General features: G+C 39.4%; 4 protein-coding genes across 5 annotated transcripts; 2 read left to right on the top strand and 2 right to left on the bottom strand.

Annotated features, from left to right (window-relative positions):
* The first annotated feature begins 39,859 nt into the window (after positions 1-39,859).
* On the top strand, positions 39,860-43,695 carry LOC104453421 (endo-1,4-beta-xylanase 5-like). Its single transcript, XM_010067967.3, is given in 9 exon segments — positions 39,860-40,133; positions 40,234-40,268; positions 40,383-40,428; positions 40,431-40,514; positions 41,159-41,337; positions 41,443-41,544; positions 41,839-41,985; positions 42,119-42,757; positions 43,090-43,695. Coding segments are annotated over 9 exon segments (1,647 nt in total). The 5' UTR covers positions 39,860-40,054; the 3' UTR covers positions 43,426-43,695.
* Positions 43,696-44,720: 1,025 nt separating this feature from the next.
* LOC104453420 (thaumatin-like protein 1) lies at positions 44,721-47,493 on the bottom strand. The gene is made up of 4 exons (XM_010067966.3): positions 46,964-47,493; positions 46,520-46,859; positions 46,071-46,400; positions 44,721-45,514 (listed from the first exon to the last, which is right to left on the bottom strand). Exons 1-4 carry the CDS (start codon positions 47,049-47,051, stop codon positions 45,214-45,216), a joined length of 1,059 nt encoding a protein of 352 aa, XP_010066268.2. The 5' UTR covers positions 47,052-47,493; the 3' UTR covers positions 44,721-45,213.
* Positions 47,494-59,057: 11,564 nt separating this feature from the next.
* LOC120296115 lies at positions 59,058-59,635 on the top strand. Its single transcript, XM_039317772.1, has 2 exons — positions 59,058-59,351; positions 59,447-59,635. The coding sequence occupies exons 1-2, from the start codon at positions 59,058-59,060 to the stop codon at positions 59,633-59,635; spliced, it is 483 nt and encodes a 160-aa protein (XP_039173706.1).
* Positions 59,636-62,467: 2,832 nt separating this feature from the next.
* LOC104447103 (probable disease resistance protein At4g27220) lies at positions 62,468-67,645 on the bottom strand. Of its 2 annotated transcripts, none has more exons than XM_039316554.1 (5): positions 67,457-67,645; positions 67,001-67,356; positions 66,228-66,770; positions 65,786-65,914; positions 62,468-65,692 (listed from the first exon to the last, which is right to left on the bottom strand). In XM_039316554.1, the coding sequence occupies exons 2-5, from the start codon at positions 67,338-67,340 to the stop codon at positions 62,493-62,495; spliced, it is 4,212 nt and encodes a 1,403-aa protein (XP_039172488.1). In that variant the 5' UTR covers positions 67,341-67,356; positions 67,457-67,645; the 3' UTR covers positions 62,468-62,492. The 2 variants fall into 2 exon arrangements, with proteins under 2 accessions (XP_039172488.1, XP_039172489.1); XM_039316555.1 differs by having other exon boundaries at positions 65,786-65,851.
* Positions 67,646-72,089: the final 4,444 nt, after the last annotated feature.

Genomic DNA, 72,089 nt, shown 5'->3' with positions numbered 1-72,089 from the left:
GCAAGAAGAAGGTTCCATGGATGTGCTGAGTTTAATAGTCCAAGTTGCTGCGATTTCCTCATGTGGGTTGATCCAAAGATACCAGATCATGTGAGGGACATGATAGTTGACCTACTTGAAATAAATCAAGCATTGTGTGAATCAAGCCAATCGAGGCGTGACGAAGTCGATGTGAGCTCATTGCTAGCTTAAATGAATATATAGACGTTTAAAAGAGGAGCTCGCACGAGTAAAGAAAGGAAAGATGCTATATCAATCGGCATTCATTCTATGCATGTGTTATATTGATGTATTGGTTATATGTAATGTGAAAGTTGGTGGGAGCTTTCTAAGTCTTCCATAGTACCTTATTTCTAAGTTTGTAAGTTTGTAGTTTGTAAGACCGATTGCTTGCCATGCAAGAAATTACTTTCGCATTGAAAAATGTTGCTTGATTTGGGTGCTTGTCAATAGCACTATATGAGTTATTGCCACAAGAATAAATTTGGAACCTATTAACAATCCTATTAATAGTGTATGGGAAAGAAAATGACAAAAGCATTGGAAGAATGAAAATTCTTCATGGCCAATTTCAGTAATCACCTATTAACAATCCTGAAGAGCAACCACTTTCGTGCATTATCCAAACCAAAACTAAGCATCCCACATAACTCGTCGAAACACAATTCATTGACAAAGCAACATGCTTATATTTTCAATACACAAAAAGTTTTGTTCAACAAAATGCTTACATTTTCAGTGCACAAAAGGTTCTATGTACAAATGCTACATGTCTCATACAGAAAACCAGCTAATAATTGACATAAATTCACCTAACAACACCAGTTTCAGCAAACATATCAATCCAATATGATGGTCTCTGATGGTCCAGTAGGTTGAGCCTTCACTTGATTCATAATTCTGGCGATTTTCCTTATATATTGTCTCACAGCGATAGGCTTTGGAGGAGTTGTTATAGCCTGAGATGACTGAGCCTGTGAACTAGCCTTAGATCGCAATAATGGCTTCGACTTCACCGCAATGTGTTTTCAAGGAGCTGCCTGAGGTTGTGATGATGCCTTTCACTTTAAACCAAGATGCTTCTGAGCTATTATAGCCTAAGATGATTGAGCTTAGGAATTGGCCTCAGGTTGCAATAGTGCCTTTGGCTTCATTGCAACATGCTTTGAGGAGCTAATGTTGCACGAGATGATTGAGGTTGGGAACTTGCTTGGGGTTGTGATGGTGCCTTTCGCTTTAAGCCAAGATGCTTCTGAGCTCTTTAGCTTGAGATGACTAAGCCTGGGAACTAGCCTCAGGTTGCGATAGTGCCTTTGGCTTCATTGCAACGTGCTTTGGAGGAGCTACTGTTTAATGAGATGACTGAGGTTGGGAACTAGCCTTGGGTTGTAATGGTGGCTTCAGCGTCACCGCAATTTGTTTTCGAGAAGCTACTGATGCATGATATGACCAAGGTTGTGCACTGACTTGGGAATGCACCTTTGCTGTTGACATAGCTCTTGAAACTACTCATTTGTCCGGTAGGTTAAAGATTCTTTTATCAGTTGTATTAGGCTACATAAGAATGAGCGTGTTTTTAGCTTAAGAAGATAAGCAATTACTATTAGAAAATTTTAACAATATTACTCACCTTGAGAATATGACGGTTTGTCATAGGATTTGCGTCAACACCCAACCTTACCATTTTCATCCTCTTGGCCTATGATTCTCTTTGTATCGTGTGATTTTCAATGGTGGGTCTTTTAAACTAAAATAATAAAAAATTCATTTAACATGAAAAATTAGTTACAATACATGTATGCTTAAGGATTGAGGTATTACTCATCGAAATTTTTTCAGGTCTATGCTTAGCCATTATATTGGGGGTGCACAATAAATGCATTCCCCTTGATCAGAAAGAACTTCACCAAAAGCATTTGCCTCACCACTACATCCTCTAACATCAGCACTAACCTAAGCAAAAGTAGTGGCACTACATTCTCTTACATTTGCACGAGCACTATACCCTCTTACATCTGCACTAGCTTGAGCAGAAGCATTAACATGCCCACTATTGTCTCCTATAGAATTGGCATTTGCAGAAGCATTGGCATGGCTTTCGGATCCTCCTCCAGTTACGCTTGTCGTTGCTTTAGCTTTAGCCTGAATATATATTCATAATTACTAAATTGGAACCTTGACATATAAAACTTACAATAATGGTTAGATGACAACTTACTTGTCTTTTTCCAAACTTTGGTCCGGTGGAATTAGCCTGAGATTAAGCATAAGCTTCAGCTATACTTGCATTGGCACGAGCATTAGATGTACATACATTGGCCCGAGCATTGGCCTAAGAAGCACATATTAAGCATTGATTAACAACATGTTAAAGTGACATGCCCAGCATTAAGATGATCAGTTAGTTGAGGAAATACCCTTTTTAAAGGACATCCCTTACAGTTATGTCCAACCACATTGCAAGCAGAACAAGTCATTTGCTTACCCTCTTTAGTCATTCTATCACCTCTTACAAGCTCAATCGGTTGCTTTCTTCTACACATTTTTGGCCTACCAGGCATGTTCTTCATTGGTGGGGGTTGAGGAGCTTCTTTATTGGCTTTATTCCAAAAAATTTCTCCTCTCATTGTAGGCATCATGAATTGATAAGCACTTAAATACTTTGCCTTGTTGAAGCACTCAATTAGATAGTCAATCGGGTCATTTCTCTTATGGTTTATTGCACAAATGCATGGCAACATGGAATTCCACTCAGTTCCCAAGCTCTACAAGAACAAGTTTTTAAATTCAAATCAACAACATATTTGTCACCACCTTTCATAATCTCATATCATTCGTCTCCATTCCATATCAATTGGCAATACCTACTAGCAGTTGTATTATTATGTAACTTATGCATAATCCTTGGACCATAATTTCTAGTCCACCTAGTAGATCCATCCCTCTGAGTATGCATTCTATTCATAACCATGATTCTAATATCCTCCAGCATACTCACAATGGCCTTGCACCTAGCTTCCACACACCTGCCATTAAAAACTTCACTAAGATTATTATCAACGACATCACATTTAATGTTGGTGTCAAAGAAGGCTTTGCACCAATGTTTTGGCTCAATACGGAATAAATCATCATGACCTTCCTAAGTCATTTCCTTCAACTTCTGTCTATGCACCTCGAAATCTGACATATTATTACTCTTAACACATCTCCAAAATTGTCTCATCAACTGTTTTCCTTTGTATTTTTTACCCCAGTTGGAATATATGTGCCTTGCACACATCCTATGCTCTGCATTTGGCAAAAGTTCAGCTACAGATTGGACGAGACCCTGACAATTACCCAAAAAAAGAAAATATATATGAAAACATAAATAAAAGCATACATTTTGTTGGTCACTTATCAAAGCCCATCCGTCACCATTACACATATCGAGGTCTGACTTCAACAATTCGATAAACCAAGTCCATGTGTCCTTATTCTCGATTATTACCACTGCCCATGCCACTGGATACATTTGATTGTTGACATCCTTTCCTACAGCACATAACAACTCGCCCTTGATCAAACCCTTCAAAAAACATCCATCTAATCCAATGATTTTCCTACATCTAGCCAAAAAATCTTTCTTGCAAGCATCAAAGTAAATGTAATAATGGTAGAGAATTTGGCAATGGCCTTTCAACTTTCAATTTAAAATTGCTTGAAGGGCTTGCAGTGTAAAGCTCTCCAAAGTAGTCATATATCTGTGCATTTACTCCCAATTGTAGTTCCTTCAATACTTTTGGCTTTGTTCTCCTACACTAACTAAGAGTGACATTTACTCCCAGTTGTTCTCTGACTAATTTCTTTAACTCAAGTGCTTTGATTTTAGGCATTGCAAAAATGAGAATCGTGAAGTGCTTAGCTAAATAAATACTAGACACTCTCTTGTTCTCGAAAGTGATACTGCATATATGCTGATTTATATACATTCTCAAATGAAATGACCCAGTTTTGCTATCAAGAGCACCATAAATCATCCAATTACAATTTTTCTGGGCACACCTAGCTCTTACAAATCTTTTTGTGTTCTTAGTGTATTTGATTGCTCTTTGCTCAGCCACAGAATACTTCAAAATTGCATTTTTGAACTTAATTGCATCCTCAAATGTCATGCCAACAATAAATACTAGATTTGTACAACTTTGATCATATGATGGGAACCTACTTCTCCTCCTTGAAATAGCATCAACCTCTTCGTCACCCTCATCATTTAAAATTAATTAAAGACTGTCTTCTTCATATGAATCAGCATACTCTGTTTCGTACCCAGAATCATCTAATGATTGAGCCTCATCCACAATTGGTGGTTGGGAAGTACTAGTTGCCTCACTATAATCGCCATTTTTGAGCCTATGTCTTGCTAAAAATTCCTTTAATTTTTTCCTTGCATCAACCAGTTCAAAATCATCATTGGCATCGCCATCATCCACCAAATTATGTGCATCATCATCCTCTTCCTCATCTAGATCCCTATTGGCATCGCCATCATCAATATTCCCAATCGCATTAGACATACCTCCAGTTTCCATCTCAACACCCCCCATCTCAGTTCTTGTCTTTTCATCATCAACATGCTCAACATATAGCTTAATATTTTCAGAGCACGGATGATGATAAAATAGATCCATCACATCAGAATTATCCCATAAATACCTAAGAGTTATTCCGTCTACAAGAGTCATACTTCTAGGAACTCTGTAAAAGAGTTTCTCTATTTTACACATACCCAAAGCCTCAATAGCTTCAATTATACTAGACAGTAAACTCTTACTTAAACTTATTTCAGCAACATCAGTCCTTCCACCTATGCATTCCAATGGTGGGCCAACTTTAATTTACCTCCATAGCAAACAATGACATAAACTTTGTTCTCGGCCATTGGACCTACAATGAAAGAGCAAAGCACTTTCAATTATCAAATTATTGAAGCAATGTTCAAGTTCTAAATTGAAGATACTTTTATAAAAGACTAATAATCAATACAGAAACAATAAATTAGCATAATGTGCTTTACAACCACAATGCAACTACATGATCAATAGTGAGAGCGAGGGACCTATTGTCGCCTTTCGGTAGACGATGTTCTAATTTGCAACAATGTTCTAATTTATCGCAACAATTGGAAAATGCAAAACAACCATAATGCAGAGAGTAAAACGCCGCTATAATGTAGAGAGTAAAATGCCTTTGCAAAACAAAAACAAAAATCGTAATATTACCATGACATACCCAAATGCTGTAACGTAGAGAGCAATACCTGCGTGAGGAGTCACCATCGCCATCCTTGATGCCGCTCACTCCGACGATGAGACGCCGAGCTGCCCACAAGACACGTCTTTGCACGAACTCGCAATCGTCAAAGAAGATAACATAAAGTTGATGTATATCAAACTCGAGCTTTCTGAACTCCAAATAATGAAAAAATGAGAACGCCAACTGACGTCGTTTTGCATAATGTAGAGATTAAAGCACCTTTGCAAAACAAAAGAAATCGTAGCATTACCATGAGATACTCAAAATGTTATAATGCAGAGAGCGATACCTGCATGAGGAGGAGTCGCCATCGCCATCGCCAACCCTATCGTTGTCCCCGACGCCAATCGCTTCGCTGCTGAGATGTTGAGACTCCCGCAAGGGAGGTCTTCACACGAACTCACAATCATCAAAGGAAAGAACACGAACTCACGACCAGCGTCGAACTTGAGGTCGATGAGGACCCAAATCGCAAGAGAACTGCAGTTCGGATGAATTCGATTTAGGGCTTAGGTTCAAACGAATTCGATTTGGAGCTTAGGGTTCACTCGGAATAGCGAAAGCAGACGTAGATACGGAGGGGGGAGGGGGAACACGACGGTGAAGAAGACGTACAGACGGAGGGGGAGGTAACACGATGGTGAAGAAGAGACACGACTTCATTTTGAATGCGTGGCATTTTTTTTTTAAAACTATTCGCAACGGGGGAGAGAGAAACAATTAAAAAAAGCCACGTGGGGGCCACATCAGCTTTTTCCGTCAAGAAATTAGACGACGTCGATTTTAAGACTCGTTTGAAACATTTTGACAAGTTTTAGGATTTAAATGCACTTTTTGCAAGTTTTAGGACTAAAATGCACTTTCGTGCCAAGTTGTAGGACTTCTAGAGCACTTATTCCTAAAATATAAACTTGGCCATGTAGCAGATGCTTCATCGATAATATATTTCATGCTTGTCATTCTAGATTCCAGGATCCTTGGCTTCCAATCGATGAAAAACTTTATTTTAAAGATTTAGATATCTCTTCAATCATTGATAACTGTAAGTGAGGAGTTCAAGGTACTTACTCTTTGCAAGATGGGTTCCTTTTTAAAGGAAATCAATTATGTGTGTCAAACAGTTCTTTTCGAGAGTTATTGATTCGAGAGGTACATGGTGGTGTATTGGCTGGTCATTTTGGTGTTCACAAAACTCTTGAGGTTCTTCAAGAACACTATGAGCCAAAGATGAATGGAGATATGCATGCTATCATATCGAGGTGGGCAACTAATTAACAAGCAAAAGCCATTTCCATCAAAGATTACTTCCAGTTCAATTGCAGCCTTCGGAAGATGTGAGTATGGATTTTATATTGGCTCTTCTGAGAACTCTAAGGGGAAAATATGCCATCATGGTGGTCGTCGATCGATTCTCTAAAATGGCTCATTTTGTGCCATGTCATGAAATGGATGGATGATGCATCTCATGTTCTTGGTTTTTTTTTTTTAATAAAGAGATTATTCGCCTTCATGGAATAACTAAGACCATCGTGTCAGATCGAGATTCTAAGTTCTTGAGCTACTTCTAAAGAAATTATAGAGAATGCTTAGTACGCGACTCTTGTTCAAAACCAATTGTCATCCCCAAACCGATAGCCAAACAGAGGTAACAAATCAAACCCTTACCACTCTTCTTGAAGTATGATGAGTAAATCTTTAAAAAATTGGAATTTGAAGCTTGCGCATGCTAAATTTGCTTACAATTGATCACCCCATTACACCACTAGTCAATCACTTTTGGAAATTGTGTATAGAATTAGCCCTCTCACAACAATCAATTTGATTCCAATTCCATCCAACTCACAAGTAAGCTTTGATTGGGAAAAAAAAAAAGGCTGAATCGATGAAGAAGCTCCATGAGTAGATTTGATCGAAGATTAAAAATGCCAACAAGTCCTACAAGAAGAAAGCAAATCAACATCAAAAGAAGGCTCAATTTCAAGCAGGTGATCTTGTATGGGTACACTTGAGGAATGAGAGATTTCCATCTCGTCAAAAGAATAAGCTCATGCCTAGAGCCAATGGCCCATTTAAAATTATCGAGCGAATCGGTGACAATGCATATAAAATTGATCATCCTAGAGAGTTTGCAGTTTCAACTACTTTTAACGTTGGAAACATTTCTCCTTACTTGGAGGATGAAGATTTCTCAGATTTGAGGACAAATCTCAAACAACCCAAGAAGGATGATGCGAGAGCAATCGACTTAGCTCCATCAGCCCACTCAGCAGCATCATTGCTCATTGAAGCCAAGATAGAAATTGGGCATAACATGCTTCAATGGGTCGAGACTGAAATTTTCAACTAAAGCGATACTGAACCATTCTTACCGAAATAATCAATACCAATGATTAATGAGTTACCAAACTTATTGATATCAACGATTAATGAGTTACCAAATTCTCAATATGCTATATTAGTCATTGATTTCTCCGTGTGCTTTGTTTGTTGCTGATCTCAAAGTTTATCAACAACATATCAATAGGAGGCCATTCTTAACAACTTCCTTAGTTATCTAATGAAGTCTTAGGGTATTTATCTTTTGGTCAAGGTGGGAGCACGAAATTTACAAGGCTGAAGAATCAAGAATGCAAGTTCCCAAGTCATTAAATGCATCTCTATTTTCCTAGGAGTCTTTATTGTTACCTAAGTTTCAAGAGTCAAAGTTCCAAATTTCTAGGTCTTCAATTATAGTTTATTTCCCATATCTATTTATTTGTCGCGACCTAAATTTTTTCGGGTGTGAACCACCTAAGGTTTGGCTAATGGATTGTTAAGCCTAGACTTAACTCGAGCTCTCCCAAGCCCATACCAATTCGCGACTTAGGTTCAAGTTCTTAACATGCAATTAATTTTTAATTAGGAGTCGCTACTAATCTATTTTTGGTAGGTCGATTAGAAACCCAAGTAAAGTAACGGGAGATTTACTTTACTCCTACGAACCAGAGATTTGGGTACGGGGACTTAGTTACACTAGACTTCTCTAACGCATTTTCGGTACCATTTCTTTTATTTTGAAAAAATGCTTTGGCAGGCAGCTTAAATTGATTTTAAATCTATTTCCCTAACATCTGAGGTGACCATGTGGGTGCGCAAACCACCAATTTAACACCCAAGTAAAGCAATAAATAAATTGCAGGACTTACCTCATAGCAACGAAAGCATCTGCATTGTTAGATCAGAATTCACATCAACAGTCTTAGATATGATTTCTAATTAACACGCAATTTCTTTTTCTTTTTTTTCACTTATTTAAGGAGAGTCATGCAATGCAATGCAATTTAACCTAATGACATGCAATTTCTAGCTAAATGGACCTAACCACAATCACTAAGTAACATGCATTTCATGAACCTAATTTTATATGACATGCACATGACATTTTCTAATTTCTTAAATAAATAAATAAATAAAAACATGCAACCTATCCTAGAGATTGAAACTAATTTATCCTAAGATATTTTTTGTATTTTTCATGAAATTCGAAATTAGAAAAGTGTGAAAATTACCTAGCTAGATTGAGATCATCTATCCAACTTATATTAATGATTAGGTCAAGCTAAACCCTAATTAAACTAGGATATTATCTTAACCTAGCAATCTCTAACCTAAGATGCAATCTATCTAAATCATTCTAAATTTAAAATGAAACATGCAATTTATCCTAATATGTAATGACGTGCAAATAATGCCCTAATTCCACATGACATATGCATGATGATTTTTTGTTTTTTATTTTATTTTTTTTAATAAAAAATTGAAATTAAAATTGACACATAATTAAACGTGCAATTTAAATTAATGAAAAGAAAATCTAACATCCTAAATTTATGTTTTTGGTGTTTTTATTTAAGATATTCGAAATAAATAAATTTCCTATTCTAGACACGTAAAATAGCCCTAAAACAAGTAATATCCTAACATGCATATAATCTAACTCAAATATTTTTTTTCTTTTAGGGGAACAAACAAATAAAGGCATCAAGACAACACGGCAACAAATCAAGAAAGATATCATCCATGTTCATTTAATTTTGGAAAATAAATTGACGAATCGTATCTTGCACATGAGATCGGATTGGCCAATTTTTAAATAAAATCACGAATCGTATCTCGAGCGTGAGATCGGATTAGTGATTTTTCCGTACAATTGCGGGTCATATTTCGAGCATGAAATTGGACCGTCAATCATATGTACATTGCAAAATTAGGAAGATTTCCCAATTTAATAGGTTAATCGATATTTTGTGGATATGATGGTATCATTCAAATATTCATACGAGATAATCCCATAAATTAGGCAATAAGGATATATGAAAATCGAATTAAAAGAGATTCTTACCTAATATTTGGTGTCACGTGGACCATGTTGTGAAGTTCGATCGAACGACGGATGGTGGGTCAAGGTGACGTGCTGCTCAATTCACTGATTTGCCTAACAAGGTCACAAAGTTGACCAACATGGCAAGGGGACGTCCACCAGAAGACTTGAACAGCAAAAGGAGCATTGTTGGCGTGAAGATTTGAACGTCCAGGGCCGGTCACTAATGTAACTCAGGTGTACGCAAGTGACACTGGGACTCGCAAGAACCTAAAAATAAAAGCACAAAAGACCGCCAACTCAGTGGGGTAGCGTTCAACGGTGGAGGATCGACGGTGGTCAAGAAGTAATGGCGCCAACGCACAACAATAACGAAACCAAAGCAGTAACGCGATTGGGTGCAACAGCTCGGACTCGGTTGACTTCTCAAGTGGCACGTGTGCAGGGAGTGGCTTGGCCGTCGTCGACACCTCAGTAGGGCAGCAACACGATGTAGCGGTGATGGCGATAGAGGCACGGCCACAGGTCCAGCCGTGGAGTGGGCGCCTGCTTGGAGGGTTGCCTCGGCCAAGAGCTGGACTGGATTTCCTTCTCTCTCACGTGTGTCTCTCTGAAATTCGGAATCCCCTTCTGCAGAAGCAAAAGAATAGCTTGTGCTGTTGACTTTTTTTCTTCAAGAGTTCTTTTCCTTTTTTGATGAAGAGAAACCCCCAAAACTTCGTGGTTGTTGATCACGGCTTGACAGGAAGTGAACGCTGTTGCTCTATCGTCGGGGAGGATCACTGGAAAGCTGGTCGTTGTCAATGCAACGGACGATCGGCAGCAAGGTCGGTGTCAAGGTGCGGCCACGAACTCAGCAAAGTCACGGCCGTGAAGAGCTTTTGGCGGAGCTCCCTCTCCTCTCTTGATTCTCACGTGTTTTCTCTAGTGTGTTCTCAATTGTATGGCCTCCTTTCTATAGTGATGTGCAATGGTCTTATTTATACTGCTGACCTCCGGGATAAGTACACTAATGGTGCCATAAGTTGTGTACGGCGCTCACTTTGGTGCCAAAAGTTTCCGTCGGATCACTTAAGTGCCAAATCGGAAGAAAAACGCTCACTTTGGTGCCAACGGCAAAAGATTCCGGCCACCGGCAAAAGATTCCGGCCAAAATAATTACGTGGCTTTTCTTTTTTTCTTTTTTAAATCGACAAGGCCTTAAACGACGTCGTTTTTCCGTCCTGCATGGATGGCCTCGCAAAAACGACGCCGTTTAACTCATTGAGGATTGAAATTAGGGTTTCGACTTGGCCGCCGAGTGGCCGTCGTCGGGATTGGGGTCGGGGTTGGGGTCGAAGCTGCGGCCGCCGAGTGGGCATCATCGAGGTCGGGGTTGGGGTCGAAGCTGCGGCCGTCGAGTGGCCATCGTCGGGGTCGGGGTCGGGGTTTGAGGTCGAGTGGGATCGTCGCGGTCGGGATCGGAGTCGGGGTCGGAGTTGCGGCCGCCGAGTGTCCATCGTCGGGGTTGGGGTCGGGGTCGAGGTCGAAGCCGCTGCCGTTGAGTGGCCATTGTCGGGGTTGGGGTCAAGGTCGGGGTCAAAGCCGTGGCCACCGAGCGCAAGGACCGTCAAGGACGGTGACGGCCGGAGATTAGGGTTTTGAATTGGGGGAGACACAAAACGGCGTTGTTTTTGGCGTTAAGATGCTGACTGTGTTCTCCGGTGAGCCACATCAGCTTAAAAAAGTGCCACGTCGGATTTCCGGCCAATCGGATCGGAGTTGGCATCAAAGTGAGCGTTTTTCAAATTTTTTGGCATTTAAGTGATCCGACGGAAACTTTTGGCACCAAAGTGAGTGCCCTACACAACTTATGGCACCATTAGTGTACTTATCCCGCTGACCTCCTTATATATTCTTGTCCTCAATCTTTCCCCGGTTGGCTGATTCCATGTGAATATTTTATTCTATTGTGTGCGTTGATATCAGCAAAAGAACTCTTTCCCAAGCGGTGGATGAATTGTTCGAGGAAAGAAATCTCATATGTGAAAAACGTCAAAATCTTCTTTCCTCCCTTTCCACTTGCTTTGTCCGCACGATTGTATTTTTCTTGTTTTATTTGCCCATACTTGCACATATAATGCCATGGTTACATATGAAGAGCATATATGCTCAATTTTTCAAGATTTTAATTCTTCTCTTCCATCAGCAAAGATATTGGTCCAAAGCTTGGAGTTTTGCATAAACCCATCATATATTCAGCTTATATTTGCTGCATCCTTCCTCTTAAGGCCTAGAATTATAAAGAATATGCTCTCTTGATTTCATAATTCTTTCCAATTTAGATCATTGATTTTCAGCTATGCAGACTTGATGGGCTTGATTGAATTTTGTGCTTGTGCTTTTGTGGGCTCCATTAAGTTCGAGACCATTCACTTGAGTCTATCCATCATCAGTCCAATTCAATGATGATAAATGCTTCTAAAACTATATGCTATGCAACTAAGTTCTAATATTTTTGGTTTAGGGGTTAAAAATTAATCCCTAATTTTTTAATGCGATAAATGAATAAACAGGTCGTTAAAATTTATGTGTCAACATTATTACTTTTATATTTCCTAAGTTGTATTCCTCCTATAAATAGAGGAAGCCTCTCAATTGTTTCCAGACTCGATTTGATGAATAAAAATATTTGAGATTTTCTCTGTGTGAGTGAATCTCTTCGAAGAGTGGATAACTCCTATTTCGGTCTCTTTATCCTTGGAGAGTGGATTAATCCTTGGTGGTGAGCCAAGAAGCACTTTATTCTCGATCGGTGGTTTTCCTTTGGGCCCTAGTTGTGAGCTTCTTCTATCTCGAAGTCCTTTAGCCTTGGTGGGTGGCTTGTCCTTTAGGCCTTGGCGGCAAACTTCATTTATCCCGATCTTCTTCCATGGATGGCGGCACATCCTTTAAACCTTGGTGTCGATCATATTCTATCCTTTAATTTTCTTATTTTCATCCTTGGACACCGTCCTCATACACTTAACCACAAAAGTCCCTACATCCCGGAATCACTCGCCCATGCACACATCAGCAGATGTGGTTGTGGTGGTATATCTTGCCCTCTAAGTGGGGCTAGGGTATCCCTTGGTTATTGATAATAATATTAGGCATGAGTATAGGATTAGGCTGTAGGATTAAACCAAAAGGTCGCACATTTTCAACGGGTGGGAGTGGAATAATTTGTTGAAGACCCTTGATTCACTGTTCAATTATTATCATTCCCGATGTTCACTTGGATTAGACCAGGCACACTTCCCTCATTGGCTAGAGTTATTCCACAGGTCTAGGTTGTCGCAGCAATATCATTTCTTTGCAGGAGAGTTAAACTATTTTTCCCATTGGTCAGCATTGGCCCACAGATCTGAGCCATTGTAACAGCTTTACTCCTCTGCAAGATCCTAAACGATGGAGCGGGAGGAATATCCTACCCAATAGTACCAAGAGTAACTTGAGCATTAGCAAGCAAGGGATCGTACCTAGAAGATACAGTGACATGATTAGTTTATGGCTGGGCTGAGCTATTTGGTGCCACATGCTGTCCTTACGCGCATTTATAAAAGGTGTTGATAACCAGAGGTTAAATCACGCCGACTATGCGTTTGGTGGCATGATCAATAAACTTATCTCGGTTCTTTGCAACAGCATCATAGGACTCGGCTCCATTTGTCTCCTCTACTCCTCAGTAAGTTGTCTCGGAATATCCTCATCTCTAGTCTAGGCATGATCTAGAGCAAGAGGTGCTGATGATGATTCAGCACATCCCATATCTTCACCAATCAATGGCGGTGGAGAATCGTCAACAGCATTGTCGAGATTGGACCTATTCCTTGTACGTGGCATAGTATCCTCTCAAAACAGCAACAAGACGGTCCCACTAGCATGCTAAAAAGATGTTTAGCTGGAATTACTCTCGCGATAAAATATCTTTTATCAAAAGTCGTTCTTCTGTTTTAATAAAGGGGACGAGTTCTACGCCAACTCTGGATAGAGGATATCTCAAGCAATAAGAATCCAAACTTCTTTAATCTGAACAACACTGTACAATCTTAGACTAAGTTGGAATTTAATCGATAACAAGGCTCAAAAGTTACAAGATTAGTATTGAACTACGTTGGAATTTAATTGATGGCACATATTGAGACTAGTAAGATACAATGTTGGAATTTAATAAATGAAAAGATATCATAATAAAGAAACACGCCGAAAATTTAACTAACGATGGGAATTTGAAAGTTATAACTAAGGGAATTCATAGTGCAATACAAAAAATGTAAAGATAAAAAGATAACATTTCATTGATTTGTTTGCAAAGCTCTCATTGGATAGCTAATTTTTTTGGTAGTAGATCCATAATTAAAAAGAAAAAAGAAAAAAGAAGGTGGTATTTATAGTGAAGGAGTGATGTGCGCCCTTCGAGCATGTCCAACAATTGCATCTTCTCAAGTAACTCCCATTGGTTTTGCCTATATTCCTTTATTTTCACAGACCCATCTCACCCAAACTTCACATAACCGTCTTCATCGTGTGTTGATAGTTGGGCAATTATCGATGACCGTCCACGATTAGGTTTCTAAATGGCTATTGTTCTCTCTACACCGTGCGTCTTCGATGTCAACCACCTTGGCAGTTTGAATAATATTTAAAACATTTCTAATGAAAAATTGCCACCAGTGCTTTTACATGGAGTGTCACACTCCCGCTCCACCTCGGGTACAAGAACGTGACCCGGCGGGTCAACATCGACGTCCCAGGCACGTCAATCGTCCTAAAAACAAAAAATATTTTTGATTAAGCATATGCGGAAGCGAATTCAAAACAATCTCCGTACATGAACAAACATGAAAGTCAGGCAACATGTACACAAGCCAAGCAAACAAAAGTAACACACACACACACACACATCAAAAGTTATTATGATTACATAACAATCTTAGTCCTAGGCTACTTATCTTCATTATTACCACACATCGACAATTAAAAGGCTGGGGTAGCCTAACTTTTTCTATCAAGCTCCTCCAAAGATGGCCCACATCCTAGGCCCTTCTTCTACGATGCTCCCGTAGGATCCATTAGAAGGATGAGGCCTCGAATGGGACCTAAAACATCCCCATCAAAAATGAGGCACTAGCGTTTGGGGGAATGTCTTTGCAAAAATGCAAAGAGGGAGTTTTCCAAAATGCAAATAGCATTTGGTGAATTGTAATTCTAAATTGTATTGAGAAACAACTTTGGGCAAAATATTGTTTGGTAAAAATTACATTTGTAAATGATTTTTATTAAATTAAAAAAAAAAATCTTTTAAGTCTGGCCACCGATCGGCTAGATTTGGCCGCTGGACCACCGGATCTAGCCACCAAACGGCCAGATCTAGCCCCCTGGATGCCGTCGCATGAGGTCGTGCGACCCCAGGGGTCGACCGCTTGGGGTCGCCCAACCCAGGCGACCGTCGCCCAACCTCAGGCGGCGGTCGTCTGGGGTTACCCAACCCAAGCAACCGTCACACGACCTCAAGCGACCGATCGTTGGGGTTGAGCGACCCCAAAAAACGGCCAAACCCAAGCGAGCAACGCTTAGGCTATTCGACCGTCGCCTAGGGTCACGCGACCTCAAGCAGCCGTCTCCTAGGGTCGCGCGACCTCAAGGGGCCGTCGCCTGGGGTCATCGGAACGCACGACCCCTTGGCCGCGATCATTGGCCTCCAATCAGCTTTTCCACGTGGCATTTAGAGAATATGAACAATAATTAAGACTTGCATTCCGAAAATGCAACTTCACAAAGTACCTCGGGACCTACTTTGGACTAAAGGCCTTTAGAGTTCCTTGGAGATGCAATTGTATTTTCCCAAAGCGAAGCAAAAACACGAACCAAACGCATTTACATTTGGCCATGAGACTTTAGAGTCCCAAAGCCCATTTCAAATGCCAAACCAAACAAGGCCTAAGTAACCCAATGCAAACATATGCTAAAATTGATGTAAGAACTCAACAATACATATCAAACAAACTAAGCTTTTGCAAGCCTCAATTCCGGTATCAATGCAAGCATCAATTCCAGCATCACACAAGCATCAATCATGGACCACACATGGACTTTCTATTTATTTCAATCGGCTTAGTTAGTTGAAATCCATCGACTCTTTCGGTATCAACAAGGCATCGGTCCCCCCCTTGGCAACCGGCATCGTCCCGATCTCATTATTAGAACGGCATATAGGGCGACCCCCAGGCATCAACCTCACCTGGGCCAACATCGTCCAACGATCTCAATATCAGTATGGCATCCAAGGCTTTATCCCAGGCAACGACCCGGCATACTCCAGCGTCGACAGTAAAAGTCCATCATATATCCATGCACTCAAACATCAATCAATCCATTTTTATCTTGAATTATTAGCCGAATGAAAGGCCCAAGGTTCGTGCCTAAGACATGATCGAAAGAAGAGGACGCAACCGGGCATAACCAATGAAATAGAGTTCGGACTTCTCATTTACCATGTAAGGACTCGAAGTTGAGGATGTTTCATGGAGGCCCCGTCCATCAATGTATTAACAACTAGACACATGATATTTCTTTATATTACTATTGATTGTTGTGCGTCTGTTCCTACGTCCGTCGATGGTCCAACATACATAAGATGACATCTTGTGCACGTGACTATAGTTTATTTTTACCAAAATCTTGTGTATTTCTCACCCTCGTTCCAAGCACATGTGTATTGATAACCAAATCAACTATGGGTTTCAACGCCTCTAATTTTGATATGGAGATTCCCAACTTTCCAATCAATTGTGCTAATTTCAAGGGAAGGTTTTAGATATTCAAAGAGGATGTATCATTGTGAAAGCTCTTTCTCATTGAAATTATAGGTTTAGGAATCGATGTATTTTGCTTCACGATGGAAAGAAAATGCCATTTATTTAGGAGCTACATGTTAGAGAAGTCATTATCTTACCTTTAAAAAATCACGGTTTTTATACCCAAATCATCCCAGATTCATTGGTCATATATTGTTGGTAATCCTTCTAGAAACCAACAATTTCATCCGAATAATGTAGATATCCGTGGACTTTAATTGACTAGGAACCGAATAAGCGGCCGCTGTCTCTCATGAGCAGTGGTCAGTTAAAAGTGACATTTCTTCATCTTCCCTACTCAAAAGGTAACGCGCAATTTACGCACGGTGCGCAAAATAGCAAAAGCGAGGGTGGCCATAAAAAAGGCTAAAGAGAGTTCGGTAAGATTTGTTGGCTCAATAATGCTAAAGGAGGGAAGATAAGTGTGACGAAAGAAAATGACAAAAATGGGAGGATGGAAATTCATAGATGAGGTCCAAATGGATTTGTCATTTTGCAAGCATTCGTCTATTTAGATTAACCAAATGAATGGTTGTAAGGTGTTCTTTGGAAGCAAAGACTTCTTTCTTTAAAAAACTAAATATATACATAACGGTCATTCAAAACCGTTCGTATTACTTTTTAGCGGAACTTTATGAAGAGTAGGTACATATAAAAAATTAAAAAGATAAAAAAAAAATTTGCTAAAAGCTATCGTTTAAGGAAATTTTGCAGCTGTTATGCATAATTAGCACTCTAAAACTCGAATTTGTCTGAGTTAAGATTTTATGTAAGGTATACTACCAGTGTAAAATCCTTTTTATAAAGGCAATAATAAATGGAAGTTTTCATTTACGGATGGGATGAATTCTTGTGCTAAATTGGGAAGTGTTCATGCGCTAGTATTGAAGTTCTGTTTGTGTGATGATTTTTTCTACACCATTAGTGTATCGGATATAACTCCTTTTAGTTAAATATATTTATCAAGTGTCCCGTAGATATCGGTTAACAACACCTAAAGAAAAAGGAAAGAAATGGAAGATAAGATAATTGCGTGGCCATAAATAACATGCATGACTGATGCTCAAGGGAGTTAGGTGGGCTTTTGTCTGGGATAGTGATGGTTCCCAAAAGGTCATTGTGTTTGGACAACTACACGATGTCCCTTTCACAAAAACTTTGGATGGATGCATTTACTAAGGCCTTCCTGACATTAGCTTCCTCTCATCTCATCCTCTTCACTAATTCAAGGATCTCCCTACCTTCCTAACATCATTTAATGTCCTCACCAATTTTTTTCTGAATCCAAATGTCTCTCTCAACCTATGTGCACATATACTTTCAAGCGCGGCGGGCAAATGTATGGAGGCGTACACGTAAACGGATAGATTCATAAGTGACCGAATGTCAAGAACTAGATAGCCTTTGTCAGATTTCACACTTGGTCCCAACGGAAATTATTTGAAAAATGAGCCGTATGATGGTCTATATATTTGCCATACTTTGTGACCGAATGTTTGAAAACTTCCACCAGACGCATCATCCACAATTCTATATAATAAAATATTTTCTTATAGAACAAGATTTGTTAATAATGGACATTTCACACTTCAAAAGGAGGAGTTTTGAAGGTCATTTGAGATGTATTTGTTATAATAAGAATCAAGCACAGTGACTTGTATGAACATTAAGTGAAGACAATGACGGATTTCGCTACTGAGATGTCGAATGCATATATTTGATTGAATTGTGGTATATCTATTTGAGGCATACTGGCGAGAGAAATCTGAAGGTTTGAGTGATAGGAATTTGTTGTGAGATTGTATGGCTAATGATTTGAATGTATGTAAGTGTTGACATGTTGTAACCATGGCCAATGGTGGAAAGTGTAGTTCAAAACATCTAATAGAGAAACCATGAAGATTGCAGAGTTGTTTCACTTTGTTGTTTATAGGCTATCAAGGACTTCTAGGATGAGTGTTAGTTGTATGCTAACAGTTGCAGATGCCTACTCGAGGAGGACTAGGGTGTTTATGCTAAGGCATAAGTTTGATGCCTTTTGTCCAAATGAGGTAGTTGAGAGCTTTGATCATAATAAAGACTAATAAAAAAGATCAAACGTGTGCAAACTAACAATGTGTGGACTTCCACTCAGAGCTGTTAAACAAATTCTGCAATGAGAAGGGCATAGTGAGACATCATACTAGTGCCACTGAATCACAACAAGTAGCAAAGTTGAGTCGAATGTAGAGACAATCGATACAAGGATTTGTAGTGCCAATATAAGTAGGAGATTTCTATCGAATGTGCTTAGTACAACAAGTTAATAGGTAAATGAATCCTCATCGACTACGATCGGATGTCAAACTCTCGAATAAGTGTGGTAAGCTAATGCTGCTAACTATTTTGTTTTAAAATATATTAAGTTGCCCGTGTTACGTTTGAATGAGTGATGATAAGCTCAATGGAATGGCAAAAAAGTGCATATTTCTAGGTTTTGCATTATGCATAAGGCAAGTGGAGCTATCAGATGTGCCGTTTATAAATTCACATGTTGTCAACAAAGAAAACAAGTTTGATGAGCCTTTTGTGCTTTTGGTTAAGAGTGGTCATGATGGTAGTGTCAATACGAATCTGGACAATATCCAGCTCAAGGTAGAGTTACAATCAAAAACTCTTAATATAGACAATAATAGCACACGGTAAGTGATTTTGCGGTAATTGCTTAAACAATGTGCAAGTTGGTCCTCTGAAAGATATGGATGGAACAGTGATTTTGTTTTATTTATGATAGTGGTTTGATCTGAAAATCCTTATGGAATGCTTGAAGGGGTTGATAGAGTCGGCGCTTTAATGAGATACACAGATGTGGCCATGTTTAAGCACGACTTGGATTTATAATATGTCTATGGCTGTTGAGGAACCTAGGAGCTGAGGTAGCAAAAGTTCATGTCTACCAAACAACAATAACTAGACTCAAAGATCAAGTCAAAGTGAAGATTTGTAAAATTATATTTCGAGTTTGAGGCCATGAATGAAACTCGACCCCATTCAAAATATATGAGAGCTTGATGCATATTGTACAAAGTCCGAATTGGACTTGGGGTACAACCCCGAGTATGCGAAGCAAGATATAATCCTAGCCTTATTGGAGCAGGAGTCTCGGTGAAGTCAGCTTCGTTGGGGTTTCGTGGCTTAAATGAACATAATTTAAGAGGCGAAATCACTTGTTTTGAAAGAGAGGCCGAAAACCCACCCCACAACTATTTCATTTCCCTATATTGGAAGACAGTGAACCAATATATATATACACACGCGCGCACACAAAAAAAAACAGACTTTGCATATCCTTTTCGTCCCTAACCCGTTCGATGAGGTCGTAACCTAGTCCTGTCGAGGTCCTTCCTCAGAAAGATTAAGCTTTAATATCACTACCTGTTTGGTATTTCATGCCCTCGCAAGGATAGGTTGGTCACCATAATTGGTAGCAGAGGGGCCATATGTTGAGTGAAAAGCTCATTCGTGTTTCCCCGAGTGTGACCTTAAAGGGCCAAGCTTCTTGAGAGTATTTCCGCCCTGTGAGATCTCATTTCACTGACAATTTCAGGAATAAAATTGCAAGACATTTCCTGTTTCCATGATTCCATCCAAAGATGGAGAAGGTTGGACAAGGTCGACGAAGCTCGAGTCCAATTAATGCGGTCAGTTGAATAGAGTCCGATGCGGAACGTGAATACATCCGGGAGCCTTTGAATGACTGAAAATTTCCATAAAGTTGATTGTCCATACAAAACTGGCTTGGGTCGGCTCACATGAAGCCAATGCATCCGATATCAACGCCAAGGTACAAGAGTAGTTATTCAGCATGACTATCTGATTCATACTTGTCTGAGGTCTAGGTCAGCCTCACGATTTGCTTGTGCAGAGTAAGGTGACCAAGGTGGATCCAGTATTGATGGCTGAAGAGGACTGTCATAATCGCCAATCCGTTTTTTGCCAAGTCAACTATTAAGATCCATCACTTTTTAGGCAACTTGTTCTAACAAATCTGTAGCCTAGTCTGATCTCATTTGAGGTCTTCTCAATAGGCAATCCTCAAGGTCTTGCATTTTGAGTAGACACTTTGTGACCTTATTACAGGGCCAGGTTTTGGTGCAGCCCTAGCAGTAAAAGGACTGTATTTCTAAGTAGAGGCATGGCCAAATTGGTTTGGTAGATCCTCCTGCCTGCACTATCCATTTCGAATTCATCAAAACGCCTCAATGTCAGGAACACATTTTTCCATAGCTATCACTAGAACTGGAGCTACTCGATGACAACGACAATTCAAGGCCCTTTCTTGTACCTAGCCCATTTCAGAAGATTTCTTCGTATAAGACGAACTTACAGCATGACTTCACAAGGAATGGGTTGGACATGAGAAAAGAGGACCGAGGGAGTTGACATACGGACGGTCCCACATGGCATTCCACGTGTAGGGAATTCGGGAGTGGGTATGTTATCCCGTGTCATTAGGACACAAGCCAATGACAATTTGCCATGTCTCGGGTCAACACGTGTCAATGACGAGTTGATGCATGTCGGAAGGACACAGGTTGGCACCACGTCTAGTAGAAAGGATTAGAGAACAAGGCCAAGTCATTCTTCATGAAGTCCACGTCATTTCCACGGTGTCAAAAGCTCTCTAAAACATCCTAATTGGACAAGAATAACTTGAGATCCTACCGCCAATCCTAAGCCCAATGCTTCATGGGGCATATATCACTGGCGACATAGAAAATGAAGAGAGATTCGTCCTTCGGGTTGTGCCCATCCTACCACGGGTTTCTCTCTCCTTGAGCTTGCCTTTCCCTAGGCCCTCGGTGGCTGGGTCTGTTCGAGCGAGCTGAGGCCATCAAGAATGGCCTGAGATTTTGCGCTGCATCACATCTCTTTTCTTATGATGTTATAGCGTATGAATGTTCTGTCTTCCCATGGACAATAAAAAGGAACCTGCGTGTCTCTCTCTCTCTCTCTCTCTTCACTCCCTTTGTCTTCGCTCTACCTTTGCGTAGGAAGCCGCAACCGCATGCTACTAATGCCTTCACTTCTTTTAACCACCACCGGCCAATGCCTCTCTCTCTCTCTCTCTCTCTCTCTCTCTCTCTCTCTCTCTCTCTCTCTCTCCGAGCTGAAAGGCTTCGAGATCGTTGTGAGGACCTCAAATTGATCCCGATCGAGGGTCATAGGCATTCAAATTGGCCTGTATATAAGGCCGAAGAAAACCTAAACTGTTGCCATGCCTTAGATCTCTTAATCGAGGCTTACCGCTATCCGGGAGACACATCAACTATGCCGTTAGCACGCGTGAGACAGCGAGGGCGGAAGGGAGGGGAGCGATGGCAGGTGTGGTGGCGGTTGGAGGTGGTGTGGCGGAAGTTTGCGCAGAGGCAAGACAGGTTGGCAAAGGCAGAGGTGGATGGTTGCCGCCATAGCTATGATACAGAAAAATGGAAGAGGGTGGATAGGTAATTAGTGTTTGGTGGCAATTTTGTAATTAACGAGTGGATGTGTAGATGTGTGTTTGACCAAAAAGTGAAAATCTCAATTAAGGAATCGAATCGATGAATGTCATGGAAAAGGATCTTTGTTGATTGTGGACGTGAATGTGTGGCTGTAAAAGTAAAATATAGAAGTGCAGTTACCAGTAATTAAAAGTCGCTAGAAACTAAGGTTGTCACTTTGCCAAAGATCATTTGACTAAATGTCATGGTGTTTGGCAAATTTTTTGGAAGTATTGGGAAAATACATTGCATTTAAAAATCCTTTAATATCCCCTTGGCCGAGGGAGGTTCATAGGAACTTTGGGTTTTCGCATTTTTAGAATATTAATACATTTTTTCTTTCAATAGTGCCCAAGTTGAATTTTCAAAATTTCGAAAATGCCATCACCATTGTTTACCTCGTGCGACGTATGCCAAATCTGACTACTAGCAAGCCAAATCTAGTATCGACAAACCTCGCCTGAGATCACCTTGAGTCACGAGATCTCAAGCGTGGCCACTTGTGGTCGCCTATCTCCAAGTGAGGGTCGCATGACCTCAGGCCTAGATTTATCTCATTGGTGGCTCATTCTCTGACATCCAACAAAGGGTTTGAGTTCGATTTTTTTTTAAAGAAAAAAAAAAACCATAGCAAAAGCCATTTGTAATTGGGGTTTTTCCAACCATTATTTAAACCAAATTTGCTTCCTAAATGCACTTGCCAAATACTATTTCTACCTAAAGTCCTTTACATTTTCCCAAATGCTTTTTTCCCAAAAATTCAACTAAACACGGTCTAAAAGGGTATGGGAATTTAAAATGTTGAAAGGACAAATTTGCATGAAAATAAAGATGTAAGTAAATGTGCATAAGAGAAGATGTTTTGTTGTTGATTGATTGGGCTTTGCAAATATTACAGCATGGGCTATTGGATCACACTATCGCTAGCTATTTATAAACATTTGTGGATTTCAAATGAGTTTTTTGCTAAACGGTATTTTTCTCAAAATTACTTTTCATAACATGATTTACCAAATAGTCTTTGCATTTATCCAAAGTTTTTTAAGCTAAACTACTTTACATTTTCCTAATGAACTTTTAAAATACCGCACCAAGCGCACCCTTATTCCTCCTTTAATTCTTTGCTGAGAACAAACCAGTGGACTGCAGAAGCCCAATGTAGCTGTCCCACGAAATTAGGTTTCGTCCCCTCCCTGTCCGCTCCTTTGATTTGCTCTGCAAGGATGCCCAACTTGATAGGCCCAAGGGCCAATCTTATATATAAATAAAGTTCGGTGTTTCTGACAAAAAAAAAAACTTAACTTCCTAGTACTATCTACACTTACTGATAAGCAGTCTTGTTTTTCAAGATTCCAGACACGATCTGTATCATTTGACAGTAATTATCCGCTAAAAATTACGAATTTCAAGATTATGCGAATAATTACCCAATAAATATGGGTTTAGGTCAATCCACCTTCTTCATCTTCAACTAATGTGTCAGCAACATTTGTTTCGTTCATAATTGACACTACTTCAATACTGAGCAAAACTATGCAATTGTTTCTTATCGATAACTTTATGAGTCGATTACATTCAAGTTGTGGACTAATTCATCAATCAATTTCCTTCAAATGGTCTACTGGTGAAGAATTTCGTCAATAACTACTGCGCTAACCTTACCATCATGTTATATCAACATCGTGCACCGTCGATGATGATCTCATAATCTGCCGATTGTTTTATTCATTGATGACTTCCACGTTGACAAAACTTTACTTTCATCAATCGGCCTTGTTACCCGTCGATATCAATCAGGAGTCGGTCATTTTCTGATATTAACATCGTGATATATGATCCAATGGTGTGTTGGGTTGTCATGAGAGACAACTGGGGGAGACGATGACAGGTGCTTTGCTTCTGCAGTCTAATTGTATGACTCGTGACAGGTCCTGGGGGGTGCACTTTTTTCGAAGTTCGGAATCTCTCTCTCATTTATCACAAAATATTGTTGGATACAATCTCCTTCGACATTGCTTTTTGGGAGGCTCACACCCAGGATTTCGTGTGCAGTGCTTCCTATGCCTGGAAGACGATGAGCCTTGCTTTCTTTTCGTTTTTAAGTAAATGCAATACAAGATCTAGGCCTCGATTTCCTAGAAAAGATTGTTGATGATGAACCCCTTCGAGCTCGTCTTTTTGGAAAGTTCATGCTTAGATCCTGTGCCTCAATCCAAATTCCACTTGGATCCAAATGATCAGAACCGTGAACTTACTTATAGAAGCGGCTGTCCTGAGACCCCAAGTTTCCATTACTACATGAAGATGCTGACCTCCGTCCTGATACAACATGAGCTCTTCAAATACTCTGGTCGCTTGAGCATGGCATGTACCTGTTGGTGTTGTGGAGTATGATAGAATAAGATAATGTTCAAGTGCAGAAACAGTTTGTTGGGGGCAGACTCTTCCAGTAAGTCATCCATCTTGTCATGAATAAGCTTTTATCACTGATAATGGCGTACATGTAATTTTCATCATCATTATGTATGCCCTAGACTCCTATTATATATAGTGGCAATATCTTTTATAGTTGTAACGTTGAGATTTATAATATTGATATTAATAGCGAAGAGATTACCTAGTGCGACATCATGATTTTTCTCCTTCCTAATTTTAGAAAGGGTTTTTCACGTAAAAATTATCACTTATTTTTTTCTCTATTTTAGCATGGAAAGCAAGCTTATGGGTGTCCCCTTAGCTCTTCATGGCAAATTTAAGAAGCAACTTCTTGTTGACCTACAATTTTATTTATCTGCAAATGAAAATGGGGTGTAGGGTTTTCCATTGGAACCTAATTTATCTCCAATTAGTCGATTTAGTACAAGGAAAGGGCTAAACAACATAAGTCCCCATGCTTTTAGTGACGTCATTTCCTTGGCAAGCCACGTTGAACAAATTCATATCAAATCAATACCACAGATTTTCTGACAGGGAAAGTTGCCAACATTACTCAAGTCAACGTCTTTTAAAAGTTATGACTTTAGAGCGATTGATTCAAAAGTTAAGACACTTAAATATGCACCATATAAAAGTCACAGTATTGTAAATGTCATTTTCCGAGTTTGGTGGCAATTTGTAATTAAAGAGTGGACGTACAAACGTGATACCCATCCAATGATGTGTTGGCTTGTCACGTGAGACCGGTGCGGGAGATGATGACAAACCCTTTGCTTCTTAGGTCTAATCATGTCATTTCCAAAGTAGAGACTAGTACACACTTCAATTATATGAACTTATGTGATAAGACAACAATTATGAACCTTAATTAAGTCCATTAGTGACCCGTGAGGAGAGGGCTTATCGTAATGTTCTAATCAAATCTCATCAAGATCATATTAGCATCGGGGACTTTATTGTTCTAAGATTTGTTGTGCACGTTTCAAGGCGTGAAACAAATAAAAAATACCACATTTGATGTGTGGAGTACAAAGGAGCAAACACCTCAGGTGGGCATGGCAATGGTCCCATTCTTTTGTTTTTCTATTCTTTTGCTCCTATAAATAGAAAAAGAGTAGAAATTTCTTCAGTAATTTCAATTAATTTTTCTATTTCTTGAAATAAAAAAGTAGTCGGAAAATATATTTGAAATAGAAATAAGAAGTAAAAAAAAATTAATATCTTGTTTTTGGGAACAATTTTTAAAAATAAGTCATTTTTTTTTTCTTATTTTCTTCTTCTTCCTCACCACTCGTTGGCCCCCATTACTGCCACCCGCTGGCCACTGCTACCGATTGCCAACCACCGTCACTATCGATCATTGTTTATCGACCGCCCACCACCACCGATCACCAATATATAGTTGCTAGCAATAGCAAAAAAAAAAAAAAAAAGAGAGGAAAAAGAGGAAAAAATATTTAAATATTAAAGGAAATTCTACATCACAAAAAAAAATTTTGTGAGTCGTACCAAACGCATTTATATTCTTTTTTCTATTCTTGAAATATAAATTTTGTATAGTTAATAAACGCATTATTTTACTCAAAAATTATTTAGGTAATAGAAAAAAAAAACTATTTTTACAAAGAAACTATTCCCTGAAAATATATATATATATATATATATATATAAAAAATATATTACCAAACAGGCCCCTATTGGCCCAAAAACTTAAGTCTTAGACTTTTTGACTGAAAGATGGTCAATTGATCAATAGGCTCAGGTCTTGGGTCCTATTACAAAGATACTGGAATTCTGTCATGTTTTCCTTCAACAATGATATCAAAACTAATGATTGATATATGAGCCTTCCAATATATATTGGTAAGAGGAATCAACAAAAAGAAATTTAATGGATCACTAAAGTTGCAAGTTTTTAAGTGAAAATAGATCATACTAAGATATGTTAATGGGCTCAAATTGAAGGCTCTGACTCGGATTTCCTTATTATGAAGGTATTGAAGCTGCACTTTTCTTCAACAAAACTTTTAAATGCGTCAATATGGTTTCGCAAACACCTCATGGCATGCGTGAGGGAGTTCTGAGAGTCGTCCTGTGCCAATGCACGAGATGAAATAAGAACCTTAAAACCAGCACTGTGGAAATTCAGCTAGAACAAGTACCCTAGAGCAGTGGCATGTGTTGTTGAATGATGAATCACAATCTTCAAAATTCATGGTCCCTGCTCTCGAATGGAACGTCATGCGCGCGTGCGAGACAGAGCCTTGAAAGGGAAAGCCCCGAGCAGGGAACAGAAAGTTCACATGCGATCCTTGACCTTTTGCCTTTATCAATTGTAGGTTACGAGCACATAATTATAGGTGGATGTCAATAATTTGGTTCGGGTTAGGTTGATTTCAGGCTAGTTTGAAGTTTTTTTTTGTCAAAAGATCGATCTAAAGTTGGCTACATAACCATTTGTCCTAAAAATTACGGTGCCATTAGCTTTGTTATTCGGGGCATTTTTGCACGACTTGTATGATTTATATCATATATTGGCCCCATTACAGTCTCTTTTGTATTACAAAAGAAAATGGCAAACAAAAGCATTCATAGATCAAGAAAATTATCAAAAAATTCATAAACGTATTATATATATACCAATTCAATCATAAACCTTTCAATTTTGTCAATTTAATTTTAAATCTTTCGATGTTTTGTCAATTTAGTTCATTTGATCAATTTTAATCAAAAAATCGTTAAGATGGACATTGAACGTCCTATATAGCATGACAAAAGCTGAAATGGACATTTTTAAATTTTTTGAACTCTTTTCTTTTCTTGTCTTTGGTTCCTTCTGTCATTGTGGCCAGCAAGCTTTTGCAAGGCTAGCAGGCCACGAGGCAACAACTGCAAATCCCTTGCCAACCACTAGCAAGGCCATTGCAGCCACAGGCGAAGCTACCTTCACCCACAATTGGTGAGGCTAGGCTTGCCTAAATCTACGCAAGGTGACCTCGCCTACAACTACAATGGCCTCACCAGCCGTAGGTGAAGGCGGTCTCACCCGGTTTAAGGTGTGGTCATCACGACTCCAAGTGAGACTAGGCGCCTCGCCCAGATTTGGGCAAGGCAGCCTCACCTTTGACTGTGATGGTTTAAGAAAGGCCTCCCTAGTCGGGAGGGAGGCCGCATTCACCTGTAGCTAGCCTTGCCAAATCTCTGCAAGGGTTGCGAATCCCTCGCTGGCTACAATGAATTAAAAAAAAAAAAAAAGGATGAAGAAAATAAAAAATTGAAAAAAATTGTTTACGTCAACGTCAACAGTTCTGCATAAAACGAATAACATTCACATCAATAATTTCCAATCAAAATTGGTCGAATTGACTAATTGGCAAATTGGCAAAAATTTTAGAATTAATTGGCAAAGTCGAAAGATAGTTTAAAACTATTTTAGTAATTATTACTCAAGAGATCTCATTATCATCATCATCCATCAATACGTTCATAATGAGATCATCGTCCTAAATTTTGTGAGACATCTAATTAAATGATGCCGTGCGTGTGGGACACCTACTCTTCAGCTTCAATGGAGCATTATTTTCGTACCTGGTGATAACAGTACGTCAAAGGGAAATTAACTTTAGGTAGAGGAGTAGGTAGAGACTTCATTTGCCAGAGTAGGTGAAATTTCTGTACTCAAGGACGAAGAGTTGCAGGCCATTTATCCAGGAACGATTTAGGAGAAAAGAAGGGGGGCAAATTTATATATAGTCGTTAAAATAATTCAACCTCATTAAATGAAGACTAAAAGTGTGAAACAAATACCCACATACTTTCTTCTTTTCTTTTTTAAAATTGAAAGGGTAGAGAGGAGCGATGGGGGCTAGCGACTTCCTTACGCCTTATCATAAGTGTCTCAAATCCCTGTTCAGATTAAGCCATAACTACTCCCCACTTAGAAACCCTAGATCTGAGGTTGGCTAGTATCAGGAAGTCTCTCCATACAAAATATTATATAACTAGAAAAAAAAACAGTACAAGGCACTTAGAGTTCCACTCACGACGTGAATTTAACCCATGGTTTGATGGAAGATAGATCAGCCATTTACCATTAACTAAGCCAATCACATTGATCGCAAAGATGTCGAGTAATTAATTGTATACGAGAGGTTGCTTTTTGCTCATATCGCGCACTTCGGTGGAATTTGGTTTGGAAGGTTTGCTAGGATAACCAAAGTTGCATACTTAGCGACAACCATTATTGGCAATGTCTCAATGGACAGAGATTATAGACTAAAACAAAAAAGTTGGGTGATCTAAGGACAACACATTTTGATTGTACCTGCCTTTCAAGTTTACCATGACGTTCAAGAGATCTTAAAACACAATCAACTTTGCATCCGATCTAACAAATTGGCATGATGAGCTACTAGATCACCCTCGATCAGGGTGAGGCCTCATCTCGTTGTTTGCATAGCAATCGATTGTCTCGTGCTATCTATTATTAGTGCACCAAAATAGAAATATCCTTGTCAACAGGGTATAGCACATTTGTTTTCCAAAAGTTTTCATGATAGATTTCGTGCATAGAGGTTACCAAAACGTAGGTGATCTTCCCACTAGTCAACATTAAGGTAAACTGTTCGATCAAAAAAAAAAACATTAAGGTGAACTATTAAGTATATATAACAACATATCGATTGTCAAGATTGTTCGACTTTGATCTTTAAATAGGTAATTTTGCATGAAGTATAGTGATAGACCCGTATCCAAATGACATTGATTAATTTTGAAATAACATCAATAGTATCCGAAAATATTTCCTAATAAATAACATATAAATGTAAGGAAACAACAGCATGCAGACCACTTCAATAGTTCAACAGAAATCTAATAATGGAATTTATCAAGTGAGCCTTCGTGCTTTTGCTAGATGTGATTACGCAAATTACACGGTGGATCGTGAAAGAATAAGGAAATTTTAGTGACATGGTTAGTCCCTTTCGGGTTTCGGAGCACGCACCCACAAAACTCCAGCCTGTTCCAAACGTTATGTAAATTAAATAAATTGCTGAATATATTGGAATAGTTACCTCATCCGAAGATTTATGGTGAGCATCATGAACAGAAAAAGTATCAGTAAAATATAAACCAGTCAAGACAATAAATGCCACTTAGGATATGAACCGGGACGTGATTTCTTCTATCTTGGAATCTCCTTGTTGTGTTGATCTCAGTAGCTGACCGAATAGTTAAGCGTCATGCGATTCGGACACTCGGCACAATCCGGGTGCGGTACCATCCAACGGTGAGGATCGGTATCAAATGTTTGAGTAAGAACTTCAATCGATCTTTTCCTTTAAAAAATTAGATGACATTCCTTTTTTGGGAAATTGGGGTTCTAAAAATTAATATTTCACAAGAAAAGCATACAGAATGTGAAGGATTTTCTGCAGCAATATCTTGTGAGGGAAGGAGGCTGGCTGGCTACATCATGTACCGGGACCTGCTCGCCATGTTCTATGAAGTTGTGTGCGTCGGAATAGATTTCAATGGCAATGTAAATGCCGATTATTTTCAACTACCTCTGCCTCCAAGCTGTTTCGGGTGATGCATAGCCATTCTCACTTCTCCATGTCACAACATTATAAGCCTCACATAGAGAATCGAGATTCAAGAGCTCGTCGATCTTTTGAATAGCTGGAAGCGGTAGAATGCTTTTTGTTTATTGTTTTGTATTTTCGTTGCTTGAAGCAGAGAATCCCGGGCAAACGGACAACAAGCCAAAACCTAAGAAACGACAGGCGAAGTCTCTTAAAACTGGGCTTGCGGCACAGGTTACTGCTTTTCTAGAATTATTAACTGTGTATGTGTGTCCTGTACAGCCTTTTATGCTACGATAAACAATCATATTTTCTTATCTCTTATGACTGTTATAAATGGAAGCGATATCCGGAGTTCTGTTTTTCACCAAATTATCATCGCAAACAGTTTCTGTGTGGATTCTGTTGAAATATAGATTACTCCGTCAGTCTTTATCCTCTAGGACTTGGCCTTTAGAATAATGATCTGGTTCAACGGACGTCAATTGTATTGCACTCATTTTTTTCTTCCATTATTCTGAAACGGCTGTATTTATGTGCTGAGATTAGTGCAGAGGGAGAGAGCAGTGACAGTTATAGCATTGTCAATGTTCCCCTTTTCAACTATTCTTTTTGATTGGTGGACACTCTTCTCTAATGTCCCAACTGTGATTGACAGTGCCAAGGAGGTGAATGGTTCCATTACTCGTGCGTTGGGCTGACACCAGAGACAAGATTCAAGGGGAAGTGGTATTGTCCAACCTGCAGGCAACTTCCACAGTGACAAAATGGCATGCATACACTTACAGTACATGTGATGGTGGAGGCATGGAGGGATGATCGTTTGTTTTGCCTTGATTAGGTCATTCTAGAGTTTAAGATTATGCATCCGTCTCTTTCTTCCCAAAATAAAGAGAAGAAAGAACCTTGAGCGGAAGAACAGTCGAATTTTGTAAAATGCTTGGAGCTACTCCTCCTCCTTCCGTGGATGTGAATTTAGCAAGGACAGTTTATAGTTGGCAGTGTAATGGAATGGAAGAAACACCAATGAGTCCTGGAAGAACTTTGGCTGTCTTCTTATCCACCGTTACTTCATTCATGTTTTTTTATCAAATTGGACTTTGCGTTCGATCATCATGTGTCTTCTGTTTTCTTCGGCTCAAGAATGATGGTCTTGTGTATTCGATTAATATTTATGATTGGCAAAAGTGGTAAAGCTCCATCATTAGCTCAGCAATATCGATCGGTTTCCAATGCAGGAATGCCCAGTCAATTAACAAAACGAAATCCACTTGGGTGTATCTTTCCAACGTTTACCCATTATCCTCATAAATGCTTAACCTCACACTTTATTGATTAAAGGGCTATACACTCATCTTATGTTGTGTTATCGACTCATCTTATGTTGTGTGTTATCGAATCAAGATTAACAACAATTCGTGACACCTCTCAAAATCTAGAGAAACTTGCACAATTTCTTTGTTACGCAACACATCTAAAGTTGAATTATGACTCATACAAATCTAATGAAGTAGATATCAATAATTACTTTAAAGTTAGATCAAACTCATTCAGTAATCTAGACAATCATCTAGACCTTTCTTTCCAAAACGACGGTAATCTTAAATCCTATTTTTCACTTGGATCATCATCAATGTCCGAATCATGTGCAAAATTCTTCTTCCCCCTTTTGGCCAGAAGTCTTATCTAAAAGTCAATAGTATCTATTCCTCGCATATAATTTTTGTATAGAAGAATTTTTATGAGGCCAATCATGTTCTACCAAGTATGCCATATGATCATGTTTAAAAAGATCACCATGGACAAAATAAAACCTGGGGAATCGGGATCACGTCAATGACTCTATAGCTAAAGCCTTTTTTTTATGAACATGGACCGGACAGTTTGAGTGCATCCCAAGACATAAGTTGAGTGTGTTACAAGAAAATGAAAGAGCTACGTGAGAGAGAGAGAGAGACTTATTTAACTCGGCTGATTATTGTCCTACCTTAGTAGGATAAAACTTAATCGAGTAGCTCCAACTCGATTCGATAATTACTCGAGATTGACTAACCTTATTCAGAGTTAAGCTTGAGTTCAGTAATCCTCAGCTCAACAAGTTTGCAAGCCTAATTAGGTTTCTGTTTGTTTTTACTAAGGTTTATTAGTTACAAAAATAAGCATAAAAATCCTCAAAATAACATAATATCCACAGGGCGGTGCTATCTTTGCTCCATATATGACTAAATCTTTCTTACTTTTCACTAAAAAAATAAAATTAGCATCAATCATTCAATTGCAATTTAAAATGATGGCCCCGGTTCTTTTTATTCCAGTTGTCATAATTAAGCATTTCACATATCTTATTTTTGTTTATTGTGGGTATCTCATGTATATTATATTTTTAGATTTTACTCTCAGAAGTAGTTTTTGTTGAAAAGAAAAAATTTCAAGAAAATATATATCAAGCATTTAATTTATTACACCAAATAATCTCTCTCTTTTCTACTAATTGGTGAGATATCTTTACACTGAGTATGTAAAGTCATCATAGGAGTATCTAGGCATACCTTAAAAACATAAAAAAGTAATGCATAATGAGGAATCTTGATATTTTTTTTTCATAAGCACTTCATGGATAATTTTAATTTTTAAATCAAAAATGATGATTAAATGCAATTGATTTAATTAAATTTTACCTTTTGAAATTTGGCCTTGGAGAATGTGAGTGTGGTTATATTTTTGGAAAATCTTTAAAGAGTTTTTTTTTTTCCTTTTCACCCTATGATCCCCTTATATGCTTATGTATATAAATGACAACTTATAAGAAAAGATTTAATTGCGATATGAACAACAAAAGTATAAGTTTATAACAAGTAATTGTGTTAAAAAATTGGGGAGAAGTATAATAAAAGTACCAAAAGTTATGTACGATCTTATTTTAGTGTCAAAAGTTTTTGCCGGCTCACTTAAAATTTAAATTGGAGTAAAAACAATCACTTAAGTGCCTTTGACAAAAAATTCCAGCTAAAATAATTATGTGAATTTTATAATTGAAATTTCAAGATGAGTTAGCATATTTTTTATCGAGCATGGCTAGCTTGCCTAATGATGTCATTTTTCTCCTTCCACTCGCTCTCTTTTCTCACTCAATCACACACACACACAATCTTCTTCTTTTGTACAGGATTTCTGCCCATGGTAGTTGCCGATGCCTCCTCCCCGACACAGAGGATATTTCGCCATCCTCCCCAACTAAGTCTGATGTGAAGCTATTGACAATCTCGTTCTTCGTTGCGAGGAAAGCCAAGTCCTTCTCATGCAACTTGATCCTCACCTTCGTCGCCTATACTTGGCTCTTTATCCTCAACTCAGCCACTCACTCCTCTCCAGTTTTGATTTTGGGGGCAAATCAAAATAGGGTTTCAATTTTGGGGGCAAATCAAACTAGGGTTTCAATTTTGGGGGAAATTGAACTAGGGTTTCAATGGGGACTTCTTGCAATTTGCAATTTATGATTTATATTTCAGGGCAAACACTATAGACAACGTCATTTAGGGTTTTTACGCTGACTAGGCATGCTAGCAATCCACATCGATCAAGGAAATTAATAAAATATAGTCACATCATATCTCTAACACGAGCCAAACCAAAATTGGCACTTCAATGATCTTTTTTTTAAAAAGTGACACTTAAATTATTCGAAAAAAAAATTTTGCATTAAAGTAAATATGATACATAACTTTTAGCAATTCTAGTGTACTTTTTCCTAAAAAATTGTTTATGTTAAACGTTTTCTATCTTTTACTCGACACCCTAAAATAGAATTAGGTTTCTTGTAATTTTATATTTTCCATAAAAATATTCTCCACGGAAGTACAATCCAAAAGTGCCCATAATTAACAAAAACAAAACTTGTGAAATTCTTAATCCTGGTAACTAGATTCTACATAGAAATAGAAAAAGAATGCCCCTTTAAATTGTAATTGATCGCCTTTTTTGGTGAAAATTGGGTCGATTTAGTCATAGAGATGGTTGAAATTGCACCACTCTATCCACAATGTTCAAATTAAAAATAAATAAATAAAAATCAAGCTTGAATTCCTTTATAAATTTATTGGGATCAAGTAGAATTGAGACCACCGGTTCGACCGGTTGATGATTCGATCAATCCAGTCAACGGTCAATCAAATTGGGTAAGGTTGGGTCAACGAGTCGGATGAGCTCGCCTAAGGTCAATCAAGTCAACCTACGTCACAAGTCACTAACATCCTAAGTAACACCAACACGCGACACAGACACGCGACACAACATGACACGACGTGATACGTCATTTCTAAAAAATAGATAATTCCGACACGTTGCGACACGTTGTATAATAAATGAATATTTTTATTTTTAATTAATTTGATTCAAATTCATAAATAATTAGTTAATTAAAAAAGAGCCTATAATAAATTTACACTAATAATATTAATAAATCAATTCATTTGAAATTTGAAAGATATATTCATAGTTAATGCGAAACATGTTTTTAACTTTAACAAAAGTTATTGATGATACTAATAATTCATAAGAAATTATAATCAATTTATTTAAATAAATCCATGATTTTCTACAATGACCAAAATTTATCATTATTCAAAATTCAATACTTTTATTTTTAGAAATTATTTTTTAATTTCATTTATTTAATTTTCCGATTTAAAAAATCCCCAAAATCCACCACTTCTTTCCTTCATCCATTTCCCTCCACCCTAAATTTATTTTACTTTTTCCCTCCCCTAAAACTCAAAAGTCACGCCATCATCCCCCTTTTTTATTATTTTTTAATTCTCTTATCAAAAACCCTAGCTACCCTCCTTTTCCTCCTCCTTCTACCGCTCGCCGCACGACCCCTTTAGCCCTTCCTCTCCTCTTCCTCTCAATCTTTCTCTTCCTCCTCCTCGCCACACGACCACCTTCCTCTCCGCACGACCCCCTTCCTCTCCTCTTCCTCTTGATCCTTCTCCTCCTCGTCCTCGTCACCGATCCATCGCAACAGTGGCAGCCCTCGCCACTCTCTCTGGCCATCTCTCGCCATCGCGGTGGTCCGTTCGTGGCTTTGTCTCACCGGCGGGAGTTTGCTTTCTCTCTCTTCTTTCTCTCTATTCAGCTCTTTCTCTAGCCGTCTCTTGCTGTCGCTTGCGGCCTCTGCTCCCTTGCCCTCCCTTGCCTCCACCCTCCATCAATCTTCCGGATACACGTTGACACACATGTCGAGAAAAGTTGACTGCGTGTCAGAAAATCCGACATGTGTTGACCGCGTGTCCAACCATGTCCAAGCATGTTGACGTGTTCGACACGCTCCAACACGTGTCGGACACGACACAGAAGCACGGGCAACATGTCCGTGCTTCATAGCTGACATCAACCTTAGCACGTGGCCACCATAAAGTAACGCCACATGTAGCAATGCATGCGGCCTCCCATGAAGGTGCACCACCACTCAAAATGCTCATCTTGACGAGGTCTTTCTATTTATGTGATCAAAATTAATTTTTATTGGACAAAATATCACAAAAACGGGCCATTTATGTACGTGTTAGACCTAGGCTATGGCTGCTTGATACTACATGTTAGCCAAGGAAAAAGGCACCTCATGATCTCTATAAATAGAATCTAGAACAAATTAATGGATTAAAAGAGAGATACGCACCTAATTTAAAATCAATCATTCTTGATATGGAACAGCGGCGATCTAACGCTCAAGTGAGCACTTCTTCTCTATTGTTTTCTATATCACTAGCTCAATAAAATTGCCCATCACCTTGAACATTTTGTAAACGCTCCTTATGTGAGATTATTTTTGCATCATCAGGGTTAAAAAAGAGACTTGAATACTCTTTATAAAGTTTTAAGCCACGGGCTCTCTCATCATAGGTTAAGCTTTATTTGTCCCACATAAGCTAGCCCCACATATTAAACTAATTAAAAATCTTTATATCTCACCTTTTAATCTTAATTAATGGTGTCCACATCAGAACACGCTTACACATCAGAACATGCTTACAAGAAATAAATTAAAAACCCCATACCGATTGTCTAGAGCAAAAAGGAGCAAATACCTAATTGGCCCCTAAATTGAAAACTTAAACTTTTAATTAAAGGTGGATTAACTGGTTAACAGGCTCAAGTTTTGAGCCCTCACGTGGATCTTCCCATTACAAAGGTATTGGAATTAGGTCGTGTTGTCCTCCAACAATAATATAAGAGCCAATGGTTCATATTTGAGCCTTCGATATATATCGGCATGTGGAATCGACAAAAAATAAAACTCCATGGATAACCGCAGCCGAAAGTTATCAAGTAAAGATAGATCAAACGAAAGTATCCGAGTGGGCATAAATTTTGGGTTGGACTTCTGTTACCATTATGATTTTGCAAAACACTCATGGCATTGGTGAGGGAGTTCGAGGGAGTTCTGAGAGTGGTCCTGTCCCAACACACGAGATGAAATAAAAGACTGGAGACCAGGCACTGTGGAAATTCAGCTACAACGACTACCACCGTAGAGTCGTGGCACGTGATGTTGCGTAATGAGTCTCAATATTCAAATTCCATGGTCCCTCGCTGTTGAAATGAATGTCGCGCGCGCGTGCCAGACAAAGCCCCAAACAGGAAAAGCCCCAAACAAGCAACGAAAAGCCCGCACGCGTTCCTCGACTTTTGCCTAATTTAAGAAGGGGTTATGAACAAACAATTGTAAGTAGCCAGGTCCGCCGTCCGCCGCCCATGTTAAGATCGATCCAAAAAGGGCGTTTGTTTAAAAAAATAAAAACTTTACAAATATGGTTAGTCACTTTCGGGTTTCGGAACACACACCAATAAACCCAAACCTGTTCCAAGCATTATTTAAATTGAATAGATTGCTTAACATATAGGAAGAGTTACCTCTTCCAAGATGTATGGTGAGCATCATGAACAGAATCGAATCAAACGTATGGGTAAAATATAAACAAGTCAAGCCAATAGACGCTACATAGGATCAGACAAATCCGGACATGATCACCACTCAAAATTATATGATCACCACTCAAAATATTTTGAGTGGTGATGTCCGGATCCTGGAATCTCGACATTATGTTGATCTCAATGGTTGACCGAATAGTTAAGTTCCACTTGAACACGGAAAAATTAACATTCACATCATTTTGACTTTTGAGTGGTGATCATGACCGGATCCTTGGAATCTCGTTGTTATGTTAATCTCAATGGTTGACCGAATAGTTAAGTTCCATTTGAACACGGAAAAATTAATATTCACATCCAAAATCACCGCTCAAAATACTTTTGGAAATCAGGACCATGTCAGTGACCCTATAGGTAGAGCCTTTTTAAATAAACGTGAACTAGACAGTTGCATGCATCACAAGATATAAGAAAATGAAAGACTTACGTGAGAGAGAGAGAGAGAGAGAGTCTTCCTACATTGGTAGGAGTGAAACAGCTCGCGCCCGACTTGACTCAATGATTACGCAAGATCGATTTGTCTTATTTAGAGTTAAGCTTGAGCATGTTAATACTCAGCGCAATAGGCTTGCGAGCCTAATTGAGCCTAATTGATTTTTTATTAGTTTTTATTAATATTTAGTAGTTACAAAAATAAGCTTAAAAGTCCTCAAAACAACATAGTATCCACAACCCGGTGCTATCTTCACCCATATATAACTAAACCCACCTCAATTTTCATTACAAACACAAAATTACTCTCAATCATTCAATTTCAATTCAAAATGGTGGCCCCACCTTCTTTTTATTCCAATTGTCATAAATAAGCATTTCACATATTTTATTTTATTTTATTTTATTTTATTGTAGGCATCCCACGTATATTAAAGGCACTATATTTCATTTTTCTATTTTAAAGTTTTACTTACATAGAAATCATTTTCGTCGAAAAGAAAAATTTGAAGAAAAAATCAAGTATCTTAATTTTACTGAATCAATTGATTTGTCTTTTTTTCCTTACTAATTGGTGAGATAACTTTGTACTGAGCATGTAAAAACATTATAGCAGTATTTAGGAATACCCCAAAAACACTGACTTAAAAGTGTTGTGTATGAGGTATCTTGATAGTTTTCTCATGAGCACTTTATGAATAATATTAATTTTTGTCAACCCAATATAGTGATTTAAAAAAAAAATCTTATTTTATGCAATTGATTTAATTAAATTTTAGTTCAGGTTGAAGAATGTAACTATGATTATATTTTTGGAAAATCTTTAAAGAGGGTCTTTTTCTTTTTTTGTTTCATCCTATGAACCCATTATATGTGTATGTATATAAATAACAACTGATAAGAAAAGTTCCAAATGGTGATATGAACAACAAAAGTGTAAGTTTATAAACAAGTAACTATGTTAAAAAATTGTCTATGTTAAAAAATTTCTACATTCTATTTGACAATTGATCCATAAATTCGCTTGACAACATAGGTAGAATTTGGTTTCTTGTAATTTTTTCTTTTCCGTTAAACCAATCACCGCGGAAGTAAATTCCAACATTCAAAAAAGAAACCAAAGTGCCCATAATAAACAAAAACATGTGAAATTCTTAATTATGGTAACTAGATTCAAGATAGAAATAGAAAAAAAAAAAAAACCGCCATTTTAAATTGCAATTGATTGGTTAGGGTGATTTTGCCTTTTTGTGAAAATTGAGTGGATTTAATCTTATAGATGGTGGAAATAGCATTGTTCTATCCACAATGTTCAGAATTTTTTTTTTTAATCGGGCTTGATTTCCTTTATAAATTTATTGGAATCAAGTAAAGTTGAGATTTGAGATAAATTTTTCATACTCAATCAAGCTCAAGTCGAGTTTTAAACCTTGAGTAGGAGAGTTGAGTCGAGCTCGAATTTGGTATTGGATTGACTTCACTCTCTATGAAGGTGAGCAACATTGGACCAAACTGAAAACTCCTAGATCGGACTGGACCAAACTAATTCTAGGTGATTTCCGAGGGGGCTGGTCGAGTTCCTGATTCCATAAAACTGGAACCAGTGATTTTCAGTCTAATCCCCGGTTCTCAGGGGAACCAAATCGAACCGATGATTTTTTATTTTTTATTTGGCACACAAATTTATGTCCCTTCCCTTCTCACATGTCCCACTTGGAGTTGCTTCGTTGTCTACCTTTGTCTTCTATGTTTGATAAGCCACCCATAAACTTAACCACTATGAATAATCTATGAACTCTCAAAAAGAGTACAACACCGACTAATTAGTATCATAATGAATTTATGATGTGGTCAAATTCATGAATTTATCGCTAGAAACGAGTAGTTTATGTTCTCAATGTCTAATGTGTGAGGGGTTGCATTTTAATTTTATTATCATCTTCATTGGACCGCTCAAGAACTGGACCAGATCGGTCCAAGGACCAAGCGGTCCGGTCCTCCGTTCCAAAACCATCTGTAGTACTCCAGTTTTAGTATAGATGACGGGGAAGCATCATTGGAAAGGCGGAAACGCAACACAAAAAAACAAGGAGAACGAACGTGTGTGTTGGAGGCCTCGGGAGGGACGGTCGAGTTGTCAGTCACGGAACCGAACACGAGAATTTTCGTTCACATGAATCTCCCTCGCTCGCTTCACCTTTCCTGTGAACGTGAAGAAGAGGCACGGGACGATATCCTCTTTCACACTATTCCCTTGTGATTCCACAACCCCAACCCCACACGCCCAAAAACTCGGTCAACAACATTCACTCGACACGCTCTCCGTGCGTGCCTCTGTCTCTATGCTCTGTCTTGGCAGCTTGCTTTTCGTTTCTCTTCGTCAATGGAAATGCCATGACCCTGATCAGCCGAACCGTCTCGTTCATCTACCACTCTGCTTAAAAGGAGTCTCTGTCCCTGTCCCTGTCCCTGTCTCTGTCTCTCTCTCTCCTTCTCTCCCTCGCTGCTTATTCAATCACTTTTCCACCAGAGAAAGGAAAAGAACAAAAGAAGATGAAAGACGCCTCTGCTTTCATCAGTTTCTTGGTTTTCTTCCTCCTCTTGTGCTCTCCTTGGATTGCTGCTTCCCTCGGTTCTCTCTCTCTCTTTCTCTCTGATGTGGGTTTTTTTTTTTTTTTTGGGTTTATCCTTGTAATGTCATTTAACCATGAAAGGTCTCTCTTATGGTGCAGATGACCCCCAATATGATCACACTGCTTACACCAAGGTAGATTATACATGACAACCCCATAAGGATTAGTCATTTCAAGCAAGTTTAGCACATGGCATTCCAAAAGATTTCTACTTTATGAGTAATCTGTATTGGTCGTTAAATGGGCAGTGCAAGGAGGAGCCAGAGAAGCCGCTCTACAATGGAGGCATACTCGAGCCTCATCAGCTTCCACAATTTGCTTCTTCTTCTCCAGCCTCCTGCTGCACAATCTCACCGCCTCAACTAAATACTCCTTCTCCAGTTTGCTTCTAATTCTATATCTTCTTCCATCTGATTAATTTTTCTCTTTTGCATTATTTAAGGGTTAGTTAGGAGTTGGTTTGATGACATAGTTCTCGTCCTGGTCATTAAATGGGCCGATGGTACATCAAAAGAAATGGGCGGTGGTACATTGGCACCTGCACCAGCAGAAACTGTTTGATTGTTAGTGTCGACATTTAAACCTCCACTCTTCAAGTTCACATCTAAAAACGGGTCGATACTAAAATTCAATTTTTTGACTATGCTACATTAGCATGTCATCATCACACTCATCGCATTTGCATATCATGTTTTCTTTTTGGCGTGTCCAAGTAGAAGTCAATAATTTATTTGTGAAAATTCAAGTTACACAAGTATTGTACTGGTATATGGCAAGGATGGAGTGAGTGCGACTCTTAAGTCTTGCAAAACACTTTAGTAGAGTTAATGAAGTGTGAGAACAGTGTGAGAGTCTGCACACACAGGGCTGCCGCTAAGAATTTTCATTGATTCAATTGACTTGAACACGCCTTAGGACAACCATTTTCCAATTCATGTATGCACGAACTTTTTATCCTTCCGATTGGATCTGTCATTAGAATTGTTCTCGGCTTCAGGCCACATGAATGAATAATATCTCGCAGGTTGGGTGAAAATAGAGAGTTCGGATTCAGATTCTGCTCTTGTCACAGCCAGTTTGAGGACAAACCATGAAACATACGATTGCATAGGGACTGTCGCCGCGAAAAGTGGTTGCTGGTCATTTCTCAAGGGCGGATTCACTTTGGATTTGCCATCAAACTCCGCTACACTGTCCTTTCAGGTGACCATTTACAAAGATGTGTTTTCCAAAATGACCACAATTCAGTTCTTATTGCATCACTTTTGTTTGTTCATTTCTTTTTCCCTCGGCACGGTTGATTTGAAGAGCTCAGATGGCAGATATATCGCCATAGCAATCACTAGCACTTCGCTCCAACCATTCACTGATCAGCAATGGAGGAGAAATCAGCAAGACATGATAAACAAAGTGAGCACCGTACTTCTGCTCTTCGCAGCAATACTTTTTGTCATTAAGAAAATGCGGGTTTTCTAATTTTGGTGTGAGTTTCCGGTTTCTTAGCTTCTTTCCTTGTATTTTGCCAATCAACGGAAGTGCAAAATGCTATAAAACTCGTTGCTTACAACACGATCTCCCTCGAAATAAGATAGAGGTGCTATATCACTGAAGAAATGCCATGGAATAGTGTTTTCCTTGTGAACTTGGTTCATTCATTTTTCAGTGACTAGTTTCTTTAAAGAGAGATCTTCTGGAGAGTTTCAGGTAAGGAAGCGTGCCGTGATGATCCATGTATCAAATCATAACGGAGACAGGTTACAAGGAGTGGAAATTAATGTTAAGCAAGTCTACAAAGATTTCCCATTTGGATCTGCCATAGCGAAGACCATTCTTGGGAATGAGGCTTATCAGGTTAGGCTCCTTTCATTTCTAGACACTAACTGAACTTCTATGATGCGAATTGCGAGCAAGTTTGATGAGAATCGTCATATGGAAAGCTATTGTAATCAGTCGCGGCATGTTTGTCAAAATTTTCTTTCTACAGAGCTGGTTTGTCGAGCGATTTAATGCAGCAGTATTTGAGAATGAACTCAAGTGGTACGCAACTGAGCCCTACCCCGGACAGATTAACTACACTATCGCAGATGAGATGCTGGAGTTCATCCGAGCAAACCGGATTGTCACCAGAGGCCACAACATCTTCTGGGAGGACCCAAAATACAATCCTGAGTGGGTCCAAAATCTCTCGGGGCCCCAACTTGAGTCCGCAGTGGACACCAGGATCCAAAGCCTGATGAGCCGATACAGGGAAGAATTCGTACACTGGGACGTGAGTAATGAGATGCTCCACTTCGATTTCTACGAGCAGCGGCTCGGGCCCAACGCAACACTGCATTTCTTCCAAACGGCACATGAGTCGGATCCGCTGGCCACCCTCTTCATGAACGAGTTCAATGTGCTGGAGACCTGTAGCGATGCCAATTCCACCGTGGACAGCTACATCTCGAGGATGAGAGACCTCAAGCGCGGCGGCATTTCAATGGACGGAATTGGCTTGGAGGGTCACTTCACGGTGCCAAACCTGCCCCTAATGAGAGCTATCCTAGACAAACTGGGCACACTCAGGCTTCCAATGTGGCTAACCGAGGTCGACATTAGCAGCACCCTCAGTAAGGAGGCACAGGTACTGAAGCATAGTCAGTCGGCAAATGTGGTTTTGGATGGCAAAAACTGATAGTCAAAACCACCTATTTGTGGCTGTGCAATAGAAAGACTTCGTTGCCTGTGATTCTTTTTGTGCTGATTTGATGGTTAGTGTTCATAGACATTTGGCAGTGGCAAGACCATGTTTCTTTTCTTGATTTCGAACGGAATTCTCATAGCAACTGTTGAACTTTCTTCAAATTTAACCAAACATTAATCCTAGTTTAATATAACGGGTCTAATGCACATATCTGAGCATATTGAAGGATGATTTATTGCTTGAGCATAACCTGATTCTGTGGCTTGCAACAGGCCCTTCATTTGGAAGAAGTTTTAAGAGAAGGCTTTTCTCATCCTTCCTTAAACGGTATCATGCTCTGGACCGCCCTCCATCCCAACGGGTGCTACCAAATGTGCTTGACAGACGCTGACTTCCGAAACCTTCCGGCTGGCGACGTGGTGGACAGTCTTCTGGGGGAATGGAGGACCAAGGAGGTCAATGGGAAGACCAACGAGCACGGGTCGTACAGTTTTGAGGGTTTCCTTGGCGAGTACGAAGTAAGCGTCATGCATGGAGATCAAACTGCAAATTCAACATTTGCACTATCTCAAGGTGTTGAAACCAGGCATGTGACCATTCTTTTGTGACTTCTAGAGAATCTGAAGGATGGATACTCCAGAGGTTACAAGGCACTGACTAGAATCAAAAACCTTTTCTTTTCTCTTTCTTTTTTTTTCTTATTTTTCCACAATTTGCATGCTGAAATCTCTAATGATTGTATAAGCATAGGATTCCCAGTGACAAGAGAACTAGTCATGCCTCTGCTTCTGAATTAGATCCTTTCTCGCCATATGCAGAGCAATGGTGATTCTCCAAAATTTACATATATCCCAAACTTACTCCATTTGGCTTTATCATTAGACACTCCATGCCTTCCGGCTAAAATTAGGTAAGGGACTTATCATCGCCGTCTGAATTCTGATGATGGAGTTATCTCTTGACAATCAGCAAAATTGTTCATAACTCTCACTTTCAAAAGACAACCTTGGCAACATAGGAAGATCGAGGGACTCCTGTAGATCACTTTCCATCATTGGAAACTATGGAAGGTGGGTGTTCTTGCAAGATGCAGGATGATCAGTACGATGACATCAAACCACCCGATCTTTGGTGATTTGTTCTCTAAAGCCAGATCCTTTACCCTGTTTTGGACGGACAAGATCTCTACAAATCTCAATCTAGCAAGTGATTATCAAAAAGCTTTGTCTTTATGCTGATGAGGGCCAACAAAGTGCTTCGTTCAACCAAATTCCCCACCTTATGATTCCTATGTCCTTGCAAATCTCAATCCAGAAGATTTGTCCGTTCACCTAATCCTCACCTCATCATAATGAGGATCAACCCACTTGATATCTGCCTTGAACGACACCACATTAAAGGAGTCAAATGTCCTGAGTTCGACCGTTGGACTTGAATCAATTGTGACAGCAAAGAGCAAAGCGAGTTCATTCCGGAAAACAAACCCACACAAAAGAAAAGGCCACTAGCCTGTCACCTTAACCTTCAAACGAGAATGAACATGGAGCAGCCAAAACTTTCTTTTACCCCCCTTCATCACTTGTCAATTTGACTAAGTTCTTTTTCCTTGTATACATTGAATATATTGACATTAATTAACTGTAAGCCAGTTTCATTTTCGGTGGAAAGTGCTTTTTCCCCATTGTCTAAACTTGGCGGGTCCCATCATGGACTCTCAAGAGACCACCTTTCACGACATTTTCGACCAAAAGAATCGGACATCACTGCGACCATGGAATAATACTTTAAACTTTTATAATGCCATGCTTTGACACGGAACGAGATCTGCATTCTTGGCTTGGCACCGGAAAAAGACAAAAATCGTTCACTTCTTTTTCAACATCACGCCGAAAAAATTGTAAAATGATAATGAAAATACCCGATTGCTAAAGGAAAGCATTCCGTCTCATACAGCAGACAGGCCGAAAAGCAGAGCTTGAAGACTTGCGATCAAAGCTATTCCTCTGATGCAAACGTCAATCAGCCCACGATTCTGTAGTGTGCATTCACATGGAAACAGAGACACTTCAATCACAAGACAAGAAAAGCTTTTTTACTTCACAAACCAACCTAAAAGAAATAAGAAGCCAACAACGATTTCGTTCGTTCTCTTGCACGGCTGAACCACAATACATTAACGAAACGCATCCCAAAATAGCCGTAGAACGAGAGCATCTTTCATGCACCGCCGAACGGTTGCAAGGCAAATGTCATGCGGGGTGGTGGTTTTACATTGTGGATGTGGATGTGGTACTCCTATGACCTTACCTCACAAAACCCAGAAAATGGAAAATCATAATAAAGCGAAACCACAGAGAGAGAGAGAGAGAGAGAAGGAGAGAGGGAGAGACACAGAGCTACAAGTGAAAAGAGGAGAGCATGAGGAAGAGAAAGAAAAGGCAAATAGCTGCATAAGAATGCAGAGCACATGGAGAGGCAGTCCTTGGAGAATCTCCCATGGCCATCCCGGCCATCCACGACCCGTCGGCCAGAACAGCTTGCCCCTGCCCCGACATCGTCCCAGTACCCATATAACCCGTCCCCGTCCCCGTCCCCGTCCCGGTCCCGGTCCCGGGTCCATACTCAGACCCAGACCCTTGTGTTGGAGTGGTGGTGGTTGTTGCTGTCATCGGCGTAGAATCTTTAGCTGTTTTCTGGCTGCACATCAGAAAATAACAAAACAAAAGGAAAAAATGTTCTTTTGAGCCTCATGAATCATGAAACATAACATTATTACTAGATTTAAATTGGCAAGTCAGATTCTTTGGTGGTGGGGGGAACCGGCTTTACTGCACCAGAGTGAATCACGGGACTCACGTCTAAAGGCAGAATAAAACAAATGATTGCAGAAAATAAAACGAGCACAACATGTAATTTTTTTTTTCAGAAAAATGGGAAAAAAGAGAATTTTTGGCCTTGGTCCTTGCCCGTTTTCCCCCACTGGACCACCACAATGCACACGGCTCCATACCTCTGTCCTTTTGGCGCATTGATTAAACATCAATCGCCACAATAATTACCATTCACACAATTTCCGCTCTATTACTCTATAAATTTAAGTAAACCAAATGGGAAAATATATTATAATTCCTAATGCACTGATTAACGGAGAAAAATGAAATTAGACAGTGAAAAAAACAGGAATACCCAACAAAAAGTGGAAACGAAACAGAGCAGTTGAGAAAAATGAGGATAAGAGAAAATGTCGGCCAACCTCGTGGAGGAGGGGCAGAAGGTGACCGTGTAGTCCGCCCCGGTGCAGGTGAAGGTGCTGGAGGCGTCGTCGTAGGCGTAGCTGTACGACCGGGGGCAGGCGGACTTGAACATCTCCGAGTAGACGGTGGGGCGGCAGGTGACGGGGGAGTTGTACGCGCCGCTGCAGCAGTACTCCGGGGACCCGAACGCCTCGCACGCGCTCTTGCACGCGTCCCCCTCCCCGACCCGCAGCTCCGCCGGGCACTGCCGGTTCAGATCCGCCGAGCAGCCGGTGGAGGCGCACGCCCCCGACCCGCCGCTCCCTTCTATCAACATCGGCAAGTTGTACCTGGAAGAAGACAAAAGAAAAGAGGAAAGATCTCACGTCAATAGGACCAGTGCGAAAAAACGACGCGAGGGTAACTCTAAAAGTAAGGGAAAGAAGTAGATTTTCCAAGGTTTTTTTACCCGTCGACGAGGCTGACGTCGTAGAAGTCCTGGCCGCCGGAGCCGAGGGTGAACTCGGCGAGGGTGGCCGGGGGGGCGGCGCCGAGGCCGTTGCACTCGAGCTGGCCGGAGCCGCAGTCGCCGGTGAGGCAGGTCCCGGAGAGGGAGCCGTCGAAGCTGCAGCCGGTGCGGCCCCAGAAGCGGCCGGACCAGCCGGTCGGGGCCTGGAAGGCGCGGGAGGAGTCGGAGGGGAGCTCGAACCCGGTGCTATCCAGGCTCGGGCTGCCGGCATTGGCCAGGATGCCCGGCCACACCGTGTACTGGCACCGGTTCACGAAAGTGAACGTGGCACCGGACGCACCTGAACAACAACAACAACAACAACATAAGTCGAAGCAGAACGAAACAAACTCTTGGAGAAGGCGAATGTGACGGAAAGCCGAAGAGAATGCCGGTAGTGGTTACCCCTGGAGATGATGAGGAGACACAGGGCGAGGGTGGTGTAAGCAGGGGAGGACCAGGAGCGGCGTCGGGGAAGAAGCTGGAGGTCCATGCTTATGAAGTGAGCTTCTCGCTAGGCTCCGGGGTTCTCAGCAAGTAGAGAGCTTCTGCTGAGCTTTTGCTGTGCGGCGAAATGAGGGGAGCTTGAGAAGGTGCAAAATGCGGAACAGAAACAGACAGAGAGAGACAGAGAGACAGAGGGGAATGGCCAATGTGGGGAAGGGGTAAGGGGGGTCACGGCCGCAGTGAGAATGGCGAGACAAGACCCTGACCTGACGCTGGGAGCGAGGGAAGGGACGGAAAGCGAAGAAGAGGGAAACGGCGCGTTGGAGCGAAATGCGAGTGGGAGTGTTGGGGAGGAGTTCGGAGCGGCTTGTGAGCAGGACAAGCGAGCACGGCGCACGGAACGAGGGAGTTACGGGGTGAATAGGGAAGCCGCTTGCTCCTCGTCGTCGAGAAGTATACCTGAGTGGAGTGGAGTGGAGGGAGTGTCCTTCCTTTTTGGGTGGCTTTTCATTTCGGCCCCTCGACCTCAATTTGTCTTCACTTTCACTTGGCTCCTTGTAAAGAAAAAGGATTATTATTACGAAAATCGCATATTAATATACTTATGGCAAACTTATATTATATTAATCCCAAATTGATGTACCTATGATAAATTTATAGTTTATTAATTTCTGTTAAATTTTATCATTAAATTGTTAATTTTTTTTTAGTTGGATGATACACAAATATACCAGTTTAGGGTCTAATTTCGTGGTCTTTCATAATATTAACTCAATTTAATAAAAACTAATAAATTGTATATTTATCGTAAATGGTCCAATTTAAGATTTTTCATGTTATTAATCCAAAGGAAAATCTTCTTAAGCGTGTTTCAAGTTACCTATTTAAATTTTGACTATTCGATTAAAATTGGGTGAAAGGCATTTTTACTATCGTACATCGACTCCATTCATTACAACCTTTCTTTGGTAGTGATCACCGAGAATTTATGATCAACGCCCAATTTGTCGAATCCGAATGGTCCTTAGCCATTTGATCCTAAGAGCATCAAAAAACTTATAATTTTATCAGATCGGGTGATTTTCTCACAAATATTAAATCCCAAGCTCTATAATGTGCCTTGAGAATCATACCAATTGAATTTGAAATAAAGCAAAAACCTCAACTTTATTGGCCACAACCCTTTGCCCGCTCCAAATTTACTACATTCACCACCATAACTCTTTTCTAATGATTTACCATATCTTTCTAGAAGTTCGAGTGCAAGCTTTCCATGCACACAAAAACCAAATTAACCGGTCAAATTTTGGCATTTTCATTATAAATACATAATTTTCTAAAAGCCACTTAATTTGATTACAACTACTTCAAGAAGTGTCACACCCACTTAGGGCACTAGAGCGATGCTATATTTTTTATGTGGACTCGCACAAGGCCACATTTCGACTAGGCATAGTGTCGATGTGGTTGAGCATGTGGCTTCAGAGGCATTAGGCCAGCCCGAGCTAAGCATGGCCTACATCGGGTGCATGCAACTTCAAAGCATTCCAACCCTTAAATCATGTGGATCCCATATTGGTTTAAGTGATATCATATTATGAGATGTACTAGGCTTACATATTCCCGAAATCTGAAGGTACATGGCACTTTGGCATCTTAATGTGGCCCATTTCCGGCCGGTCCAAGCACCCAGACACCCTTTTGGCAGCATCTGTTGTTTTATTATTAATTTTCTTCTCTTTTATTTTTGGTTTTTTTGCATAATTTTCCAACCCTTTTGAAAATTTCTCTCTTCACAATTTTACTAACTTCTTGGTTTTTCTCCATTCAGGAAATTCCCAAAGAAGTCACGGTCTCCGGGCCTGTTTTTTAAATTTCTCCTTAAAATAACATTCCAGGGAGCCAAACATCAACGAATTGAGAGAAACAAGTGACACAAAAATTTTCCTTTTCAATGTAGTATTTGCATTTATCATTTCTTTTGGGGTTTTTCTTGGACGTTGCTTATGTTTTACTTTTGCTTTGTTTGCAGGAATTAACATTAAAAAAAAAATGTCAGATTACGGGGGAAAAAATTAAGTTTTGTTGAATGTAAGAACTAATTTTTCGCATTTGATTATTAGCTGCATAGGTAAAAGTCTGTCGCGCATGCACGTGTTTTGAAGCTAGCTTTTGTCTATACAATATTATGACTTTTTCAAACATATATTGAAGTACACATTTGAGACTTGAGTTGTGTTAAAAGATAATTTGCGTGACAAGGAATAATTAATGTATCAAAATTGACACATAATTTATCAACTCGAACCTTTCGAGAACAAATGGGTCCAGCCGGACATATGGTTCGGACTTTAGTTGTTTTGTGGTGATCTTTCCGGAGCTTTATAATTGTCATTCTACAAAATTTCATAATTTTTCTAGGATGGTGGAATGAGGCCCCAGAAAGTCATATTGTTGAAAATACTTTCAAACATTAACAGCATTTGTAATGAAAGCCACTTTAGACTTTCATAAACAAATATGAGATATGGTCAAAAGGACATAATACTTTTGAAATATTATTATGCATACGTGCATTCACGTTTTGAGAAACACAAAAAAAGCGTATGGCATCGGGATTGAATAATGTTGCCCTATTTTGTTTTGCGAAAAAATAAATGATTTGAAAAATATTTTATTAAATACGATTTGAAAATACAAATCGGTAAAAATACAAAAGCTCTTGTTTGTAGTTGTAATGCCAAAATATCAAGACGGCTCGCTTAAAATAATTAATCAACAAAAAATATTTTGATTGTTGATAAAGATTTATGTCGGTACATTTTCGTGGACGATGAATATAGTCCTCATTTGTTTATTTTCATAAGTGATTCGAACTATCAATTCTGAGAAAAATATTTTAAAAATCATTATTTTTGTTATTGCATTCGATAGTTAGTTGAAATATGTGATATCGAAAGAACGACGTGGAGATGCTAGCACTTCCGCACTAGCAATCAAACCTTTTGGACCAAGAATTCCTTTTGTTTTCTCCCAAATTAACCAGATACCTTTACCAATTTGTCGGGGGATCTACGGTAATAATCATCATCATATTATAACGTAGCGCATCATTATACCAGCTAATGTTACATGCATTCGTCATTTACACGTGGATTTTATAAGTAAACTGAATATGGTGTGAGGCCAAAAGGAGTAAGCAGATGTACTGGCGAAAGCAAGCTCGAGCGCATGAAAATGGACCAAACGGTTACCGAGCTTGGCACATCAATTTCAAAGAAAGGGGCCAACCATAAAAAAAACTGTGGAATCGGGTTATGTGGGATTCGATTTTTCTGTTCATATTCAACATGAAATTTTGGCTCCATTCGTTCTATGATAAATGACTTTTAGGAAAATATTTTTTGTATTTTCCGACATTCATTTCACGGAAAATGAATTAGTCAATGAAAACATTTTTCACTATTGAAAAGAAAAAAAAAAACACCTTCAAAAGTGGAAAATATTTCCATAACTTCTTTTACCTCATTTTCTTTCACCAAATATATTATTCTTTTATTTTTATGTTTTCCTTTTCTATTTTAAAAAAATTTTTATTTCTTTTCTTCTTCTTCTTCTTTTTCTTTAGCCTTGGCCGATCGCCAACTATGGCGACTAGCTACTAGCTAGTTCTAACCTTGCCCTAGGTCGATGAGGGTCTACCTCGCTTAATCAAGCGATGCTCGAACTCGCCCAAGATCGACAAACTCGGGTCTCGCCGGCCTAGGGCAAGGCTGTTGCTCGCCAATGGCTAGTCATCGGCCACCACTGTAGCTAGTGATAAGCCAAGGCCAAGAAAGAAGGAGAAAAAAAAAAGGAAATTAAAAAATTAAAAATTAAGAATTGATTATAAATATAATAAAAAAATTATTGAAAATGAGTGCATGAAGAAAAAAATTCCTTATTGAACAACTAAAAAAAAATTTCTAATTCATTTTCAAAGTTCAGCCCAATATTAGAGAATATGGTTAATTTCCTAGAAAATGAGTTCTCGAAAAAATAATTTTGGGAAACGCCATATATTCCGTAAAATGAATGAATCCTTCGATTTGCATCGAACCTAACATGCTTGTGCACACGTCTCAGGAACTTCACTCCTCCGATAAAGGTCTTTTGGGAGAAATTTGCTCAAACGTTGTCATTCAATACATGCGTGGCTATATAATTTGTAATATCTCAGTACCACATACGATAGACACGTGGATTGGAGATATTCAGGGTTTTGTATGATTAGCAAAGAATTAATAATTTGAAGAAAAATATAAAATAATTATTATATTTCATTTGAGATAATTAATTAATAATTTTTTTATCATTGACGATGATTCATTTTGGTAAATAATAAAATTAATTATTTTTCATAAAATAAACTCACCTCTAACATTTCCTTCCTTTTTTTATTGATTAATATTATGAAAAATTTTATATTAATATATTTATGACAAATTTATTTACTACAAAAACCCTAAACATATACGTTTGCGACGAATTAACCCAAATTAATTTATATTAAATTTTATTGTCAAATTATTGAATTTGATGATATATGACAATTAACGGGTGTACAAATTTATGATTTTCAAGGTATTAATAAAATTTAATGAAAACCACCCGTGGTGGTGACATAGGTGGTTGGGCACTAGTTCCTCTCACGAAATGTCAAATGTTCGATCTATGGCGTTGTCTGCCTTGAAGGAAAATGAATCCACGACTAACCCAACAAGTAAGGGTGGTGGTGATTTTACATTGTTTCGGGGTTTACCATTTACCGCCGGCCGTAGTACAAGATTCCCAGATAACTAAAAAAAAAAAAAAAATTAATGAAATTTTTTACCAAAAAATAAAATTTAATGAAAAATAATAGATAATAAATTTATCATAAATATATCTGTTTGAGATTTTTTATAATAAAAAAACTTAAATAAATTTATTACGGACATATTAATATAGGCATTTCGCGGTATAAACTCTATTATCGACGATAATTCATTTTAATAAATAATACAACCAATCATTTTCCTTTTTCTTTTCCCGCTCTCTCCTTTCACATCAGAAAGGGACAGGTTTGCAGATTGCACGAGGAAAGGTCAAAAAAGAGACCAGGCTTTCCAGAACCGCCGGGGCCCACCCAGCTCTCCTTTTCAGGCAACGCGACCCGGACATCCGGACCTCCAGCTGCGTCGCCCTTTGTCATGATAATAAATCGAATAATTGCACACCCCTATCCCTATTTTTTCGTCCCTTTTCGGAAAATCAGGACCGTACCTTCCGAATTTTGACCCAAAATCAACACCCCCCTTCAATTTTTTAAATATTCTCATCATTTTCACCCGCCTCCTATTGTCGCGACGGACTTTTTTACCGACACCAACATTAACGGCATTGAATAATTACTCGCGTGAACGTCTTTTGCCTGGCGGAATTCCTTTTCATCTTCGAAGTTTGAGCTCCGGGACAATGGCGTGCTTGAGCTTCGAGCTCGTGGCCGTGGTCGTTCTGTCTCGTCTAACTTGTGGCCATGGCTGCTCGAGCTTGCAGGCTCGTGTCCATGGCTGCTTTTTGGTCCCTAGATCTTCGAGCTGGTTGCCGTGACCGATTGAGCTTCAAGGTCGTGCCCGTGGATGCTCAAACTTGAGAGGGCTTCGTACGATAGCGGCAAGCCACATCATTAGTGTCGGCGGAGCAAGGTGCTTCATTTAACGATAATAATATTAATAAATAAATAAGAGATTAGCTGAAGGATGAACATGGGAACTTTTTAAAGGTACAAGGACGATTTGGGTTCAAAGAAAAGTAAAGGGATGATTCTGCTTTCTAAGAAAATATAGAAGAGCCGTTGGTGTCATTATCTTTATAGTAATTGTTAAATTGAGATCCATGTTTGGAGTCGAGATCTTCAATTTGTGAATTGAGAGTCAAACTAACTAACTCAAGTGAGAATTTATGTCATAGATATAAATGTTACTTTCGATTATCTTGTGACTATTAAAATATTGGAATCAGAATGACAAAGGTTATGTCAATTGATATCCATAAAGCATAATAAAAATTGAATTTTCTCAATCAACGAACACTTATTAATTATGAATCCGCTTGGCTTTCACAAAAAAAAAATGCATCAACTCTTGTTTGGTGTGTTATTTTTGCCTTAAATTTTCCACTTCGCAAAGATAAACGGACTTTTTACCCAAGGGCCAATTTTGGCCACTCAAGTTTTAGGACAAAATATGATTATGTCGCATCTAAGATAGCAAAGACACATTGACATGACAATGTTACTTTCGTTAAAGCAGATGCATCTTCCATGTACAATCGACATTGTTTCCTACTTACAATGTAAACATCAATTTCAACATTAACTTTGATCCCCATGAAGTTACATTGTTTTCACTAAACAAGAGGAACAAACTGTGTCTCCGAGTGTAGAGAGAGAGATGCGAATTGGGGCTCAAGGTTATGCCTATTCACAAATTCATATTAAGGATCTGCTAGCGAAAATGCACCAAAACAACTACTGAATCAACATTGGCGATCCTTCCCTCCTCCAGCTCTATCGGAAATCTTGTTTTCGGAATCACACCCACTATCTTCGTGTAAGTCTCGTATTATATGAATGAAAGTCACTATCTATTCCGACCAAAAAAAAAAACAAATTCATATTAAGGGAAGAAATTAAGATATATTATTGAATGTGCCCTAATTTTGTGAAGAAACCCAAGCCCTAATTCTCATACCTGTTCTCTCAATCTGATTTGAAGCCATAATGTTTGGCTAGAAAACAATATCGTTTTTATTATAAATTGGAGATGTCGTCGTCTTAATTGTTTATGAAAGTCACGTTCATTGGCAATCACTAGTTGTTATGTCAACATTCGTTTGCCACCTCAAATGGCACGTGCGCACATTTTGACAAATTCTAATGACAGCCAAAATTTGTTTTTCGGATAACAATTGGTGCCTTTTTCTGTAACGCTTCAAAGTTGAGGCCAAAATTGTTTTTATGGTAAATGCTAGTGCTTTTTTTACGTGACATTGAAAGTTTGGGCCAAAAATTGTTTTAGAATGACGGTTAGTATCTTTTACCCAAAATGAGCGATCACCATTGCTGATACCTCAAATTGACTCGAATCTTCTCATATAATTAAAAAATAAACCGATTCTAATAACTAGGATCCCCACCTAGTACATAATCGACATTATTTGTAGTAAATATTCTGGCTATTACAGATTTGAACTTTTTATGAGAAATGACTAAAATATTTGAAATATGTATATTTATATAATGTAGAATTAATTATAAATTTTCTGTGAACTTTAGGACTTAGAATCTTTTTCTTCAATTTTGGAAGAAAAATAAAAACGTTAAAAAGAAATTATTTTAATTGTGGATGAACAGATCCATTGGATCCACTTGATTTATTTTCATCTTAACCAAAGGATTGTTTATTATAATTTTTGTCACGAATAATTTTTTTATATCACCTTTAGAAATTCAGGATTGTTTATTATAGTTTCTGTGACGAATAAATTTTTTTATATTACCTTTAGAAATTCTTGAAAAAGTTGTGATGATAGATACAGGATTTTATAGGTTTGACAGGTTAGGCATTAAATAAAAGTCAAATCGTGAAATTTTTAAAAGATAAAAAAAAAAAAAAGTGAAGATGAAGTCACACCATATAAATGACATAAAAAAACGTTACATCATATAAACCAATCTAATCTCCTAAAAATTTTTAACTTTAGGTTCAATATTTACTCCAAACTCTTTTTATCTAAAAAACCACAATTTAAGTCTAGACCAAATTTGCCCCACACTTTTTTTTTTTGTCTAAAATAAATACTTCAAACTTTAGGTTTAATCCAAACTGTCCCAAACTTTTTCTGAAAAAAATTACAAAATTTAATATGGGCCCAAATCTTCCCCCAAAAAAATTAGCACCCTTTCCAAAATCAACATTAGTCATTAAGAATTTCCTTAAGTTTCACATCAAAAAACAATTATGCTAAGAGAATTTTTCATGTTACATTGCTAACGTGGATTTGTTACAGACGTGAAAATACCACATCAAACAACTAATGACGATTTTTTTTTGACAGTTGTTTAATGGAAGTTTATTTGCGAGTATGGTGAAAGTCGATGAATTTTTTAGACAAAAAAGTGCAGAGCGAATTTGAGACTACAGTTAAAGAGTTTATGATTTTTTTAGAAGAAAAAATGTTTGGAGCAAAATTTGGGATTAAATTTCTTCTTAAAAATAATGGTTAATACCTTGAAAAACCCCAAACCGGTACACCGTGACAAATTTATCCCAAACTATTTTTTTAACCACAAAAACCCCAAACCTGGTATACCTTTGACAAATTTACCCTAAACTGGTACACTTGTGACAAATTTACCCTCTGTTAGTTTTAGTTAAATTTTCTTGTTAAATTATAAAGTTAAATAACATGTGACAATTAATCGGTATATCAATTTGGGATTTTACACTCTGTTTGTCATAGCTTATAATTTTTGTGATTTTTTTGTCGTATTAATCTAATTTTTCGGAGGGTATATTATTACAAATTTACCAGTTTTGGGTTTTTAGTTTGGGATTTTTGTGGTCGAATAAATTAATTTGGGGTAAATTTGTCACAAGTGTTCGGTTTGAGGTTTTTATAGTTAGTCGGGGTAAATTTGTCACAGGTGTACAGTTTTGGATTTTTGTGGTCAAAAATAGTTTGTAAATTTATTACAAAAGATATCTAGTTTGGAGTTTTAAGGTATTAACCCTAAAAAAAAAGATCAAGAGATTCTCCGGGCTAAAGTTTTGCCCCTGCCATTCCACTACCTTGGGATGCTCCTTGCCATCTCCGCAGAATCTCGAGGGAAAGGGAAAAGAGAGGAGCACGAGCTGACAAAAAGTAAGAAAAATCTTCGTGAATTGGATTTCCTCCTTGGTTCCTGCACGAGGACCAACCAGCCGGTGCTTTGAAGCTTGACTTCGACCTCGGGCTTGGGGGGAGCTTGCATTGCAATGGGGACCAACCGGCCGCTGCGCCTGTATGTTTTGAGGATACTATCGAAACACCTCTCGCCCATTATCAACCACATCTGATTTTTTTATTTTTTTTTGTTGATGTCGACGTGAATAGAGGCATGACTAGAAGACAAATAGTTGTCAGCCAAAAGAGTTATCGATATTGATGTATTTTGATGATCATGAGTCAGCTGTTGATATACGGTGGCGTATGATTGGCAACTGTCATGGTAGACTTAGCTGGCAAAGACTTCGATGAAAAAAGGACAGTAAGTTCTTGATTAGAGCACCGAACGAAGACTAGATGTTTAGGAGGTGCCAAGAAATGGTTATGATATTCTAATTTGAAATCACCCGTGTGGAAAGAGCAATGGAGTTCAGTAGATCAAGTGGAAGAGATAAAGTTAACAAGGGCGAAAAATCAATGTGCGATTTTGAAGGAGTAACCACGTGAAGATGAGAATCGGGGTATCATGAGAACATGGGATTAAGATTCTTGGGGATATGGAAACATAACTGAAACTGTACAAATTATGTCATAAGCACTATAAACACCTGTACTCAACTAATGAAAAGTCCCCTATGCACAAACAAACAAATATGTTATCTTTTAATTTTTGAACGGCAGTTAAAATTTCCAGATATGCGTTGTCGATTAAATTTCGGTTTGTATTTTTATTGTAGTTCTTAGGTGCCTTATTGTCAATTAAATTCTAATGTTGCATCTTTATGTTCTAAAGCTTTGCTATCGATTAAATTCTAGCAATATTTGTGTATATTTAGTTCTGCTCGAAGTGAAGTTATCGATTCCCCTGTCTACTCATGAAATCTCCATGGAACTTATCTCCTTTAATAAAAATTGAAAAATGACTTTTGGTGAAAAGTATTTTGTTCTAGTGTTGAATTTCGGTGAAACAACTGTCTTTAGGGCAAATTTATTTACATGTGCATGTTTAAGGATACTTTAGTAGTTGAATAGGGGCGGCTAGTGTTTGGCAAGTTACGCAACACCTCCAAAATTTCAATCATTTTAAGCCTCTCTCATATTCCCTCCTTCAAAGAATAGATCGAGTCTATTTTACAAAATTCTCAGTGATTTGTGAAATGTAGATTAGTCGATACAATTAGTTGCACAACAAGTGCTCGAAGTCTCCCTATTTGGGTGCATTTGGTCGCCCAAACATAAGGCCGGATAGAATAAAAATTATCTTATACAACGTTTGGGGATACACTTGTAGAGGGTTAATGACAACTATCGCCCACGAAGTGATTGGACTACTTTTTAGAAGGAAACCATTCACTAACTGAGTAATTGTTCCATGCTTGCAAATCCTTCCTGGTTCAGTGTCTCCAACTCAAACCACCTGCTCATCCCAAAACAGTCCATTCACTTGCCCAGAATTCAATGGCGTCTTCGGGTTTCGATGTTCTCTTTTCCTAGGGTTGAGGATATTATAAATCAGGTGGCAGTGATGGTGAAGTTGCTCTATCGGTGTTGACGGCCTTCAAATTGCAAACTTCTCATAGAATACTCTTCATTTACTGTATAAAGCTATGCAATACATAGAGAAAAACTCTCTAGTTTTAAAGTACTCTCTAACGGTAGTTTCCCTTAAGGTGCTCTCTATTTGGTTCTGTTGGGATTATCGGATTCTCAAAATCGGATTCGACACTAAATCGAACCTCTAAAACAAATGCGGAAGACAAGCCCGGGAAATTCACATGTATCACTGATCCTAAAGCATACTACGAATTCGAGCATATCTTGTTAGCCACAGATTAAACACCAACGCCGATATGAGGAAGAGAAAATCGATCATGTTCAATTCGATGACGTCAATTGGCCTTGAAGGGAAGATGGATTCGCCTTTTGCTTACCGTTTTCTTTTGGAGCGTTTCAAGGGAGAGAGGGAGGAGGAACGTACGTTAAAAATGCCAAAAGGTACGTTCCTCCCTCTCTCTTTCTCCTTTTATACGTCCCTCCAAAAGAAAGGAACGTACCTCTTCATCATATCCCTACATCCATGGGCCCTAATCTTGTGGGCCGGGCTTTTAGGCCCATCATGGGCAGACGGACCAACTTAGACCCATCACATTAAATAAAACCATCATGTTCTTTTCCACGGCCTTAGATCACCGTCCAAGCAGCAAGGTGCACAGCAAGTCGAAGCCCCTCGAAGAAAACTCCTAGTTCAAAGAGTGAAATGGCTAGTGAAGACGACGGTATGTTTCTTGAATCTCTTTTTCCTGAGAGTTTTCTTCAGACCGCTCATGTGATGGTGGATATAGAATATCATCACATGAGAAGATGGTGACCATATATACACACGTGCATATTGAACAAGTCGAATTGATTACTCTCTGGCTGTTGCTTTTCTTCTTTGTTTTTCACTTTTCTTACTATACAGGGATGATTACTCTGGATTTTAGAACTATACCAGTCGCGCATTATCTGTTACAAATCATTTCGTTCTCTTCGTCTGTAAATATCACTATGGAAAAGTACGGAACAAGTGAGCTCGAAGCGGGAGGGCAAAAGTGGTAAAAGCATAGAACTTAATATCGCGTTTACTTCCTATTCAGTATTCGACATTTTCGGAAACGAGGTAATATTGATAAGATTGCGTATTAGCTATTCACAAATTCACTAGTAACCATGAGTTTAGAGAGCGTCTTGCCAAGCTTTTACAGATTCTCCTCTATGTGGAACTCCGCTTGAATCAGCAATGTTGCCTGAATCTCGATAATACTAAATCGTCGCATAATACAAAGGTTTCTGCTTTTTGATTGATGTTTGTATCTTCCAAGGTATCTCCTTATTGTTTGCAAGTTTTCTTGGATCGTGCAGAAAAATGGTTCTCTAAAAGCAGAAATGGAGGAGATCATGTTTCAATATATGATCAAATTCGCAACGTATCCCTGACAAAAGAAGGTCACATATCTCTAAATAATTAGAAAGAAAACGTGATCTGTACCTTTGATTGAGCAACATGTCAATTGCTACCGTTAAAGGGAGACCTGGGAGGTTTCGTTTGAACAAGACAGTATGTCGTCTTCCAAGATCTATGCCACTAGAGATCGTCACCGATCCATCGAATGGATACCTTGTGGATGACTTCTGCGCATTTGGAGTGGAGGTATTTGTTATTGAGAGCTCGGGCGTCGGCGAATGTTTGATGCTTGATGGAGAGAGTGTTCCATATGCGCATGAATGGAAGGCATCCGCTTCTCATGCACGGTTGAGGTGCGCTGCTGTAAGCATTCATTGTCAGCGATGTGAAATGGTAGGCTCCAATTTCTTCATTGCGTTTAGTCTAGTCTTTATAGTTAAAAGAAATGTTAGCTTTTGCTCCGGTATCCTCATTGAGATGATATACAGGATATGGGAGCTATATCTAGGGGTCTGTCCGCGAGAAATGGAAACAAAAACCTTTCGCTTTTTCCTTGTTTAGCAGATCCAGATGAACTAGATCCTAGGCGGAAAATTAACGCAAGCTACACCTTTGGGTTAAAAGGCCAAGGTGGTGCTGTGCATCAGCAGACAGAAGTAAACCACCGATCTGAGTAGTTGAATACTCTCCTTCTTTAGCGGATTTGTGTTAGAGGAAAGTGGAAAGAGGTAATTGGAAAATCGAACTCAAGCGCATGATATGCTTCTTTCTTCATTGGTTCAGTTTCCTGGGTCAGGTATCGACACCAAGCTAATTTTTCACTATGTAGCAGCTTCACACAAGTCCTCCTTCTTGCCGCTAAAAACAGTTCGAGACTGCCTAGTTGATGATTGCTGCATCATTGAGGCCGAAGTCACAGTGCACGGGGGAGGCGGGGAGCTTGGTAATGATGTTGTTGGATCATCAGTTCATCACCCTCTCAAACTTGGCCAATGCTTTGTTCCATGTTTTCTTTTGATGGAACCTCCCTTTCGCAGATAACTTAGGAGCTACTTATTCGTGCAGTTTCATGTTTCCAGACGTCAATTTGTGTATGCATAATTGCCACACTTCATGTCCGGTTCCGATCAGCTGATTTGTAGCGCGAACTACCTTAAAAGGGTTTGCACTTGTGCAGAATTCGAATGCATATACAACATAATGCAGATGGGATTTTGCAGATGCTATATACACAGTAAAAGCACAACCGCTCCTTGCTCGAATGCCATCAGTATGGACAAGTGCTAGTAGCCTTACGAAAGTTTTATCTTGTTAATTTGGCCGCATGAACAGATCCAGAGTGTTTTGAAAGAAGTTGCTACGATGCCTACTAGACATGTCGAGCTTCACATTCAGATGTCGTGCCTGCAGAAAGCTTGGTCAGTCCTAATTCAAAAAGAGACTACAAGCAAGGACACCACATCAAATATGTAGAAACGAGTTATAAATGTCCTTGAAAACGAGGGAGGTCCTTGTCCACATGGATGATTCAATCTGCCTTTGAAAATCACTGGCTATTTGTGAATGGTTTACAGAAAAGGAATCGTACCTACCTACAAATCGGATTAGTTTTATTTGCTCCCAAACATGGAGAAACTCCTACATGGACACCGGTCCTCAGGTTAAATGCATGGGAAATGACACAAATGTTTCTCAACTCAGAGTGTAATGTGGTTTTTAGACTTTTAATTTGTTCGATACAGTCTCTAAACTTTACCTTAATGTGTAATGTCGTCTCTGGAATTTTAAATTGTTCAATGTGATTCTTGAATTTTTTGTACATATTCGATTTAATCGATTTAATCCCTAAATTGTATAATTTTTTTAATGTCATTCCTAAACTCAAATTAATTGAATAATAATATTGAATATCTTTATATAATTCACGGACTAAATTAAATATTCGTGAAAAATCTAGAGATTATATTGGAAAATTTAAAGTTCAAAGACCACATTGTACAATGAGATAAAGTTCATGGATCACATTAAATAGATTAAAGGTTCATGAATTATATCGAAAGTTTATACATAATTTATGTCATCGTCTCTAGATGCATCCTAACTCAATAAATCGCAACCTACCCTGTTAAAGTCGGCTCCTAATTTTCAGAACTGAAATCTGAACAACAAGTCAACAGTAGAGCTGGCTTGGAACCGAGCTGACCGTCGGGCCAACATTAAAAAAAATAAAAATTCTAAGCTTCTCTGCAAAAAAATAAAAAGAACAAAGAAGAATGTCCTAAGCTAACGAGAGTTTGCATCAGAAGGGTCATGCCTACTTCCGAACGTCGGGCCAAATCCTTGCGGATTGTCCGAGCGAGCGTGGATTGGAGTCGTCTTGTCGCTCGGCGTGCACGCAGTAGCAGTGCTCCAAAGCCTTCCTCGATGGAGCTCAGTGAATGACAAGCATCGCTCGCATTTCGCCGGCAAATCCTGCTCAGCCCCATTTCGATTGAGGGCTTGAAGTTCCTGAATCTTGATACGTCCATGGTCGAACTCCTCGGTCCATGGAACCCGATGACGAAATACCCATCTCGTCGATTCTCGATCCTCTTCAGCTTAGTCCCCGAAACGCCCCTCCCCATCAACCCCGGCCCCCGCCGGGACCCGATTCCGGCTCCCCACCGGACGATCCTGGAACCCAGAGGCCGTGACCTCGACTTCGTCAACGTCGCGCACAGCCACCTCGTGCACTCCGACTGGGACAAGCTCGAGCTGCTGAGCGCCGGGTCGACTCCTTTCCGGACGATGCACGTCCTGCTCAGGATCCGCAAGGACCCCATCCTGTCGCTCGAGTTCTTCGACTGGGTCAAGCTCCGGAGCTCGAGCGCCCACACCCTCGAGACCCACTCCGTCGCGCTCCACGTCCTCATCAAGAACCAAAAATTCAAGTCCTTTGTTAAAAGGCTTGATTCCGGGAAGATCAATCCACAAGAATAAATTTTGTCCTTTTGGTTATAAGACTAGACAGGAAGCAGGACTTTGCTAGTCCCTGCGTATTGCCTGAGGGCGGTGACCATTATCAATTGGCCGCCGCACACCACTTTTCGGATCTGAACCAGAGAGGCCATTGCACCGAAATCTGCATATACTCCTTAGTAAAATCGAAATTAATGCTCGATAGTTTGGCCAAAATAAATTAAAATTGCCCATTCTCTGGCCCCTTCTGTTTCTTTCAAATTCCAGAAATCAACTCGCAATTTCTGGAAAAGCTTTTCCATACTAGAAAGATGCAGGTCCATTTCGCAACCTGAATCCTATTTGCAAGCCCGTTCCTGAACCCTAATTCGAGTCCGTTTCAATATGCGTCCCTGACAATCCTCAAGCGCGATCCTTTCCCCAACCAGATCACCAGCGTCCACTGCAGTTCCATGAAAATGGCAAAAAACAATTCACTCCAATCCAAAGTGACCCGTTTGCCTTCCTGCTTCAAGCCCGGACGCACGTGCCTCTGCACTCGGATCCCATCTCTGGGTTTCGATCATCCCGTCAGCGTCACCATTCTTCAGCATTAATGGGACTTATGGCATTGTAGAACACACTACTGCCACGGAAATGGAGATGAGGTTTTAGAATAGCTTGAGCATTGGAATGATCCCATTTCAGCGTCTTCCACAGTTCCTCATCTTCCACCTCAATCCATGCGAGGTCCTCAATATCCCGTAATTGCAGTTGCAAAGGAATCCTGCTCAACTTTGGGCATTTGGACACCTGTATAGCTTTAATGGAGTTGCAAGTTATTGGGACTTCACATATGCTACTCAGCCGGGGTAGATCACATAGCCACAAGCACCTCAGCTTTGGGAGAGAAATTGAAGACTGGAAAGATGAAGGGCTCTTTACGGGAGTCATTACACTTCCTTCTTCGCCTTGTCCTACTCTGCTTATTATCTCCACCATTCCTTTGCATAAACTAATCTTGATATTTTGAATATTTCGAAGATGGATCAGCAACTCATGCGGAAACAGCTTTTTCATATTATCGCAACCTCTTACCTCAAGAGATTCGAGAGAAATCTCTTCAACTAGCATGTATGGGGGATGACCTTCAATTATCTCCTCCATGTTCTCACACCAGCGCACTGTGATTCTTCTCAGAATGGGGAAGTGGGGCAGCCATTTAGATTCCACCACTCTCTTCATTTTTTCACACCGCACAACATAGATCTCTTCTAGACTAGGGAAGGCTGGGGGCAAACATGGTGGTGGAGACGTAACTGATGCTATTATCCCCACCATTTCCTCACAGTCGGATACTTCAATCTCTTGTAAGTGTGGAAGATAGAATTTAGACCCATGCCCACATAGATACTTCAGTTTCGGACAATGAGATATTTTCAAAATCCTAAGGCTTGGGAAGAGGAGAGGGATTGGGGTTGGGGCTTGAGAGTCATAGATGTCGATTACTTCATCCTGTCTTCCACAAAGTACCCCTAAGTTATTCCATTCTTTTATATCTAGCTCCTCAAGGTTTTTAAGCGGACTCATGCTAGACAAATTTGTTGTACTGTGGCATTTTCTCCATGTCAATGTCTGCACATCTTGGGGAATCTTAATACAAATGCCATTACTTTCCCCTCCCACACACAAAATAGCATGACTCTCCTCGTCAATGTAGACTCTCCTCTCACTCCCAAATCTAGCATCATCACTTACTTCCACATAAAACTTCGATTCTTTTTTATCCACTTTGAGCTTGTAAAAGCGAGGGTTATTACTTTGCTTAGTAACCCTCACCCACTTGTTGAAATCATCCACATCTTCAAAGTAGCATTCAAGTGTCTCCAATGCCCACAATTTTGCAATGTCTTCTCCATTTACTGCATGAACTTTAAGATACTGCAAGTTTAGCAAAGCCCCCAATGTCCCTTTTGGTAATCTCCTTATATGTGTATAAGATAAGTCAAGGTATCTCAAGTTCACCAACATTTCTAGACCCTCGAGTGCTCGAAGGAAAATACAGCCACAAATGTCCAACTTTCTTAAAGACTCGAGCTTCCCTAAATAAGGAATATTGCGCAATTCTTGACACTCTCTAAGCAATAGTGCTTTCAAGTTTACCAAGTCTGAGATGGAATTTGGAAGTCCTCTTAGTTTACATCTACTAAGGTTTAGAATCTTCAGCCCCCATAATTGTTTGAAGAAATAATTGGGGATGACTACATCATATGACAAGCTTCCATTCAATAGAAACGTTGATAGTTTAGGACAATTTGGTGACATTTTCAAAGGAAATTTTCTAATTCCATTCTTCATAAGAGAAACTTTCTCCAAAGCATCCGTCCAATATTCCTGAGGTGGTATTCTCGTCAACCCCTTTCCTGCTTTTACAATCGAATTCGCACTCATGATGTGCAATGCCATGTCTCTAATCAAATCGTGCATCTTCATCTCGCTCCCATTATCTTCCAATAGGCAAACATTTTCCAGTTTATTCAGTATGGTGAGGCCTCTATCATATTGTTTCTCCCTTGTATTCAATCCACCAATCAATCCTTGGTCAATAAAGAATTCTATCAACTCAAACTTATCAATTAAATAATCTTCTGGATAAAGTGCACAAGATAAGAAACATTGTTGAACTTCATGATTACCAAGGCGATCATAGCTGAATTTTAGATTCATTAAGACCTTCCTTTCCATATTTGTTTGCCCCATATCCGATTCTTTCAATTTCACCAAGGAATCCTTCCATTCAAACACATCGGTCACCCCTCGCATGCTTCTTGCCATTGTGATGACGCCAAGCGGCAAGCCTGCACACTCTTTAACAATGGACTTCACAACTCCTTTAGTCTCCAAATTAAGTGCCACTTCGGATCCAAGCTCCTCCATAAATAAACTCTCTGCTTCTTTTTGAGATAGAGCTTCAATTTTTATCTTCTCCTGACATTGCATTTGGCAGCATACATCAAAGGATCGAGTGGTCAAGACCAACTTAAATCCATTTGCTCTAGTAGGTATTCCCACCTCTTCAAGATCAAAATGTTCCCACAAGTCATCGAGGATTATTGTAGACTTACCTTTTTCCGTTAAACAATCGAACAACATTGCTGCTCGTTTCCTCACATCCTTCTCTTGTAGTGTGCCCAAACCTAGTTCCTTCCAAATGTCATCCTGCAACTTTTGTGTGTTAAAATCTTGGGATGCAGTGATCCACAACACATTGCCATAATTTGCTTTTTCGAGGAGTCTATTATGTATATGCACCATAATAGTCGTTTTACCAGCACCTCCCATTCCATAAATGCCTAATCGAGATATTTGATTCCCTACCAAGTACTCCAAAACCTTTGTAGTATTTCTCTCAAATGCCTCTCCCACCAACTTTTTTTCTAACAATTTACTGCCTTTGGTCTCTCCCGCCTCCAGTAGTCCTTTTGGGAATTTACCTTGCCTCATAAGATCTTCTGCTTCTTGCATCAGTATATCCACTTGTTGATTTGGTGGCAGACAATCCTCACTTGCTGCTTTAGTACCATGGGAATCATTTCTAAGCCTCTCCACATCTGCCAACCAATTCGCAACTTCCATTCTTGGCTTCTTTAGGGATAGAGATGCAGCAAATTCTAACTCATCTCTTATGTCAGCTTCTCTGCTATAGAGTCGCTTTAGTTTTCTTTTCAAAACTCTATTCTCTTCAAAGTTGTTGCCTGTGTTTGGATGACTCGTCATCGGCGCACCCTCGTTCATATCTAATTATGCAATTTATAAATTCCACCTGTTAGAGTCTTACAATAGCAAGATGCTGCCTATAATAAAGAAACATGGAGATACATAAGAATTACCCTCGTTCATATCTGATTCATTGGATATGCACGGCCGATTGCAATCCAGAAAGCAATTTGAATTACCTACATCAGGTAATTGATTATACTGGACTGATAATGCCCTTGCTGGTGCGCCTTTCAGCATCCCTAATTTATAAGCCACGACTTCATGCATAAGACTCTAATCAGAACATTCTTACTTCCCATAACAAAGCAACATGGGGATTATAGAGAGACTAAGCGAATGATAAATTTAATATGGATTTTGTTAAGAAGTGCCCTCGCGACCCTTTTTCAACACCCAATTAAGGAAAGTTTGTAATTCCCAGTGCATTGACTCTCTTATATTATGTATAATCAATGCATTGAGAATAAAAGTATTTCCTTATTAAGTATACGTAACAAGTGTGACCGGGCACTCGTTGACGAGACCATTTAATATAGATTGATGATTCTATACCTTCTGATGTTGATGGGCCTATTGTGTTTATGATGTCCACTGGAATGTGCAGAGAGGAATTCAATGGCTCGAAAATCAGAGGTTCATCGAAAGGTAGTGATGGAATAAGTGGCTCCATGTCCATGGAAGCCCGTGGAGGAGATAAACCAGTGCCATATCCACACTGCCTGTGGAAGCTTTGATCTGGTTGATTGGAATGCTGGGGAGCGTTGGTTGTGGCCATGTTAGTGAGTTGAGTATCTGTTGCAATGGGACCAGGCAAAACGGATCCCGGTGATTCATTCAGAGAAGTACAATCAAGGAGCTGGCAGTTTTGTGATGGCAACGACGCACTTGGATTCTGTTGTGCATTTAATGTTAGAGACTCAGTTAAAAAGGGCAACAGGTCATTTGGTGAACTAGGGAAGAATGAATTTGGCGGGGGAGATGCACTAGAGTAACTTGTTGCACCATCCAATGGGAGGTTTGCGAGGTTGACCGCCCTGTCCTCCTGCACCATATGTTCCATCCATCCACGAGTTTGTGGTGTCAAAGGAGGCACACCTGGTGATTGATTGAGATACACGACGGCATTAGCCAGATTCATGTAGCTAGGTTCATCAGGAAAGTTTTGAAGTTCAGGACGCAGGAAAGCTGGTTGCTTTAGCATGCCGTGAAATGGATGTTTGGTCATTAAAAAACAAAAGTAAACTTAAAATCATAACTAAGATCAGATCAATTAGTTTTTACTTTACTAAACTGCCCATTTTCTGTGGCAATTTGGAATTACATACCTTGTGGAAACTGTAAATTGGTTCCTCCCTCCACATTTGGTGGATTGGATGTGCTGGTCGGAGCGGCTCTAACATTTCCTTGTATCCTTTCCTCAGATACACCTCGGTCGCTTGAGTCCATCACTCTTCTAGCCATCAGTGCGACTTTGGCGTCTGCTCTTACATTAACATCGACTCTCTCACATCCTTTAATACCAAAGCCTCCAATTCCAGCCAAGTGAGCTTTGATCCTTGTGGCCCCACCACCATTCTCCTGTCTGCAGAAGTTACACCTCCACTTGCTGTTCTTTTCATTCAGGAACGTCACATGCCTCCGAAATGGATCCTTTTCTCTAGGCATCGCCGCTATTAATATCCTACAAGAAGTGATCCAGTTAAATGGGGATGCACAGTTGGGTAGGCTTTATTTGATTCGTACAAATGGAAGATTGCAAAGACGAAGACGAAGCAACATACCTGTTCGGACAGAAAAAGAAGATCTGGATGTATCTAAGGGGCAAAGACGCACGTCAAGAAGTAGAACTTAGTAGCTGTTCTTGAGATTCTGAAGCACTAGTCAGCATCCAGGGATCCAGCAACAAGTCTCTCTTGCGCTGAAGGCGGAGATCCAATTCCTAGAAAAACAAAGGCATAGGCCTGCTGTTGGAAATGGGAATGGATAGCTTTTGGTGAAGGATCAAGAGGAACTCTGCCCATTGGAGAAAATATTCTGTGGTTTGCAACCGCAAGTCAACGGCTGACCTGGCGTGCGCTTAACAGTTGCTGAGAATGCACGCGGAAAGGTCTCCGTCATTTCTTTAATCATTTCATTATGTCTTTCTATGAGAGAGAGAGAGAGAGAGTTGGAATTGGTCAAAGTCTTTCAGATCAACAACAATGTTGTAAGGCGCATTATGCTTTATTTTATTGCACCGTCCTCCAATTCTGAACCCTTGCCCACGTTAGCATGTGCAACTGCAACTGCCACCGCTGTCCACAAGTGTATAGCCTACTAATGATAACTATTCTTATTAAAAATTAATTTTAAAAGAGAAATATATATATTTAATACCCATTTGATAACGACATAAAATTTATACTTTAAAAATAGAAATTCTTCCGATAACGACACAAAATTTCTACCATCTTTGTTCGCGGTGCGTCGGCCGACGGAGAAGCGGTCGTGGCGGACAAAGAGTCGGGGCGACGGATGGAGGACCGGTTCAACAAACGATGAACATAATTTTTATTTCTCATTTCTGTTCCAAAAATAAAAAGTAGAAATTTTTAATTTATATTCCAAACCTATTTCTAGAATAAAAATCTATTTCAAAAATAGAAAAATGAAATAATTTTATTAAATGGATTTCTATTCCAAAAACAAGTTTGGAATAGAAAAATTGTTGTTGGAATAGAAATTTGTAGTTGTCATGCCCCTAATTTGTGAAAGTTTAGTGGATTCCTTGTTGTCCCAAAAACTATTTCAACTGAAGTTTTGTTGCATCTTTTTAGCCACTTGAATAGGAAACTTCAGTGCTACATGGAGGCCTAATGGAGAATTGGCATGTGGCCCGTTAGATCATTATTGTCGCATACTTTCACTTTTTTTTATTTCCTTTTCTTTTTCAACCTACACCATAACCTATTACTAAAATAAATAACAATGATTTTTCTTCCCTCGTCAAAGATCTGATTTTTTTTACTCCACCTCATGTAACTTTGACTTTTCTATTTATTTTTCCTCCTTAGGTTCCACGAAATAACATACTTTGAAATAGGAAACAATCATACTAAAAAAAAAGAGAGTAGCTGAAGGACGAACGTTGGAACTTTTGTACAAGGACGATTTAGGTAGGGGTGTAAAAAACCGAACTGAAAAATTCGGTTTTTTTCGGTTCGATTTTCATTCGGTTTAGTTCTCATTAAAAACCAAAATTTTTGTTATCGGTTCGGTTTTTATCGATTAACCAAACCGAACCAAACCAATAAACCGATAAGAACTTATTTCTTGGAAATGAAAAATATATACAATAGAAAAAAAAAGAAAAAAATTAATGCAAAAAGTTGAAAACCAAAAACCGAAAAACCAAACCTAACCGAACCGAAATATATTCGATTCGGTTCGGAAGTTTTTCTTAACAGTTCAATTTGGTTCGGTTTTTCAAAAAAAATCAAACTGAACCGAACTGAACCGTTGACACCCTTAGATTTATGTACAAATAAAAGTAAAAGGATGATTTTGCTTTCTAAGAAAATATAGAAGAGCCGTTGGTGTCATTATCTTTATAATAATTGTTAAATCGAGATCTATATTCAGAATCGACATCTTCAATTTGTGAATCGAGAATCAAATATAGAAGAGCCGTTGGTGTCATTATCTTTATAAGATTTATGCTACTAGAGATCTTCACCGATCCATCAAACGGATACCTTTTTGATGACTTTTGCACATTTGGAGTGGAGGTATTTGTTATCAAGAGCTCGGGTGTCGGCGAATGGTTGATGCTTGATGGAGAGAGCGTTCCATAGATGAATGGAAGGTATCCCGTTTCTCTGCTACGGTTCAAGTGCTCTGCTCTTAAGTATTCATTGTTGGTGACGTGAAATGGTAGGCTCCAATTTCTTTGCTTTGTTCAGTCTAGTCTTTCTAGTTCAAGGAGTATTAACATTTGCAAGGATATCGGAGCTATATTTAAGGGGTTGGTCTGCAAGAAATGAAAACAAGAACCTTTCGCTTTTTCCTCGTTTAGCAGATCCGGATGAACTAGATACTAGGAGGAAAATTAAGGCAAGCTACACCATTCGGTTAAGAAGCCAAGATGGTGCTGTGCATCAGGAGACAGAAGGTAAACCACCGATCTGAGTAGCTGAATCCTTTCCTTCTTTAGCAGATTTGTGTTACAGGGAAGTGGAGAAAGGTAACTGGAAAATTGAACTCCAGTGCGTGACATGCTTCTTTGCTCATTGGTTCGGTTTCCTGAGTCAGGCATCGACGCCAAGCTAATTTTTCGCTTTGTAGCGGCTTCACGTTGGTTCAGCAAATCAAACTTTTCTCGAGGGTAAGTCCTTCTTGCCGCTAAAAACAGTTCGAGACTGCCTAGTTGATGATTGCTGCGTCATCGAGGCCGAAGTCGCAGTGCTGCATGGGGGAAGTCGGTGAACTTCCTTGGTGATGTCGTTGGATCATCAGTTCATGACCCTCTCAAACTCGGCCAATGCTTCGTTCCATGTTTTCTTTTGATGGAACCTCCCTTTCCCAGATAACTTGGAGCTACTTATTTGCGTAGTTTCTTGTTTTCAGATGCCAATTTGTGTTATGCATAATTACCACACTACGTGTCCGGTTCCGATCGGCTGATTAGTAGCATGAATTACCTTAATATGGTCCTGCATCTGAGCGCAATCTGAATGCATAAAGCTTGGCGATTCTTAATTCAAAAAGAGACTGCAGACAAGGACACCCCCATGATATATGTAGAAACGAGTTAGGGCGCGTTTGGCAATATTTATGTTTAATTTTTTTTTTTTTTTTGTAAAAGTAAGAATATATATTAAGCTTTGGACAAATGAACAAGAATTCGGCACCGTAACTCACACTTTAGCTGTGGGGGCAGGGAGAGTGTGAGGGTGCCGAATCAGAAAAGTACAGAGAGAAGGAAACAAAGCAGCAACCAATCGGCTGAACTACAAGTAAAAAAACAGACCAACGACCCTCAGGCACCCCTCCAAAGAGCGAAGAGACGGAGGAGAGCTAGGAAGAGGACGCCGAGCTTAAGATGGACGGATCAAACCCTCAACTTCTCTGGAGTCGCTTGTTTCTTGGAGTAGGCGGGACATTAGAGAACAAAAAGCCTTATCCTTCACAACCTTGATCAAGTGATTTTCATGGCCGGAATTGCCAAAGAGTCACCTCGAAAGATGATAGAATTCCTTTTTCCCATATGAAATGACATAAAGTCCCAAGAGAAACGGGCAATATTGTGAAAAAAATCTTTGCCGGATAGGAATTTGAGAGCCCAAGAGAGGTTGTCCTTCCAAACTTTGTTCTTCCAAGGTAAATTACATCTAGAAGCCCAAAAGAACGCAAGAGTCGCGACGTTGTGCACTCAAAGAACAAGTGGTCCACGGAGTCCGGAACGGGAGCAGCGAAAGCACAAATAGAGAACTCAATCCTCCCATAAGAGAGAAGGAGAGTTTGAGTTGGCAGCCTATTTTTTGCGAGCAACCACAAATGAAATTGAAATCTAAAGGTGCAAGGTCATTGTCCCAAATAAGACGAGCCCAAGACACTCGATTCTTTTTAACCCTGATGTATTTCCAGGCAGAGGCAACAGAGAACGAACCTGATGGATCTTCTTGCTAGGTGAAGCGATCAGGGATCAGCATCAGTAGAAAGAATGGGCATAGTAATTCCCATATTTGTGAGGAGATCTCTCAAAGAAGCACCCATGGGAGAATAAAGGTCCGCCACTGGGTGAATAGCTTGGAAGGCGACGGCTCTCCACAAGGTCCGGCGGGATAAGTAAGAGAAGCGGGCCAAATTCCAGCCAATTGTCGTGCCATAAGGAGACAGAGAAACCGTGGCCATTCTTCCAAAAGAAAGAGAGCCTAAAGTGTCTTCGAAGTTGAAGGATTTTTTTCCACGCCCACGAACACGTACTGGGTGTGGAGGAGTTCCAAAAGTTGTCATTCTTTAAAAATAAGAATGGATCCAACGACACTAAAGAGATTCTTTATCAGTGAAGAGAAACCAAATGTACTTAAGCAAGGAAGCAATATTGCAGTCTCTCAATTTCCGAATACCCAAGCCACCTTCATTTTTCGGGAGGCAAATGTCATCCCAAGATACTTTGGCACCGCCTCGGCCAAGCGAGGTGCCCTTCCATAGAAACTGTTTTAGCAATTGTTCAATTCTATCAAGAACAGAGATAGGTAGAGAAAAAACACTAGCCCAAAAGGCTTGGATAGAATGCAGTATTGATCTTATAAGTTGAAGCCCGCCAGCAAAGGATAAAAAGCGGTGAGCCCACGATTGAATTCTTGCGGTAATACGATCAATCAATGAAGCATAATCAGCTTTCCCAAGTCTTGAAGTGATAATGGGCACCCC

Source organism: Eucalyptus grandis, chromosome 7, assembly GCF_016545825.1.
Source record: "Eucalyptus grandis isolate ANBG69807.140 chromosome 7, ASM1654582v1, whole genome shotgun sequence".
In the NCBI taxonomy this organism is placed as follows: domain Eukaryota; kingdom Viridiplantae; phylum Streptophyta; class Magnoliopsida; order Myrtales; family Myrtaceae; genus Eucalyptus; species Eucalyptus grandis.
The sequence above is the reverse complement of the archived record's forward strand: the minus strand, read 5'-3'. Positions and strand labels throughout refer to the sequence as shown.

What these genes read in the sequence shown, in the direction of transcription:
- LOC104453420 (XM_010067966.3), bottom strand. Translation starts at nt 47,051, where the DNA reads ATGGACCTCCAGCTTCTTCCCCGACGCCGCTCCTGGTCCTCCCCTGCT. An exon ending in TCTCCTCATCATCTCCAGGG is followed by an intron (nt 46,860 to 46,963) that starts GTAACCACTACC and finishes GTTGTTGTTCAG; the next exon opens with GTGCGTCCGGTGCCACGTTC. An exon ending in GACGTCAGCCTCGTCGACGG is followed by an intron (nt 46,401 to 46,519) that starts GTAAAAAAACCT and finishes GTCTTCTTCCAG; the next exon opens with GTACAACTTGCCGATGTTGA.
- LOC120296115 (XM_039317772.1), top strand. Translation starts at nt 59,058, where the DNA reads ATGTCAATTGCTACCGTTAAAGGGAGACCTGGGAGGTTTCGTTTGAAC. An exon ending in ATTGTCAGCGATGTGAAATG is followed by an intron (nt 59,352 to 59,446) that starts GTAGGCTCCAAT and finishes GATGATATACAG; the next exon opens with GATATGGGAGCTATATCTAG.
- LOC104447103 (XM_039316554.1), bottom strand. Translation starts at nt 67,340, where the DNA reads ATGCCTAGAGAAAAGGATCCATTTCGGAGGCATGTGACGTTCCTGAAT. An exon ending in CAATTTACAGTTTCCACAAG is followed by an intron (nt 66,771 to 67,000) that starts GTATGTAATTCC and finishes ATCAATCACCAG; the next exon opens with GTGTGCCTCCTTTGACACCA. An exon ending in TGAATCAGATATGAACGAGG is followed by an intron (nt 65,693 to 65,785) that starts GTAATTCTTATG and finishes TTGCATAATTAG; the next exon opens with ATATGAACGAGGGTGCGCCG.